Source organism: Camelus ferus, chromosome 11, assembly GCF_009834535.1.
Source record: "Camelus ferus isolate YT-003-E chromosome 11, BCGSAC_Cfer_1.0, whole genome shotgun sequence".
NCBI classification, from domain to species: domain Eukaryota; kingdom Metazoa; phylum Chordata; class Mammalia; order Artiodactyla; family Camelidae; genus Camelus; species Camelus ferus.
In genome coordinates, this window is record NC_045706.1 from 69011930 (window position 1) to 69084018 (window position 72089).

At 46.7% G+C, this 72089-nt stretch overlaps 2 protein-coding genes across 2 annotated transcripts in view; one reads left to right on the forward strand and one right to left on the reverse strand.

Annotated features, from left to right (window-relative positions):
• PCNX2 (pecanex 2) overlaps positions 1-4325 on the forward strand; it is a 233437-nt gene extending 229112 nt beyond the window's left edge. The window contains exons 30-31 of the mRNA XM_032490546.1: positions 1012-1460; positions 3411-4325. Coding sequence (XP_032346437.1) covers positions 1012-1460; positions 3411-3587 — 626 coding nt within the window. The 3' untranslated portion in view covers positions 3588-4325. The remainder of the gene's footprint in view (positions 1-1011; positions 1461-3410) is intronic.
• Positions 4326-7669: 3344 nt separating this feature from the next.
• Positions 7670-31379, reverse strand: NTPCR (nucleoside-triphosphatase, cancer-related). The gene is given in 6 exon segments (XM_032491812.1): positions 7670-8310; positions 11647-11856; positions 25574-25591; positions 25593-25671; positions 26165-26327; positions 31178-31379. Coding segments are annotated over 6 exon segments (774 nt in total). The 5' UTR covers positions 31212-31379; the 3' UTR covers positions 7670-8040.
• Between the last annotated feature and the right edge of the window lie 40710 nt (positions 31380-72089).

Below are 72089 nucleotides of genomic sequence, written 5' to 3' on the forward strand. Positions count from 1 at the left end.
TCACTAGCTGCCCCTTTAAAAATAATATTTTAAAATTAGACCCAGTGATGACTGAGGCTTAAGCTGAGCAGTTCAGTGTCCTGGCAGGTCGCACTCTTACCTGCTCAGAATCTAAAGCTGCCGAGGAAGGTAGGGCACAAGACGGGCACTCAGCCTTCCCTCCTCCAGTGTCACAGCCAGGACCAAACCCCTGGGGTGCAAGGACCTAGTCCCTTGTGTCAAAAGTGGCCTTGTCTCAGGGGATGTGGGGTGGAGCTCAGTGGTAGAGAGCATGCTTAGCATGCACAAGGTCCCGGGTTCAATCCCCAGTCCCTCCATTAAAAAAAAAATGACCTTGTCTCAACAAGCAAGAGCTGGGCCAGGAGGGACCCTGAGTGGGGAGGGACCGCGGGCCAAAGGGAGCTGGGAGCCGCTCCAGTCCCCGGAGGCCCCAAGAGAGGTGGGAACCTGGGCCTTGCAAGCCTGGGTGGGGCCGGTGAAGGCTTCCTCTTAAAGACCTTGATCTTCAGGGAAAATTTCTAGAAAACAAAGGCCACAGCACTGTGGCTCGATCCTTTTCTTCCCTTTCTGAGGGCAGCTAAGAATGACACAGACCTGCGTGTTTTCCCTTTATCGCTGCTTACCAGAGGGGCCTGGGACCCAGTCCTGCAGCAGGGACAAGACGGGGCTTGATGAGGCCATGCGATGGGTTTGCCAGGGACAGGGGCTTCCGGGGATGCAGGACTTCGGTGCTGAACCAGGACAGTCCTGGGCAAACCGGACGGGTCCATCCCCATGGCCATGCCCCCCACACCGATGCCCCCGCCCTGCCCTGGGTCAGCCCTTCAGTTCCCAGGCCTCAGGGGAGCCCCGCCCTGGGGTCCCAGCCCCCAATCCAGGCCCAGAAGGCCCGAGGGCCAACCTGAGTCCCTCGGGGCCCGCGGAGCAGGCCGCCTGCCCGCCTCACTGCGCAGACACTGATGTTGGTGACCGCCTGCTGTGGCCACCCGGTCCCTCTGCTTTCTTCTAAAGGCAGGAGGAAAGGCAGGAGTCGGTCCGTCCAGGCCTCCGGGGCCTTGAGCCAAACGCCACCCGTCCTGCGCTCGTCCGGCCCCCTGGTGGAGGGCCACCCGGCCTTCCTGCAGACGTCCACATCGGTCCACGAGCTGGCCCAGAGGCTCTCGGGCAGCCGGCTGTCCCTGCACACCTCGGCCGCCTCCCTGCACTCGCAGCCCCCGCCTGTCACCACCACCGGCCACCTGAGCGTCCGTGAGCGGGCCGAGGCCCTCATCCGGTCCAGCCTGGGCTCGTCCACCAGCTCCACCCTGAGCTTCCTCTTCGGCAAGAGGAGCTTCTCAAGCGTTCTGGTCATTTCCGGACTGTCCGCCGCAGAGGGTGGCAACACCAGTGACACCCAGTCATCCAGCAGCGTCAACATCACCATGGGCCCTTCGGCCAGGGCCGCCGGCCAGCCTGCACGGGTAAGGGGCTCGGCGGGCGGGCTCCTGGGCTCCTGACCCCGGTCCACCGGCCCGCAGGCTCCCATCGCCTTCCCCACAGGGTCCCCAGAGTAAAACACTGATCACCACATCCCCCAAATCTGGGAGACAACTGTGTTTCCTCAGGGGCCTGTCACCCAGATAGGGCGATGCTTTCCTTCATCCAAGTACACAAGGTTTTTACAAGTAATTTGCAATAGTTTTCATTTGCAATACAAGTATTTAATAGTAAGAACATATAAGTATACACACCAATAGATAAAATATTTTCTTTTGAGCAAAATCATCTTTATAGGTAATATGTAATAGCTATCAAAGTAATGCCACAGTGTCCCAGAGTGTTTTGTTATCCCAAATTTATTCCATGCAGAATAATGACATTCCAAGAAGAAAGAAAACTGTAAAGGGTTTGAAAATTGAAGATAAGAAATTTTTTTAACAACTCCAATTATACTGGAAAAACAGATGAATTAGAAGCACGTATATTGTTAGTGCGTCACACTGCGTGAAGTGTGAGTGACTGTGTGAGTTTGGGTCCCGCAGGGAAACACACCCGATCCACAGTGAGGGCAGGTGATTAGACCAGAGGCGGTCTGGCCCTGCTCTGAGGCAGACAGGAGACAGAGCACATGATGATGCCTGGGCAGGCGCTGTCAGCTGGTGCCTGATGACAGCGTTCCCCGCTTTGCCCTGACCTGGGATGGGGGGGTGTCCTCACTGGTCCCTGCAGCCGGAGACTTATTTCCTTCTCTTTCACATTCCCCTGGCCCAAGGGAAAGGACACACATTCACTCCCACCCACCAGATTTCACTGTAAAGCTGCCAGGATGGCCTTCAGCTTCAGGTGTTCAAACGGTAGGCAGAGTTTTGACGATTCACCCGAAGAGACAGTTGCTCAGCCATAGCTCCAGGTTAGCTGGCGCTGGATGAACACTGGAGCTTCACAAGTAAGGAAGTTGGTGAACACCTGGCAGTTCTCTGCTGTACTGGGGAGGGAGGGGAACAGAGGACAGTGAGGCAGAAAGCAGGGCCAGCCTGGAGATTTCCCTGCTCCTTTTCTAAGTTCACACGCTCTCCTGCCAGCGGGGAAGCAGGGAGCCAGGCCTGCTGGGCCTTTGGTTCCGTGTGGAGGTATCTGGAGGTGGATGAGGGGGACAAGCCCTCCAGGCGGGGTCCCTACCCCCCCAACTCCCAGACCCCCAGGAGAAGCAGGAGTGGTGCACTCGGCCACCCCGAGACCGAGGCCAGCATGAGCTGCCCTAAGAGCAGCCACGGGGCCGCAGCAGTGGTGAGCCGCTTTCAGGGCGGGGCTTATGAGCATCCCGGAGCCCCCGTTACTTCAGGACTTTGATGAAGTTCAGTTAGGTAACTAAACGGAAACGGACAGCCTTCCCTTTCCCCTTCCTCAGTAAGTGCCCACACTATCACACCAGTCCGACAGCCACCAGTCTGGTTTCAGTCTGTGGCTATAGTCTTGGGATTCGGCAAATTCTCTTTCCCTCTCTCCAACAAGGATGGCTGGGTCCTTGGGACTAAACGTAGCCAGAATAAAATGCCTCTGTATTACTGTGCAGGGTCAAACCGGCAGAACTTAGCACCTACGCAGGGCAAAGTGTAAAGGAAGTGACATTGCCTCAAACCCGGGAAATCTGGGCTCACTTACGACCTTTTACCCAAGATCAGCACTTTCCAGATTACCTGGGCCCAGCTCCCTGTGTGCAGAGGCAGCCCCCTCACTAAGTCAGATACGTGGTTTGGGCTGCGTGCCCCTTCCTTGAAGGCCCCTCTTTAGTCCTCTGTGGCTGGACCTGACTCCAGACTCCGACCCCAGGTTCTTGCAACACTATGGGTTGGTACCTACGGCCCTGGGGGTGGCAGGTGGGAGAGGCAGGCAAGTTTGCTGACTTACCACTCGCTGTTTCTCTTTGGAAGCACTTCTCTGAGCCTTGTGACCCCACTGAGGCCACCACCGAGCAGGAGCCACTTCGAGACCGCCCTCTGGCTGGGGCCGGGGCGGAGAACCTCGGGGTGATCTGCAGAAGAGCGAGCCAGGAGGACATGGGCCTGGACGACACCGCCTCCCAGCAGAGTGCTTCAGACGAGCAGTAGCGGAGCCGCGTGGTGGGGGAGGGGCCCCGTGGTCGGGGAGGGATGGAATTTCCAGTTTTCTCTTTCTAAAAAGAACGGATGATGCGACCCTGGAGCTGTCCTGTAGAATCTGGGAGCTGTGCAGAAAACAAACTTTATCTTCGGTTCTCGAAAAACATCTCACCTGATGCAAACAGGTCTTGACATCAAGCCTCCTTCCTGCCAAGCACGGCCCTGGGCGCTCACGGCCCCAGAGCGGTGGGATGCGGGGGCACAGAACACTTTCTAGTACTGGAAAATTCAAACAAAAGCCATGTAACATCTTAAGACATCTCAAGTAGAGCACATAAATAAGTCTTTCCCGCCCTGGGGAACTTAGACCGCTGCATGCTGAACAACTGGCATTTTAGGCGTTACGGTGACCGAGCCCACGCAGCACGTATCACGCCATCAGCTGGTCAAATGCGCTGATGTTCAGTCTACGTTTAGAGAAAAATCTCACTTCTTTATAATATTCATGCAGATGTTAAGCTTCACTGCAAGGAACGTGATGGAGCATGCAGTCACGTCCAAAGCATCCTATGGAAGAAGCCAACCGTCCCCAGCAACATGAGTGCAGAAGTCTAGTCCGCGCGGGGCGTGGAGAGCCACCTCGGAATGATGTGCTCACTGCAGCCAGAGCGCCTTCCTGCCGGAAGCCAGGCCCCGGCTCGCCGGGGCTCCTGTGTGCTTCCCAGGAACGTAGGCTTGTTTCCAAGCCAGGCAATCCTTACTGTGTCGCAGGGCACACCCTTGTTTTTGGAATTAAAATGTTTTTAGTTATTGCTGTGTCCAGTTGTTTGACTTCTGCTGAAACTTGTCGTTTCTTTAAAAAAAAAAAAATCTACCCTTTACTATAAGAATGGTATTTGGGCAAATTCCTAAATTCTAAGACTTTTCTCATCTTAAGATTCCCATTGGTTAGAGCAGAAACGTGTCCTCTCACTGACGTGAGGGAGGAGGAAGGGTTCCCAGAACAGAGTCCATAGAAAACACCATCACTGACCTGATGAACCATCCTTTTTGGAAAGATAATAGTTAGAGATGCTCAATTTGGAAACAATCATACACATTTCTTACGGGTATCTAGGATTTGGAAGTGTCGGCAGTAGGGTACTGCAGAGAATTCCTTACCCCTTGAAGTAGACAGCAATTTTTTCTTTCTGTAACATAAGAATTAGCAATTAATAACCGTATGTGGGCTCTGTAATCAGAGAAACAGTGCATCATTCTCAAATCATCAATCCCTGGAGATGCACACTTGGTGATTTCTGCTTGAGATGCAGGTGTTTGTCGAAAGAGAACCTGCTAGAACCTCACCACAGTTCTCTACGTTGGTCTGACCAAACCTGGCTGGAGGTTCCTGAAATTCTCTTGGGTGCCTTGGCAGCCAAGCCCGCAGGATGGAATGGCAGCCCTGAGCTGTGAGTGTGGCCTCCCAGACAGGGGGTCTACTCGAATTAAGTGAGAAAATGACCCAGGCCAAGCAACATTCAGCCCTTGGGCCTCCAGAAGTAAGAAACACAGTCACTGTTTCCAGCCATGCAGATGAGGTGGCCACCGCACCCTGGGTTCCCCTGCATCTCGTTCCGAGGAGGCAGTAGCAGAAGAAGAGGTGTAGTTTATCGACAGGTCAGACTCAGACAGGGATGCCACTCTCTGAGTTGCCGTGGCAGTAGAGAAAGAGCTGCCCCGAGTGTCCCCGCTGAGTGTGCACACACGTAGACCCACGGGTCCCCGCTCCCGGGTAGAGCACTGCTGGACCCCCCTCCGGGACTCCTGGCTGTCAACAGCGCAACACCTGGTATTCATAAGCGTTGTAAACAACTTCTATACTTACAACTCATGAGCTTAATAATCTGATCTGCAGCCAGTCAGCTGTTTGTCAGAGTACTCCTTGGAAAATACTGTATTATTAGTCCCCATTTAAAGGAGATGTTCCTAAGGCGACTTTCTTGCCGGAGTTCTTCAAATGTTTTGCACGAATACAGCTAAAGAATTATTTATTTTCTACATTCGGGCACCAAACAAAATTGCTTCTCCTCTAAAGATAATATAAAAACTGCAGGGCTTGACTTTCTATCATCACGTGGCTAACCTGGCATTACTGGTTCTAAATTTTGTGCTGTGTGTTCAAGCCACCTGTCTGGCAAGTTGTTTTCTAAAATTGCCAACTTCTGGCCCACAAAATGGGCAATGCAAAGCCTGTTCACTTCGCCCTCCCCCGTTGGCTCCACCTTTCTGCTTTGTCCCAAGTCATCGTGCTTTGGGGACACAAGCACCTGCCCTCAACATACACACACACACTCGAGATCTTCTCAGATACAACCTTCCATGAACACAGAGACAGACAGGAAGAGAAAGGGGGCAAGGCTCACCCCTTCTTCTGGGCTACCATTGCCCCCTTGCTTTGCACTCAGCAAACTTGCAACTTTCCAGGGTCCTCTTCCTGCAGCCACGATCTTCAGAGAGATCACATTCTGTGCATTTAAAAGACCTCACAGGGCAGAAGGGGTGACAGAGCTCCCCAGGGTCTCTTCTTCAAGGGCACTAGTCCCCTTCATGACGTCCCCACCCTCCTGACCTAATCACCTCCAAAGGCCCCATCTATGACACCACCACACTGGGGGTGAGACTTCCATGTGAATTTGCAGGGGACACATTGAGACCGTAACATTATTGTTCATTACATTTCATTTCTGAAGACACAGGGGAAGCATGTGACATCGTCACACATGCTCGCTGATCAGTCTATTTGACAAAGTAACACAATAGTCACCCAAGCACCTCGCCACTGCCGACCCTCAAATGCTCTTCTGATTTACTGCAGCTACGCCTTCTCGCAGCTAAACGTCGGCCCTGAGATCTGGGAGCACGTGAAGCCAGGGAGCCCAGGCAGCGGGGACCGGGGAGCAAGCCACGCAGACTCCGGCTCACAGCCTGTAACTGGCGGCACGGGCTCGTTTCTTTACCGGGAGAGGAACGGGTGGCAGGGGCCGTCCTGTACGTACAGCGGGTCCCTATGACGAGACCCTGCCACTCTCACCCTCCACCAGCACATCTGGCTTCAGCTCTAAGCACCCCTCTCCTCCTAATTTAAGACGGTATCAGACTACTCAACAGTCAGCACTGAAACTCTGAGCTCAAAGGACAAACAGCAGGAGGAAGATGGCCCTTTATGCTTGGACGGACATGAGCCCTTGTAAACAGTCCCCTCCAGGGGGGCCGCCGAGGCCCCCTCCTGATGGGGGCCCATGCCGGCAGGAGACAACCAGCTGGCACGCCTGGGCGTGGGCGGCACGGAGACCACGTCTCCCCGGCCTGCATCCCTCTTCCTCGGTTCCCTGAGAGCTGCTAGGGGCCCACTCAGGGTCGTGGGAGTTGGAGGAGAGTGGGTTTACCGCAGGGGTCGGGCTCCCAGGCCTTCGTGAGAAGCCTCGACCCAGCCTCAGAGGCCGCGGGCATCCCACCACATGAGGCTCGCAGACCCTCCTGCAGGCAGTGCCATCCTGTCCTGCTGAGTCACACCTGCCTGTCAGAGGTCATTAGGCCGGCCTCCCGGACAGCTCGGCCAGGCAGGGACGGCAGGATGGGGACACCCCCTCCCTCTCCCTGGACAGGCACCCTCTGCCAGGAGTGAGTCTCAGTCTGGAAGACCCTGCTCAGCTGTGATCCCCCAAAGGCCTGGCCAGCGCACCCCAGGCCTCCAGGGGCTCCCCCAACCCCCGGGGGGGGCAGCTGTTCTCCTTTGGGAGTTTCAGCAGTCTTTCCCACGGTGCCCTGCCCGACCGAACCTTCTCTCTCCGCACCCCAAGCCCCGACCCTGGGTGCTCTCCAGGGTGTCCGGGCTGATGGTGGGTTCCTTCCAGGCTGGGGCGGTGCCTTCCTTTGAAAGTGCCCACTTCCCTCTTTTTCTGGAAGGGAAACCGGGCATGGAAAGGTTTAAGAATGTGCCTACATTAATGGGGCCAAAGCGGGGTTCCGATCTGCACCCACAGGCCCACGCCCGCTGCGGACCAAACGCTATCAAGACTTCACCCCTCCGGCACAAGGACCCGCACGTCTGCCACACCACGTTTATCTTCATTTTATTAAGCAATAATCAAACAAACAAACAATGAGATGGGTGAGGGGAGGACCTGAAATTTTTTTTAAATACTAATTTTTTAAAAAATCAAATAACTGTTACCACTCTGCGCGGCACGAGGCCACAGCCGCTCCTGGAGGGGTTCAATTCTCATGACATGCGAAACTGATTAAGCCGTGAACTCTTTTCTCGCCCTTCCCTGAACACATTTATAAACTTCAATGGCGGCCAATTCCAGCCTAATACTCTGAAAACCATTTCTCATTTCGTAATTTGCCCAAATCTTACGCACAATTGCAAGAGGAAATAAACAGAAATCTCTCGGCATAAATAAGCCACGATGGATTATTAATCTTGTGGAGTTGATCCAGCATTAAGGCTCATTTGATCCTTTAAACATTTTATGGAGAACAGCTGTCGGGCTTTCTCTGGCAGAGCCTCCGAGGGCTCACGAAGCCCAGGGCGGAAACCCTGGCGGGCGGGGTAGGGGCGCCACTCCAGCTGGCACTGTGTCTCGCGAGCAGAGCAGCAGCAGCAGTGATTGACCCTCACTTCCCGCCGCTCTGCACGCACTGCCACAATCTCTGGCAAAAGGTGGTTTCTGTTTTCCTTGGTGACCTGTGGGCAGAAGCAAGAGAGCAGTCTTCAGAGTCCCCTTCCTTGTCCTCCGTTACCTACTCCGACAGGTAATATTCCAGAAGAGCCAGGAAGACGAGGTGTGAAAGCAGGCAGGGACGCTCCAAGCCCACCCCGGCTTCTGCGAAGTGACGGCTCAGAAAGCGGAAAGGGTCTGGGTGACTGAGGGATTTTAACCATGGAAAGAGCTATGAATCGAGCCCAGTGTGAGGCACTCTGGGAGGGGTGGCGGGAGTGCAGGCGGGGACCGGCCCGAGTGCCACCTGACTCGAACAGAACAGAAGGAAGGCCTGAGTGAAGCCGGGGGAACCACCCTCCGGGTGGGCCCCCTGAGAGTGGCCGCACTGGCACTGAGTCGCACCTAGAATTCTGGAATCTTCCCAAGGTCAGTAATCTGCTCATCTCTCCCTGAACTTAGACTTGATCATCTCTGCACTGGATAGATGAGGAAGATTTTCCTGAGAGCCCAGAGGTCACTGGGGCCACAGGACAGACAAGAAGTCAGGCCTCCGGACCCCGGACCCCATGTGCTATCTCTGTAAATAGTACCATTACACAAACAAACCCAAAGTAACAGTTCATTCAGGCTCCACCCGAGGATCTGTGTCTTATCTTTCCTCCTCTCACTACACAGGCCCAATGAGTGTGGCTGAGGCATTCAGAGTCCTGGGAAGGGAGCCGGACAGTGGGCTGTTCCCCAAGTGAGGGCAGGGCCATCTCTTCCCCCATCACCTGGGCCTTCCTGTTCCGTCCACACAGCACAACACACACTGGACGGTGGGTAGGGGCGGGGATGACGAGGTAACCCAGACCAGGACTGGGACCCCGCGGAGCTCGCAGACAGGATAGAGGGGCGGACATAACAGCAGTGACAGCCGTGCTGGCACAGGGTCTCTGAGAGAGGGAGCGCTCTCCCCACTTCAGGAGCCGGTCCCATCCCCACAGCCCAGAGTCGCGCACCTGTAAGGCGGGGGCCGCTGCCCTCCCCATGGCATGATCGACTTCCTCACCTGGAATGTTCTCCCACCTTTCCCCACACCCACCCGATTTTCTTGAGGAAGAGGAACCAGCCTCACGTGTGCCTGTATCACAGAATAAGCATCAGATGCATAGAATGCTCTCAAAACGAATTCAGGGGACCCTGCTGCATATTAAAAAGGGGCAGCACCAAAGAAATACCTCATCCAACCCCTAAACTTGCAGATAAGGAGAATGAGGTTCCTCATTTATAAAACACGCACAGAAGGATCACACGAGCTGCAAAGGAGCAACACAGACAATGACAACGGGGTACGTGAGTCCCGGGCTCTTGCGTAGTTAACCGAAAGCTCATCACTTTGCTTATATGTCATTAGGAACAAGGAGCACCTTGCCTAGAGAATAATTTCCTGGTGCAGAGAGGAGCAGTGATATTAAGAGACCACGCTTGTTTCTGGACGTAACAGTCAACTCCCGAGCCTCCCGTTAGGACCATTAGACCCGTCTGCAGAGATGGCCATTCCCGCAGTTTCACAGCCCAGCCGTCCAGCCTGGAAGCTATCTGACCTGAAAACTAACCATCTTTCATGAGCTCTCACTATTCACTGACTCCATTTCTGCAGAAACCCTAGAACCACAACCTAAAACTCTAATGTGGAAGCCATGCCAAGTAAAAGGCAGGGAAGGCGCCACAAAACTCTGAAGACAAGGGCCCACAGGTTCCGAACTGCGGCTGAGGGCGTGACGGTGTACGGCCCTGGGCGCACAGGTCAGCTCCGCAGGGGTCCCTCCCTCGTTCTCTGCGAATCTGGGTTCTCGCCTCACCCCCACCCCACCTCTGGCCCCAGATGCCACAGGGTCCCGGTTGATCGTCTCTGCCTTTATCCGTATCTGCAACTGCTAAGCGTTTGCTGGTGTTCTTGTTGCCCAGCCGCTCCCGCAGAATGTCAGCTCCCTGGGGACAAGGACTTGGCCGGTCTCACTCATCTCCGAGGCCGGAGCCAGGCCAAGCACACAGCAGGCGCTGCAGGCACAGCTGCTAAATAAGTGGGCGAATAAATGCAGGAGGCAACGCACAAACGTCTCCAAGTCTGGCTGCTCTAACCCTAATGTTCGTTGCTGCCCCGAAGTACCCTTGGACACTGTGGTGGCAGCCTGTGGATGTCCCACCAGGGCAGCCAGCCACGGTGACATTTAAGCAGCAGCACTGAGGCGCTCCCCGGGACTTTGCAGCTGGAGCACCATCGCTCCCACCCCCCAAGGAGTGACCTGCCAGCCCCACTTGTCCATCTGGCGTCTGCGGGGCCCGTAAGCTTCTCACCTGGGGGGTGGGAGGGGGTGAGCAGAGTGATGTGGCTGTCACTCACACAAACAAACTAAGGGGGCACAGGGAACACCACATCCAATTTCGAAGGGTCCAGAGAGACCACAGGGGAAGAAAGCGAGGGTCCAGGGAAGTGCCAGCAGTGCGTTCAGGGTCCATGACAGCAGGCTCAATGCTGCCCCCAAACTGCTCATCCTCCAGGCAAGCTCCACCCTCCACCGTGGCACTTCTCCCACCAGCCTGCCCAAGAGCTGGTCAGGACAGGTGATGGGCCCCACACAGCCAGGTTCCTGAGGCCAGCGCCCTACAGGTCTGCACGGCCGCCAGGCGGCGCCCTCACTGCGGGTCTGCCAACCTCACGTTGCCCAACAAGACTCCCCAGCTGTGCGGTCCACGTGGCCACTGCGTACTGGAAGCGTGGCTACTGTGACTGGGGAAAGGATTTCTCAAGTCTGATTTGACGTAATTGAAGTGTAAATAACCACACGAGGCCAAGGGCTACTGCACCGGGCAGTGCAGGAGAGCGCGTTTCCAGCCTCGTGGAAAGTTCTCAGGACGGCATGGATGTGGACAGCATGCTTCAGACCGCAGCCCTGAGCTGCAGGGGGTCTCCTTTCCCCATGAGCAGAAGTGGGTCAGTTTCCATGGGAAACCTTTCAAATAAAAGGGCACGAATTCGCCTCAGTGTCCCAACCTGACCATCGCCCTGGGAAGAGATGTGCTCAGACCAGGAGCACCAGCTGCCCGGCGATTCTATGTTGGTGAGGCCCTGGCGCCTGGGGGAGGCGGGAGGGGAGGCGGGGGGCGTGGCAGCAGGGGCGGAGACCACCGGGCGGCTCCCCGCAGGCTTGTGCTGTCATCAGGCAAAGGGATAATCTAAGTTCTGGAAACTAACAGAAAGTCAGACTCACCCATATTCCAGCACAGAGAGGAAAACTAACGGTAATTCAAAGCCGAAGGTCTGCCTGGAGCCAGCCTGCCCCGACTCGGCAGTTACCGGGGCGGGCAGTACTCACGCTGAACACCTTGACGTCCTTTCTGGTTCTTATTTCTTCCACAAGGGCCAGCGGCCTGCCCTTCGGTATGGGGATGGTGCCCAGGACGATGGTCCCCGGGGTGGACAGCGTCCGGCGAACGGCCTGGATGAAAGGCTGGCTGAAGAGCTCCATCTTCCCAACCTCGTCGATGACGCACACACTTGGCCCCGGGCCGGAGCTGGAACCCGCCTGCGGTGACAGAGACACCACGTGGGACACCAGAGCCCCAACAGGCAGAGTTCCCCAGTCACTCATCAACCAACCATCAGAGCCGGGGGGCCAAGCGGACTTCAGAGTCAGGAGATGGCCTCTCTGTCCACACGGACCATCAATCTGCAAACGAGTCTAGAAGAGCGTCCTCAGAGCTGGCAGGACCCAGGGGGTCAGCTCCCTCAGCACCCAGTCTTCCCGCGGTCTACATTGGTAGGGCAGGCCCGGGAGTAACCGAGCTTTATGTGGACACACACCCAGGGAATAAGCAGGCTTAGACTAAGAAAAGAGACAGCAAGGCTGGGAGCCCTCACTGCTAACACTGGCCCCCTTTCTCTGGTTTTGAGTTGTGTGAGATGCCCCATCTGCAGACAGGGCCTGTGTGTTTCATAATCTGAGCTATGAGGGCTCGGTGGAAAGAAGCGAAAAATGAAAAGCCGTAGTGGTTTAAAAAAAAAAGTGAGCAAGGTTGTGCCCTTTAAATGTCACATTCCCTTTCCAATGACTTTATATTGATGAGCTCCCACTGCGTCCCTGAAAACCCCACGAGGAACAGGGATGGCAGCCACCTCCAAGACTCCCGGTGACTCTGGGGGGACCCTCCCACGCAGACGCAGGACGGGTGTGTGTGAGCACCAGAGTCTGACAGCAGGGGTGGGATGCCTCTTCTGAGATTGGGGGAAAGACTGCGGTTTCTGACTTGGTCTCAGTCCCTGTCCGTCAGTCCATCCATCCATCCATCCAGCAATCCTGGATGACTCGCTCTAGGGGAAGGCGGCTGCCACGCCGTAAGGCCCTGCAGGCTGCTGACAGTGAGGTCGACGTGATAACGAACTGAGGCCGCTCAGAAGCCTCAGAGGATGGCTACCGCATGAGACCCTAAGCCTGAACACCCAGCTAAGCTGTCCTGGATTCCTGACAGGGAAACTGTGTGAGACAATGGAAGTTTGTGGTTTTAAACTGCTTAATGTGAGGGTAATTTGTTACACAGCAGTAAAGAACTAATACACAGGCCCTCTCTAAAAAGCCTTCCCAGAGAAAGCTGATGGGCCTCCGGCTAGTTTTCCCACAGCAGGGACACAAGAGAACATACAAGAAATACTTTAGTGACTGCCGAGTGACATGTCCATTTGATAAATCTTTGTATAAATGATTTGAAAACTGTACGTAAATTTACTAAGTCTTCACTATAGTTCTTAGACTCCTTAATAATGACATCAACACATTCTCAGACTGTATGGCTGAGTTTAGCCAGGTTTTCCCAAACTCCAAATATCAAAGCTATAATACAAAGCGGCGGGGGGCTGGGTGCAGGGGGACCAGTGACCGACGGAACTGAGGGCGGACCGGGAGCCTTGAGTGGTGCCCAGCGGGGTGGGGATGGTGCCCAGCAGCCGGGAGCGTCTAAGTTAGGCAGGATCTCAGGCTGCACTTGAGGCTGCCCGCTGGGTGCCGTCAGGAGGACGAGAGAGGCTTCTGACTGGAGCGAAGGATCAGAGTGGTGGTTTCCAAACTTCCATGTCAGCGGTACTCTTATTTTCCTACTTACTATCAAATGCATATAGTTTCCATTGATTTTACTGGCAGGAAGACCAGCACGGGCTCCACCGTAGCCACCCAGGAGTAACCCACCACTCAAACGTCTGTGTTCGTGATGTGCTTCGCCAGCTGAGTTTACCTGTGCGCTCAGACAGAGACGGTCTGGCTCCCCTTCTCAGGAGCAGACGAGGCTGTGTTCACCTTCTTTCCCCTGGGACTGAATGGTGCAAAGCTGAGTGGGGGGAACTAACGGTCCCTCCACTGGGGGAGGGGAAGGGCGGGGAGCTGGTCACTCTTCCAAAATGTTCTTCAGAAATGAATGCCAGATTTGGAAGAAATAAAACTGCTCTCGGCCATGTGTTTGTCAGCATCAAAGCAGACAATCCCACAACTGACCTGACTCTCAAGCAGCACGTGGGCACCGAATGGGATGAATGCCTGTGGGTCTGTCTTTCCCGAGGCTCCCACCTAAGCGCCACACGGCGCTCTATTCCAGCACGCCAAAATGACAGTTTTGAAAGCAGTCAATTTAGACAAACAACACGAAAGACTGTGTAAATACCATGTCCCCATATTTCATGGGCGCACGTACGCGGGGAGGCTTGTGCACGTGGGCAGGCGTACAAACACACGAGCAGGTGTGGCACAAAGCGCTCGGCCCCACGCCCCCCCTCTCCCAGCAACTCTCCAACGTTCCCCTAATGAGAGCGCACCTGCGTCACAAGCTTCTGCACAAAGCCGTCTGACACACAGGCACACACTATTTTCTACCAACCAGAAATGCTCGTTTTAAAACCTTAGATAAAATTATATAAAATCCTCATTCGATCCAGAATTAGGGACTTTTATTATCCAGGAACTAAAGAAATCTCAAAAAAAAAAAAAAAAGTCTGGGGTTTCTAATGAAAAACTGACTTACACTCAGCTGAGACACACGGCAGATGTTAAGCCGCTGAGAAGCCTGTAAACGCTCACCCTGTGTTTCTACTAACACATGAGCATCCACTCAAGAGCTTAATAGAAGAACTACTGTTCAAAATTATTTCATTTCTGTACAAATTCAAGCCACTTTAAAAGGGAACAAAAAATAAGCCAGTGAACATTCACCCTGTTTGCATCACCCCGGATTCTCTTCTGAGCTGATGAGGAGACAGGCACACGGCACTAGCACCTGGGTTCGATCAGGGACCGGGCCCGGTCCTCCGTCTCCAGCTGCGCCTGCCGAGCAAGGAGCTAGCGGAGGACTCCGGGTGGCTTTGGGCCACGTGGCTAAAACCACCGTGCACGCCCTCTGGGGGGCAGCCGTGAGCACTCTCCTGCACCCCCCGCCCCAGGACAACACAGGGTCATCTCAGCCCGGGGCGGCACTGCAGTCCTCGGTGCCCTCGCCACGCTCGGCTCCTCTGCTTACACTTTAGCAGATTATACATTTTCACTGTCACAAAGCCTGTGCAAAGCAGTATTTTTTCAGGGTGTATTTTTATTTAAAATAAATTTTAAAAAAACATATCTTGTTCCTATTTGTTCTGAGGGAGAAGATACCGCCTTGAGATAGAGTCCTAAAATTGACCAGCTGGGGGTGAGCGAAGTCATGAACGTGTTAGAGCTCTGGTTACCCTCAGCTAGTCTGCTTTCCAGGAAGGGCGCATCCGTTTAGACGCCAGAGACCTGAATACAGTGTCATTCTTTTGGTTCTTTGTTTAATCTTCATGTGTATTTTTAAGAATACAAAGAAAATGTCAACATAAAATGAGCAATTTCAACCAACCAAAATGCTGAGCCAAGGGAAAGCTAATTAAAGTTGCTTTGGCTTTATTTTGATTAATTTAAATAGTAAATATTTCTGGTGGTACTAAGGTTACCATTTTTTTTCTTTAACATCGGACACCCAGACTGGTTTCTGAGCTCGCCTGTCTGGGACAGCGAGTGTCACAAGTGATGGGAAGGAACCAGCGGGCTGTTGGCCAGCAGTCGGGCAGCAGAACTAGAGCCCCCCCACCCCCCCACCAAACAGCGCAAGTTCTGGGGAAGCTGGGAAGGCACATGGTGAAAACAGGACCACAGCTGAACAAGCCCAAGATTCCTCAACCCTCTTCAGTTATTAGCTAAAAGGCAGGGCTCCAATTAGACTTTTATGCGTGTTTACTCCAAGCTTGAAAGTTCCAGAACCCCTAGCAGTCTGGTGGCTTGACGACTGTGGATCCCCAGGGGGTACAGTCCCAGGCTGGCAGCCAGGCGAGATGTCTAGACTGTCTGCCGCGCACCTGCCAGAGCCCCTACCCCTGGCCCCGGAGGACCAGTCCCGAGGTTCTCCCTGGACGGCCCCACTGGCCTCTTCAGGCTCCCCCCACGAGCCCCCGACTGCAGAGAGCCAGAATGGTGCCCTTGGCGTTTCCCGTTACAAGAGCCATCTGGGCCTGAAACATCTACTGGTGCCAGTCAGTCCCAGTATTCCTCATGGCCCTGGCGCCTTGGGACCAGACTGGACATTTGGGCTTGTGGGTCCCCCAGTGGACTTCCTGCTGGCTCTGGCCCCTGGTTCCTGGCAAACACTCATCAGACTGTAGATGTGACGTCCTCCCAAAGGACCACCATCCATCACCTCACTCAACTTCCCAAGAGAAAGAATCCTAACTATCCATGAGTTCCACGCCTCCCAGCAGCCGGGGACTAACACTTCGCGAGCGTGATGGTGTTCAGCCCTGATAACTTCATGCTGCAAGATATCAACGTCCTTCTTTTATGATTAAAGACAGGAAGTCAGGAATTAAGTGACTTACCCAGTCCCTGAGCTCCTAAGGGAAAGAGCTGGGAGGCTCAGCCAGCATCACCTGACTCCAAGGCGCCCTTCCACACCACGTGTGCAGTGCCACCTGCACGGTTTCCACATGAAATAAGGAAAGAACTGACGCTAAGAAAGCCATCTTACCAGGAAGAAACCCTTTTATTGCCAGTGAAAAGGAATCGTGCTTTTGTTTCTAGGGCCCTACAAAGGCCACAAACTCTAATTTTTTTTTTGATTAATCATATTACTTTCAATTATTCAAAAAGAACTACATATTTGGGACCCAGAACAAGTGCATCACCAACATCATTTCATCATGTACAGAGAATTTTTAGCAGGCAGATGTGCCCCGCGGGTGAAGGGACCTCTGCCCTCTCCCTGGAGCCCACCTCCCTGCACACGGCAGAGAGGACAGGCCAGGTGGCCCAGCGGGCACAGGCTTGCCCTCGGAGGCCCGGTGAGCTCGGTTCCGGACCACCAAAATAAAGCGGCTCCCGCACTGCAGTGAGTCGCATGAATTTTTCTAGTTTCTTGGTGCATCTAAAAGTTGTATTTACACCCTGCTGTAGTCCACGAAGTGTGCAGTAGCATTATGTCTTATAAAAAAAGGATGTACATGCCTTAATTAAAAAACACTTTGTTTTACTAAAAATTGCTAACCATCACCTGAGCCTCCAACGAGTCGTAACTCTTTTGCCGGTGGAGGGCCTCGCCTCAGTGTTCATGGCTGTTGACTGATCCGGGCAGTCGTGGCTGAAGGTTAGGGTGGCTTTGGTAGCTTCTTAAAATAAAACAAGAGTGAAGTCGCCCACACCGACGGACTGCTCCCTTCGTGAACGATTTCTCTGTAGCAGGTGATGCCGTCTGATAGCATTTTGCCCCCAGAACTTCTTTCAAAGCTGGAGTCAGTCCTCTCAAGCCCGGCTGCTGCTTTATTGACCAAGTACATGGAATATTCTAAACTTTTTATTGTCATTTCAACAATCTCACAGCCTCCTCACCGGGAGCAGTTTCCACCTCCAGCAACCACGTTCTGTCCTCATCCCAAAGAAGCCCTCCTCATCCGTTATAGTTTGATCACGAGAGCAAAGTCATCTGACAAAGCCAGTACCTGACTGTAGATTAGATCGAAGTATTTCCTAAGTGTCAAATTTGCTGAGGCTGGAACTGCGCCAATTATGTAAGAGCACTTTCTTATTCTTAGGAAAAAAATACCGCACATTTAGGACTTAAATACTCTGATGATTACAACATACTCTCAAATGGTCCCCTCCCTGGAAAAAAAAATGTTATATGTTTACACAAACACACCCTCACACACAGGAGCAGGGAGTGAACAAATGGCAAATGTCAAAAATAGGTGACTCTGGCTAACAAGTCCAGGGGTGGTGGTCTTGCGCTATCCTTATTCTTATAATTTTCTAAGAGTAAAATTATAATCAAATAAAGTTTTTAAAAGTTAGAATCAGTGCAAAAAAAGAAAACACTAACACGCACGCTTTCTCAGCATCAGATTCAAGGAAACTCATCGCGTGGGAACCTCCTTCTGAAGGAGTGCAGGGCTTTGGACCGATGCACAGGGGAGGAGGACCAGGAGGCGGCGCTGGGGACAGGGCAGGCTGGGGAGGGAGCGGGGAGATGGCAGTTACACAAACTCTTCCCCAGTCCGGCTTCCGGAGCACGTGACTCTCCTGCGTTTCTTGGGCGGGGGCTGCAGGAAAAGTCACAGGAGGGGAAGGAAACCCCGAGGGGAGCCCGCTCGGCATCTAGGCCCACTGACCCTCACCCAGGCTGGCAGTGGGCAGTGGCGAAGCAGAGTCGGGGAGCTCAGCAGAAGGCTGGCTGTGATGAACCCCGCAAGGTGGGCTGCAGAACCAAACTTCCACTGAGTGTTCAGGTCGCTTTCCTATTTTGATTCACTGCAGGAGGCTTTACTGACCATTTCTAAATTTTCACGTCTGCACCAGATAGCTTTGAACTCCCCTTGCTGGTCTCGTAACACGTACGTGTGATGGGGAAAGAGAAAGAGAAAGAGAAAGCGAGAGGAACGAAGAAACACATGTCCCGTTTGCTAACAAGGAAGGATGTTCTAAAGCAATATGGGGGCTCTGGTCAACCTTTCAAGACGGGGTCCTGACTAGAATTTGATTTTTCTGAATTCTTTCTAAAGCCCAGTGGCCTGAAACAGTAAGTGGCATTTCTGTGTCAAGTGATTAAAAAAAAGAACCTTTCCTTGGACCTTCAAGTGAAGTTTCAAAAATTCGAAGCAGATTCTTAGTTCAGAATCAAAAGCAGATCCTGCTCTCAAAAGAAAGAAACATACATTGAAAGCCATATTTTGAACAAAACAGGAAAATAGAGGTTCAAACCATGTGGATTCTCAGTGGGTGTTCCATCTTTCTAAACAATAACACTGTCCGGCTTAGAAAATACGGCTTTGAGTAGCTATCTCCTGTTCTTGAAAACATTATAATCTATTGTTGTCTTTTCGTATGAGTAGGAGATACACCAGAAAGCAACCAAATGTTAAATCCTACACTGCATCAAATTCTAAGGAAGCACTCGGGGTGACTGTCAGAAAGACCATTATGCAGAAGGCCAGCGTTATCCTAAAGGCCTTGATCATCAGAAAACCGAAAAAGCAGTCCTAACAAAATACAAAAGATCTATGAATAACCTTACAAAAATTTTTTAAAAAACGAAACGGAGAGAGATACTACGTTTTTGGCTGCAGAGAATGAAGACTGTCTGGAAAATTTGACATTCTTTATATCAAAATAACTATAGTTTTGTTTAGTTTCAATCACTCCATGTAAGACTTTTTATAATGGATAATAAAGTCTTCATTCTACGGTTCGTACCAGTCCTACCACTTACAGGTCGTATGTCCTTGGGCAAGCTACTGTACTCTATGCCTCAGTTTCCTCATCTGTAAACTAGGAATATGGTGACTGTGTTGTTAACTGTCAGATACGCTGCCACCACTGCTATGACCACCACTGTTCTCACAACTTGGAGGAGTGAACAAGTAAGAATGGATGAGAGATATTTTGAAGAATTATAATATGAATGATTCACCAGAGTACTGATTACAAACATCGAATGGATCAGTGGAAGAGAACAGATAACCCCGAAACACCCTGCACGTACACACTTCTTTAAAATACAATAAATGAAGCATCATAAGCTCATGCACAATGAGAAATGGGTTACTTAATAAGCGGTCTTGATAAACCAGCTAAGTATCTGGAAGAAAATCAACTGAGAGTCTCACTGAATATTCAAGATAAATCCAGATGAATTAAAAATATAAATGTTAAAAAAAAAGCACACAGAAGAAACATATAGGGACAATTTTATATTAGCTTGGAATAGGGACAGACTTTCTCAACATTTAAAAAAAAATAAAGGAATCCAGCAAAGCAATAAACTGAGAAAAACAGAATAAAAATAAAAGTAATCTAACATATATAAGATCTCCTTAAGCTAAAAGAAAAAAAATGGGAAGAGAAATGAACAAAGAACTTAGATTCTAAAAAATGCTCCCCCAAAATGAAGAACTTTAAACCTCATCAATACCTTAAAAATGCAAAGCAAAGCAATGTGTTTGGGTATCAAAAATCAGTACTAAAAAAAAAATTTAGTACAGTGCACAGTGCTGGCAAAAGTGCCAGACAGACAGACCCGCGCACTGGCAGCGGGTGCGCAGCGACACAGCCTCCATGGGAGCACCCGGGCCCCACGCAGCCAGACCCTGGGAACTCACGCCCCACCTAGTACTCCACCTGCGATCGTTCGCAAGGAAACACCCACGGCTGGACAGAAAGACTGGTGTACAAAGAGGGAGTCTTGCAAAGTCACCTGCCATGGTGATAAACAACCTAAATGTCTGACACTGAGGGTGTAACAACTAAATTAAAGATGAAAATCCACACCACGACGTACTATGCCATCATTAAAGCATCGCAGTTTTGAAGGTCAGCGCGTTGCGAGACCACTCCCGTGTCACTCAGTCATACGAAAGGAAAAAGCCCCAAGTTTGGCATTTTCTCCCAACTGTGGATGACTGAATAAACAAGCTAGGTACAGAAAAGAGGCAGAAACAAAAGATGCCAAAAGTGATGAACTCAGTGATAAGACTGAGTTTCCCATATTTTCTTTCCTTATTTTATATTTTTTACAAATTTTCTACCTTGAGTATGTGAAACTCTACTCCTCAAGAAAACAGTAAATAAAAGGAAAGATGCTGCCATGGAAGGAAAAAAATCAACAAGAGTCAACTCCACAAAGGACTTCCTAAAAACCTCACTGGGTCTAGAATGTGTACGGATATACTCTGTATTTAGGACCCACGTGCACACACGGCCAGCCTCCACTCCTGCCCGAGGAAACACAACAAGAGCCCCACAGCAAGTCGGGCCTCCTCCCTTCGGCCTCTCCCGGGCCTCCTCCCCTCAGCCTCTCTCGGGCCTCCTCCTCCAGGCCTCTCCTGGGCCTCCAGCTGCTGCTCTCAACCTCCCAGCCACATTCTTGCTCCCAACACACAGGTACAGCCCAGCTGGCTCAGTCAAAGAATCATTTTTCTCATGCTTTTCACTAGGTTTTAAAAACACAACTCAAGATATTTTGCAACCATAGCGAAATTTCTTACACAGAGGAGGCACTTAATAACAGATGTTTCTTAATTTATTGTCAGAGTTTGTGTGTTCATGCATCCTGGGCGCTACCAACTAACCCACTGTCTGACTAAAGGCCCTCATCTCACCGGTCTACACGTGGTTTCTAAAGCTTTCAGTTGCCTTCAGTTGGTCAGTCCAATCGCCAATAATACAAATTCTCCCTCTATAACCCCCTATTTTTGTTGCCTACCTACTTTACCTGTTTTCCTCTCTCCTTCCCTCCTTCCCTCCTTTTGTCCTTCCTTCCTTTCTTTTCCCAGTATAAAGGCAAAACACTAATTCCTTTTCCTTTCTTCATCACAATAAAATATATGAGAGGAGGGGAAAAGTTCTCCTTCAGAAAAGAAGCCCATGACCTTGACTGGGCAAGAATCTGCAGCCCGGGACCTCTCCTACCTAGAATGTGGAAGTCTGGGTTTAGTCCAGTAAAGTATAATATACTGGGAGAGTCTCCTTTTTCTTCTTTTTTAATTAAAAAAAGAGAGAGAGAGAGAGAGAGAAGAGACAGGCAAAGTTCCTATTCTGGTCAGCACATGGTTCCTTATATAATCCTGCGGATAGAAACACTGCTCTCTGAGGACTCTCCGCTCTGAGCAAGGTGAGTAAAAATCAATTCTCTGTATCGATCCAGTACCCAAACCAGAGGCTTCACCTGGAATTTCATTTGAAGTATTCCGCTTGCCTTCTGAGCATTTAAGCAGAGAGGCGTGTATTTGACGGAAAAGAGCTGGAGGGAAGAACGTCACGTCCTCGGACGCTCCCTGCAACCCAAGAGCAGCGCGGAGGGGAAGTTCCAAGAGGAAGAGGTCAGGAAAGAAGAAGGTGAGGGCAGTAGGCAGGGTGGGAGGGCCAGTGGCGAGGGAGCAGGTGGGTTCCGAGGAGCAGCCGCTTCCCTCAAAAAACGGAGCGAAGATGCTGCCAGCCCACGGAAGTCAGAAACTGCCCTTGGTAGGCCAGGCATAACGTGCTCTGCAGCCCGGGCACCTTGTCAAAGCCCCCACCGCACATTTTAGCTGAGCCCCGAATGTCAGAAAAGAGCAGGAGGCTGAGATGCGAGGAGCATGCCAACCAAGGTTGGTTCAACGTCTGAATGTGAATTAACGTAAAATACTACATTGATACAGCAAAGGATAAAAACCACATAATCACCACTGCAGAGGCAGAAAAAGGATTTGACAAAAGCCAACACATCTTCATTTTAAAAGACAAACTTTACACAACAAGTAGGAACAGGAAGGAGCTTCCTCAACCCGGTAGTGGCCGTCCACAAACACCCTGCAGCTAACTCGATGGTGAGAGAGGAATGCTTTCTTCCGAAGACCCCCGATGTCCACTTCGACACTTTTGTTCAACACCAAACTGGAACTTCCAGCTGAGGCAATTAGGAAAGAAAACGAAATAAAAGGCATCCAAAGCAGAAAGGAAGAAGTAAAATTAACCCCATCTGCAGATTCTGTATATAGAAAATTCTAAGGAATTCACTAAAAAAAAACTATTAGAACTAATAAAGAAGTTTAGCAAGGCTGCAAGATACAAGATTAATATACAAAAATCAACAGTATTTCCATATTTTTAAGTCTTTCTTTTTTTGAGATATAATTGAAACATACCCTGTGAAAGTTTAAAGTATACAATGTATTAATTTGATATAATTATACATATCAATATGATTACAACTAACTAGCTAACATCTCTATCACATCACAAAATTATTTCTTTTTTGTGGTGACAGTGATTAAGATCTAGTCTCTCAGCAACTTTGAAGTCTGTAATACCGTATTACTGACTACAGTCCCTATACTGCGCATTAGTCTCTAGGACTTATTTACCTACTAGTTCCAACTTCATACCCTTCAACAACACACCTCCAATTTCCCCAACCCCACCTCCTGCTAACCACCATTCTACTTTCTGTTTTTACAAGTTTGGGCTTTTTAGATTTCACATGTAAGTGATATCATATACACTATTTGTCTTTCTCTGACATTTCCTACAGTATTATGTGCTCAAGGTCCACCGATACTGTCACAAACTTTTTCATTCTCGTGGCATATATGTATGTATGTATGTGTGTGTGTGTGTGTGTGTGTGTATGTATGTATATATATATATATATAAAACTTCCTTACCCATTAACCATTGATGGACACCAAGATGTTTCTATATCTTGGTTATTGTGATTAATGCTGTGATAAATATGGGAGTGCAGGCATCTTTGTGAAGTCCTGTTTTCATTTCCTTTGTATATATAACCTGGTGTGGGATGGCTGGATCATATACTACTTCTAGTTTCCATTTTGTGAGGAACCTCACAGTGTTTGCCATAGTGGCTGCATTAGTAATGACTATTCCAAAAATAAAACTAGGAAAATAATTCCATTTATAATAGCACCAAAAAGTATAAAATAGTAAGGTATCTTTTTTTAAAAGGAGCATAAGACTTGTATGCTAGAAACTAGAAAATGACATTATCAAAAGAAATTAAAGTAGGACTAAGTAAATGGAGAGACATGTCATGTTCATAGATCAAAAGATTTAATATTGTTAAGATGGCAATACTCCCCAAATTGATTTACAGAGTCAATGCAACCTCTATCAAAATCCTAGCTTCAGTAATCAAGATAGTACTGCTGTAAGAACAGATGGAACTGACTAAAAATGAAGGGAACAGAACTGGAAATCCAAAATTAACCCTTACATGCATGGTCAACTTGATTTCAACAACAGTGCCAAGACAATTAAGTGGAGAAAGAACAGTCTTTTCAACAAATGGTTCTGAAACAACCGGATATTTACATGCAAAAGAATGCCTCTGGATTCGTACCTTACACCACATACAAAAACCAATCCAAAGTAGATCACATAAACAGCCTTAGTAAAACTATAAAACTCCTAGAAGAATACAAGGGAGTAAATTCTTCATAAAACTGCGTTAGGCAAAGCCTTCTTTGATAAAACACCAGAAGCACAAACAACGTAAGAAAACTAGATTAACTAGACTTTTCAAAAATAAAAACACCTATGTTTCAAAGTGCATCACCAAGAAAGCAAAGATCGGGGAGGGTATAGCTCAGTGGTAGAGCATGTGCTTAGCACGCACAAGGTCCTGGGTTCAGTCCCCAGTCCCTCCTTTAAAAATAAGTAAATGAATAAACCTAATTATTGCCAACAAAAAAGAAAGCAAAGACAACTGCAAAATGGAAGAATACGGTCGTCCCTCAATATCCACAGGGGCCTGGTTCCAGGATCCTCCCCACCATATAAAATCCATGGATGCTCAAGTTCCTCACATAAAATGGCACAGTAGCTGGTCCTCCATCTCCACAGATGTGGGACCCAGCTGAACCTGCAAATTATGTATCTGATAAAAGCTGGTATCCAGAATGTATAAAGAAATTTTACAACTCAGTAATAAAAAGACAACTACACCAGTTTAAAAGTGGGCAAAAGAAATAGATATTTCTGCAAAGACGATCTACAAATGGTCAATAAGCACATGAGAAGATACTCAACATCAACAGGTCAAAAGGCAAATGCAAATCAAAATCACAATGCGACATGGCTTCAAACCTACTAGAATGAATAAAATTTAAAAGACAGGCAACAATAACTGGTAAGGACACTGAGAGATTGAAACATTCATCCGTTGCTGATGGGGATGTCAAATGGCACAGCTGGTTTGAAAAACAGTCTAGTAATTTCTCAAAAAGTTATATATAGAATCATCACATGACCCGGCATTTCTACTCATAGGTGTATGCCCAAGAGGACCAGAAACAGGTGTCTACCCAAAAACTTGTACGCAAATGTACAGAGCGGCGTTATTCATAATAGCCAAAACGTGGAAACTTACCCAAATCATCTGAAGAACAGATAAAACGTGGTATATCCACATAATGGAGTATTATGCGGCCACAGAGAGGAGCGGAGTACTGATACGTGTTGTGATATAGATAAGCCCTGTAAATATTATGCTAAGTGAAATAAGCTCGTCACAAAAGACCACATACTGTAGTGTATTGCAGACGCTTTTTAGGAAATATCCAGAATAGCCAAATCTACAGACAAAAAAAGTGAGACAGTGGTTGCCAGTGGGCTGGTGGGGACACAGGAATGGAGACTGCTTAATGGGTATGGGGTTTCCTTGGGGGCTGACAAAAATGTTCTAAAAATAGCTTGTGATCATTGGTCACACAATCCTACAAATATGAGAGAAAACTGAACTGTACATTTTAAATGGGCGAACTGTATGGTATGTGATTTTCTCTCAGTAAAGTTGTTTAAAAGAAATAACCGGTAATACCGTGATATGATGTGTTAGGTGCTCTCCATTATGTTCATATAACGGCATTTCACCTTCTTACATGTTTTAGTTGTGCTGTGAAAACAGGGCTAAGATATAAACAAGGAGAAGGCAGAGGACAGATTTCCAGGTTGGGCACCTTGGTAGCTTGGCGTCAGTGTGAAATAGTTGTGTGTGCTGAATTCCTGTGACACGGAATTTACTTGAGCTCAGAGTGACAGCAAATTATGCTGCGTATCCTTACTGAGGCACAATCACTTGAAGACGTTTAAACCGGAAAACACAGAACTGGCCTCTCTTTAAGAGCAAAGCCACTCTGTCCCTGGAGCCAGCAGTCCCCACCGTGCACTAAAAACAGATGGGCTCAAAAAGGAGAAACCACACACTCACATTCCTCAAGACCGGAAGCAGCCAACTGCTCGAAGGAAGCCAGATCCACCACGTACTGCCCAACGCGGCATTCCCGCTTGCCAGGCGGAGGCTCTGACCTGAATGAGAAGACAGTGCATCCTGTGTTGAAAGAGCCCTGCACTGATTTCTGGTTTTCAGCTGCTCCGCTGAGCCTCTGGCCCCCTGCACATGCTAAATCATCCCTAAAATTCGCCTACGCAAAAGGTGGCAGTGTGCAAAGCTGATGCGATTCCACGTCCCCTCCTGAGAGCAGGGCCCACACTGGTGTGCACCCTGCCACCAGTGGCCTGGCAGTTCCCTGCAGGGTGCTGGTGCCCCACCTGTCTCAGAAAAGTGACCTGAGAAACAGGGCTGCGAGTTACCAGGTGAGAGGCGCTTACTGCTCAGGGGAGCAAGTTTTAAGTGAAACATGGTATTTTCAACTTTGTTCTTCACATGACGGTTTCAATCTCTGTTTCATTTTTTCTGAGAAATTCATAAAGGCCTAAGATTCTCCAAGAGAGACGAGACCACCTGGCTCAAAGTCGGGCCCAGGGAGGAGGAGACAGCGCAGAAACGAAGTACCAGTACCCAGTTCTAGACAGAGGTCCCCGCTCGCCAGATAACGTGACGACGTCGAACCCTATTCTTCTTCCTCCCTGTCTGACTTCTTCTGTGTAAAACCCATCCACGGGCACACCACAGGACTTTAAAACTTCACTGGCTTTCTGGATCAATGTTGTTTTTCCAACTCCTAAAAAAACAAACAAGCAGAAACACAGCCGATTAGGAAGCACTCCTTTGCTAAAAGACAGCTCTCTGTGACTCTGAGCAATCACTGCCAGGAGAGGGACGGGCTGCAAAAGGATTTTATGAATATCAACTTCAGTTAATTTTGATTGCTCCAGGTGTTAAAGCTTTTTAATTTCAAGCAGAAACAAGCATAATAAAAATACGAATGGCATCCTGAAGTTTATTTTTAAACTCTGAAACACGGTTAGTTTTGTCACATACACGGTCCTAGAACCAGCTGAGTCGTTTTCTGACGATGACCTCGAGTGCAGTTGGTGTCCTATGAGAGGAGCTGCCTTTTCCTCCCAGTTGCGCTCTCGTTGGGCGGTCAGACTCTTGCCTAGAACATAAGGCTGGTCATGCTTCGGTCACAGGCTGGACACTTCACGTTAGGGTTCCAGCCTTCAAGACGCTCTGGCCCCACGTCTAACAGTGGGAACGCCATTTTATCACTCCATGGCCTTTCACTGCATGTCTCCCGAAAATGTGACTCTTAAATACCCACCAACACCACTAAACGTGGATTTTTGGTTTTTTTAACGTTTTTATAAGAGCAATCCTATCAGGTTGGCAACCCCTTCCATTACCTCTGAGAGTGTCCCTAAGTACCCCCCTTTGGCCTGCCTACAACCCATTCCCGAACTATAACCTATGTCCCTCCACCCCCTCACTCTCCCCACCGAGGACCCCTTCTGTCCCTCCCAGCCCGGCCCGTGGACTCCTCTGACTAACTCTGAGGGGTTTACAAGCACCAACAGGTGCTACCTAAACTAGTGTGACAGTACTGATCACTGACTCTGTGGAGTCAGGCCCTGATCTCACAGGCTTTACAAGTATTTTCTTGGTTAAATCCTCACCAGCACCCTCTGGGGCAGTTATCATCTTTGTCCCTACGTTACAGATGAAAAAACTGAGGCACAGAGAGGTTAGGTCACCATCCAAGGTCGAAAGGATCACACATTTTTAGGGGCCTTCATCTGCCACCATGGCTTTGTTTCTATGACTGTGTTCCCACAGAAAGTTGATGGCATCATGACTACTCAAAAACCGAGCCGTTGTGAGATGCCACAGGGTTGCCAACCCTATGATTTCTATTGCTGCCCACCCAGAGTCATCAGGGCTCCCCAGGAAGCCTTGTAAGCCTCCTTGAAATAAAATATGATGTCATTCTTATTGAATGCATCTCTCCTCCAAACTTCACACTAACAAACCAGGGCATCTGGCCTTCAACAGCAACCCGTGCTCACTGTGACCAGAAAACAACTACGCAGGGTTCCATTCCCAGCTCTGTCCTGCAGTAATTGGTGCTTCAGAAAAGGCACTGAAGACCTGCTCAACGCAGGCAAGTGGCCTTGGGGGATGTGTAAGTTGGGACTTCTCTGAAGAGCAATTTCAGTGTGCACGGCACACAGACATGCTATAGTAGGAATTCATCCTCAGCAAGAGTCTAAAAACAGTAGAGATACAGGAAATATGACGTTCACGTCGAAGCTCTTTATAATCGTGCAAAACATTAAAAACAACTTAATGTTGCTCAGTAAGGGAATGCTAGAGTACGGCATCACGTATATAATGACATAAATACACAGGAATATCACATGGGCATTAAAGAGAATCCTGTTTACCATGGAGACAGTTTACTGTTTGGCATGGGAAACAGACCACAGTGTAAGGAAATAACATATGGAGAAAAAGCAGGTTATAAAGCAGCAGACATACATAGCACTAGGCCATTTTTTTTTAAAGACCACAAATAACAAATGTTGGCAAGGATGTGGAGAAAAGGAAACCCTTAAACACTGTTGGTGGGAATGTAAATTGGTGTAGCCAGTGTGGAAAACAGTACAGAGGTTCCTCAAAAACCTAAAAATAGAACCACCATATGATCCAGCAATTTCACTCCTGCGCATATATACAAAGAAAACGAAAACAGTAATTTGAAAAGATTAACGTACCCCAGAAACAGACTCTCAGATGGAGAGAACAAAATTAGTGGTCACCAGTGGGGATGGGGAAGGTGGGAGGGGCGAGACACGCAGGGGATTAACAAGTACAACCTACTACGTATAAAATAAATAAGCTACAAGGGTATATGGTACAGCACAGGGAAACTACCCAATATTTTATAATAACTATAAATGGAGTATAATCTCTAAAACTTGTGAATCACACCAAAAAAAATATTGTGACTCGTTACATTGTATACCTGAAACTTACATAACACTGCAAATTAACTATACCCTCAATTAAAAAAAAAAGGTGCAGTGTGTATATGTCTACAGATGGAAATGTCGAGAAGAACTCAGAAAGGTTTACGGTACTTGTTTCTGTATTTGGAAATCCATGTGATTTTCACTTTCTTCTTTAAAACTTTCTTTTTGTAGATTTTTTTCTTTTGGTCTTATAGTGAGTGGGTATTACTTCTAATTTAAGGGAAAAACAAGCTATTTACATTATGAAAGAGACAAAATGGAACAGCTAAATAAATGGGGACACCACGGGTCCTACTTGTTAGGCAGAACATCATAAGAGGAGGCATTTGGCTCGAGTCCCGTTTTCCCTCTTCAGCTCCAGAAATCTTTCAGTTAATTTTTCATCTCCACTAATCAAGCCGCTACCCGAGTGCTGTCTAACTGGCTAAGAGGTGACCCGTGTGAAGGGGACCCCAAAATGAGAGCCCTACACCGTGCACAGACAGGAACAGGTCAGAGAGCTCCAGAATTCTTTTGGTTCTGGTTCTCCCATAGAGTCGACCCTGAAATAAAGACTCAAGTGCAGGGAGTTTAATTTGGGAAGAGACACCCCAAGATGACATGCTGGTAGGGAGGTAATTACTCTATCAACTAAGGTACCACTGTGGGTAGCTTGATCCCACTGGGGGATCCTAGGAGACAGCTTGGGACAGGTGGCTCAGAGTTCTCCTGTCTGAGGGTGAGGAGGAAAGGACTTTACCCACTTGCTTCCATCCATCACGGGTCAAGGCTACTCCTGGGGGAAGAGATTCCCTGGCCCTTCAGGCCTGCCCTGTGTGCAGGCAGGGTGGGCTCCAGTGACCAGTGGGAAGCCCTCCAGGATGGGTCCCAGGCTGTACAGCTGTAAAAGAACGCTAAGTGCCAAGGACACGTGCATGGGGCCCTGACAGTGCCTACGACAAAAACTGACCTCTTTGGGAAGATCCATTACCTGATGGTCTGAGCAGGGAGAGAAGATTCAGACAGCAGGCAGGGTTTGGGGTTGAGCTGGTGATAAAAAGAAACTAAGCCAATGAAAAAGCCACAATAGACAACAACTCCAAAGGGGGAAAAAGTTGTGCATAAATGGAAAAGAAATGATAGATTCTTACACAGCTTGTCTGTGATTAGTTTTTACAGTCTTAATACTGAGCTCATTACAATCACATTATAATTGCATTAGGAAGACTGGGGGAAAGAGGTGAGTGGGTTGAGGACAGGCGTAAGACAGCTGTATTGTAGGATTATTTGCTTTGTACATAAAACTTTCATAAAGAAGGAAATGGAAAAAAGAACCAGTGTTGACCTGGCCGGCCTCTGGCCCACCCACCTCCAGGACTCAGGCAGGTACAATCACAAGAACAAGCCACCTCCGTTATGAAACACATAGATGTCTTGGGGCCAGCCTGCTGAGAAAAATGCATTCCAAGTTTCAAATAAAGGACTGACATATCAACTTTTGGACGACAGCCCTTTGCAATATTAGGAAGTACCTTTGGATATTATAAATTTCTCAAACCACCTTCCTCCTCACCACTCCCCTACTGCCTGGTAAAAATAAAGTTCCCAAATCTGTGATATTAAGTTAGCCTTTGCTACTTAAGGTTAAATACAATCATTAAAAAGTGAAAGAGAATTTCAGGCCCAGGGTTACAACTGTTGCTATCTGAACCCGCAGCTAATTTGAAAATTGCAAAGAAGCGTCAGAAATCTCTTTCTGCACTCTATGTCCACCCCCACCCCCCGCTCCTTAACCTATCTGATGCTGCCACAACCTTTCTGACTCTTCTTTTAGTAACATCTTACCATTTGCAGAATTTTGGCTTTAAAGGTATCTATCTTCTCCTCTAGTCTTGCACTTGAACGCACATTATCCTGGCCGGAAGGTGAGAACTTCACAGCCCAGAGGGCTGAGGGATTTGCCAAACCATGGGCATCAGAAGGAAGAAACACTAGGTCTGGGGGTGGGACAGGTTCTGGGATCGGGGTTTGGGGGGAACCAGGTGTTCTGTAAGTACCAAGGCTCTCAACCTGTGGCCTCACACATGGAGGGAATTCAGAGGGCCGGTGAATGTGGATGGGGAATGAGGTTACAGCTTCAGTTTCACTATCCTAGAACTGAAATTCCGCTCTTCCCTTCATGACAAACGTAGGCCAGGAGCCACAGCACCAGCAGCACGTGTGACTATCAACACAAATCAGGCCCCTTCGTATCAATCACGGTTGTGGCAGAGATCCTGAAACGTCCTTGGTGCACAACACAACTTGAAACCCGCAGGAGTTGTCACTGCTGCCGCTGACCCCGCAGTGTAACGCCCCGATACAGCCCTGAGAACGCCCACGCAGCAGCACATCACAAGCTCCTTCTCGTTCTGGCTGCAGCTGGCTTCTGTAAGGTAATTGCATTCACCTTCTGGACTCACAGCCACGTTTTCCGGGAAGGGATACGCAGGCTTCAGACTACCAAGCCTGCAGTTTAAAACTGGGAACTTCAGAGGCCGTCAGCCTGAGCCCCTCCCCGGAGCGCGGGCAGCGCCCACCCCGCGCGCCCCCCACGCCCACGCCCCGGCCTCGGGGTTACCTGGGGGCCCCGTCAGGAACACGTGCCGGGCCATGTGGGTGGAGCGGGATGGGGTCACGGCCCGGGTCGGGGTCACGGCCCGCGTGGGAGTCGGGGTCGGCGTCGCAGAGAAGGGTAGGGGTCGGGTCGCGACCCAGGATCCGCCCCCCGGGGCCGCCGTCCCCTCCTCCGCCCGCCGGAAGCACCGCCCTCACGCCGCGCATGCGCCCCAGCTCTCGACCGCGGCCCGCGCATGCGCCTCAGCTCGCAGCCGCGGTCCGCGCCAGCTGCATCCTCCGGTCTAGGATGCTGAGGTGGGAGTCCTGGTCCATCCCGGGCCCCTGTGCTTCAGCTTCGGTATTGGACTTACGCGCGGATGTTTGCCAGGAGATGTGCGTGAGAACCTGTTACTAAACCAGTGCCGCTCCAGGTGAGCGCCGTTGCCCGGGCTCTGCCCCTGGGACTCGGACTTGGGAGTTGAAATTCCCCCAGGCTACGGGGACAGCCCGCACCTCAAGGACGTTTGGGCCCTGGAAGCCTTCCCCAAAGGAGGAGGCTTTACTGTCAGTTCCAACTGTTTGTCCAGTGTCATCAGCCATGCTGCAGAGTAGAACTACCCGGTTGAACGTGCTGGATGCCTGGGCTTCACGTCCGGAGAGTCGGAGTGATTGGTCTTTGGCGAGCCCTAAGCATCTGCATTTGTTGTTGTTATTGTTTAAACTCCCCAGCAGTTTCTAAACTCCAGTCTTCATGCGTATGAAGACCAATTTCCCTTTCTTGCCACCACACTATAAATATAAAACAACGCGAGACCCAACTGGAGGATATCCCTGTGCAGAGAATTAAGTAGCATTTTTCCCCCTCACTTAACCACTTGAGGCGTTTCAGCCCCGGAATGAATTGGCAATGAATGGCCTTGGGCCAGATTTATCTGTAAACTCCTTCAGTCTAACATGTGTACGGTTTGTCGCGTGATCAATCATTCTCCATCCTGTCTGAGAAAGCAATTTCAGTTGAGTGCCCGACTTAATTGGTTTGTGCCCACACAGGACCCTCAAGGCTCCCCTTAGCCTAGATATACACCAGTCAGGTGGCCTCTGTTTCTTGCTGTTTGAAAAGGAATCATCTAAAAGTTAGATTTGTACAGTGCAGTTGTCACCATCATTTCTGTAATATTTACATAACGGTGCATCACTGGTAATGTAGGGCCTTCTACCCAGATTTCTTTCACCTCTATGCAGACTGGAATCAAGAACAGCCGATCTATAGAGCCAAGTAAACTCATGGGAGTAATTTCCAAAAGAAACAGGTACACAGTCATATGTAGACTCTTGTTTTTATCAAAAACATTTATTTATACATGCTAATCACGTAACATTTTCCATCACTGAAGCAGTTTATATTTGCAAGGCCCACCAGAGATTGGATGTTATGCCTGGAATTCTGGTAGCTAGTAGCAGACATCAGTTTAGGTAGCTCGAGGAACATGTAGACTCCAGATGCAGAGAACTGAGGTTTCAGAACAAAAGAAAATTCTTCCAGAGTTGAGTGTTCTTTTAAATCTGTTCCTTGGGTGGTGATTACATGGGTGTCTTCACTTTATGGTAAATTGTTGATATGAGTCTTAATTTTTGTAGTTTCTTTTGTGTGTAATATATCAGTAACAACAGATGAAATATTAGAGATTACCAACAAAAGAGGACATAATTAGGAACACATTTTAAAAGAAACAGGTTATTAAAGTAGTCCTGAATCTAACGTGCTTACTATCCAACCAAGGTAGAATTACCTAAGAAACAGGTGATTCCAGTTCTTTTTTCCTGTAGCACCTGGGTGCAGGCTCCCCTTTTAGTAGGATGCAGTAGAGTTGTTTACTAAAGCATTTTGCAAGCACATGTTGCAAGTTTCTACAATTCCAGAATCCCCACCGTCCTAAAAATACCGTTTGTTTGTTTGTTTGTTTTCACATCTCCACGATGTTGGGACTGGCCCTGTTTTAAAACAAGGAGGTGGGGCTTCCAGGAGGTGATTAGGTTATGAGGTGGAGCTCTCATGAGTGGGAGTAGTGCCCTTATAAACAGAGGCCCCGGAGAGGTCCTTAGCTCCTTTCTCAGTGTGAGGATACAGCAAGGAGTATGCCATGCAGAAGAGGCTCCCACCAGGTGATACTGGCACCCTGATCTTGGACTTACTGCCTCCAGAACTGAGAGAAATCAGTTTCTGTTTTTCGTAAGCCACCCAGTCTGGTATTTTGTTACAGCAGCCTGCACAGACTAAGACAAGCAGTTTCCTTCTCACAAGAGTTCTTCATAAGCTAGTTGTTCTGAATATAGGACCTTTTTTGTAAGGAAATCACCTTGTCAGTGGCAAGAACTAGAAATCATTATTGAACACAGTCTGTTCCTGAAGCCTGATCTGTTAGTCCTCTGGGTCCTAATCACTGTGCAGAAGCAGGGATGCCTCTGCCCCTCCTCCCCCACCCCATCTTCCTGCACAGCCCGCCTGGGTGCCTCCCCGCTCACACACGCACCCACATACATGCGCACCTGGCATCCTGGCCTGGACACTGAGCCAGGTTCCGACAGGTGGCTTGGGATAGGTCCCGAGTACAAGGAAACAGAACAAAGAATGTGGCTACGGGGGATACGAAAATACGAAAGTGGGGGAAACAGACAGATGTCTGTGTTTTGCCAGCCTGGCATTCATCTGCTCCTGTGGAAATAGCACTTCAGTTCTCCTTTGGGGAACATGAAGGAAATGAATCCCTCGAGCCCAGTCCTTGTGATTGAAAGGGGTGAATCCCCGCGGGGGGCGGGGGGGGGGGTCTTTAGGGGAGCACGTGACTCAAGCCTGACCAATGAGGTCATTCCATCTTCCTGGTTCAGTGATTGGCTCCAGAAAGCACGTGATCCAAGCTCCCTCTGCCCCACAAATCCGAGACTTACTTGACCTCTATCTCCTAGCCATGTCACTGCCTGCAACTTGGGATGGAGGACAGCCACCAGCCAGTGTGAGAGGAGCAGAGGCACAAGGGGAGGAGGACGTAAGTGGCGTCCCCTTTTGCTCTCCACAGTCTTCTCTTCCTCATCCTGGGGGAAAGGCTCACTGTCTCTGCTCAGGGAAGGCTTTTCTCGTCCTCTGCTCCCCTCGCCAGTGCTCGCTCAGCCTTCTGTTACCGCACCCCTGCAATTGTGACAGCACGGGAATCTTCTCCTGCCACCCAGTCACGAATTCCTCAAAAGTCATGGATCTAAAGGCTTTTTATTCAGCTCTTTATACGCAGCAGATGGCCCAGTCCTGATGGCACATTCACCCACCCACTGTGTCCTGGGAATGGTTTTAGGTGCTTGGGTACAGCAGTAGAGAAAAGTCTCTGCCCTGATAAAGCATCTGGTCTGGTGGGAAGAGACAAGCAAATGGACAAGTAAATATATGCAGAAAGCCATGGAAGAAAACAAAAGAATGGGCGATGAAGAGGGAGGTGTGTGTGTGTATTTTACAGGCGTCATCCAGGAAGGTACTATTGAGTAAATACTGTCTGAGTAGAGCTCTGAAAGAAGCAAGCCTTGTAGAAGTCTGGAGGAAGGCAGTCTAGAAAGAGAGGTCAGCATGTGCAAAGGTCCTGAGGCAGGAGTGCTTGGCCCAAGGGAGGGGCAGCAGCAAGCCAGAATGGCTGGAGCACTTTGGGAGAGAGATGGATGAGAGATGAGATCAGGGTGGCAGCAGAGGCCAAGTCTTCAGGCTTTACAGACCATGGTGAGGATGCTGGCTTTTACTCTAGCAGAGTGGGAAAGCCAGCAGAGGGCTTTGAACAGAGCAGTAGCATCGGATCAGCTAGTTTTAGATACTCAGGGATCTCTAGAAAACACTGTAGAGGGCAAGGGTGGGAATGGAAGACCAGTTGGGGGGCAACTGTAACCATCTAGATGGAAGGTGACCGCAACTTTACTGCACATACATGTACTAGGTGCTTAGTAAATGTCATCTTGAGTAAATGAGCGAATAAATGAAAGCCAGTCCACAGGCAGCCCAAGGCTGTTGGGGAAGAAGGAAGAACAAGGCGGAAGGCGGGGGAGTCCCACAGGCTCTTGAAGCCTTAAAGGGCCAGTGCTGCATTGAGGTGACATTACAGAGTCATCCTCAGGTGATGTCCCTTTAACGCAAACCTCAGACTGCTTGACCAAACTGGTTGGGCAGGGCACTCACCTCCTAGGGTTCCTCTTCTAATATGGACACCTGGGTGTTGGTTAGCATGACTTCCTATGTATTAGGACAGCCAAGGCCCACCGGAAAGTCCCCAGCCACAGCCCCATCGGGTACACACACACTGTTCCATCAGCCATTCTTTGCCAACGTCACCTGAAGTTACAGAGCTTGGCCGGGGGAAGGTGGGAGTGCTGGCCGTCTGGCCACTGGAGGAATTGCCCTAAGGAGCTTCCAGAAGTGCTTTTGGAATAAGCAGTGGTGCCACCTATGGTGGACAGAATTCTAAAATAAGCCCCCCAATTCCCTGCCCCCACCCTGTACACACCATGCATAACCTCTGGCACGTGAACATGATAGCACTTACGCCCATGAGTAGACTGTGTTATCTGTCCTTAAAGTGACCCTCAGATACGGAGATCACCCAGCTGGGCCTTTAAAGCAGAGGCTTTTCTCCGGCTGGTCCCGAAAGGGAAAGTCAGACATTCAAAGCCCAAGTCTTCAGAGTACCTGTTTTGGCTTCGAGATGGTGTGGCAAGGATGCGGTGGGACTCTCCAGCCGGGAGCCAGCTGACAGCAGGGAAACGGGGATCGCAGTGCTACAACCTCAGAGGCCTGAATTCTGAGAAGGGGGATGAACTTGAACGTGGCTCCTTCCCCAGAGTCTTTGAATGAGACCTCAGCCCAGCCCACATCTGTGCAGAGAAACCCAGCTACACCATGGCTGGACTTCTGACCAACAGAACTGTGAATGTCTGAAGGGGTGGGGCTTTAAGCTGTTCAGTCTGTGAGTTGCCACACAGCAGCAGAAAACTAACAGACCACTCAGATATCTGCACACGTATGCTCACTTTTATCCCCCCAGCCTAGAACTTTCCAGGCCAACTCCTAGTATTCTGCAAGTGATGGTTGGGGTGGTACTGAGGACACAGACCCTACCGCTCAACTGGATGACGTCTAAGAATTTGTGAACAAGTTTTAAAACCACCACACCTTGAAACAGATGTCCCATGAACTAGGCACTTGACTTGTACTAACCCACTGAATTGTTACACACCTTGTACATAAGGCAGAGACTCTTCCACCCACCCCATCCCCGCTTTGCAGTTCAATCAAGCCCTGGGGAAACTGAGAATCCTTCCCAACCAAAGTCAGGGGGCTATTAGGTGCTAACGGTGAGACTGACACAGGTTTGGTGCCTTCGAAACCCATGTTATGCTACACACTGACTTTAGTGATGGACTTTGTTTACAGTTCAGGCACATGAAGTGGTACTGTGTTCGTTTAAGCTCAGCCTCTTACTGACTTTCTGTAGTTAGTGGCGTTTCTTTTTTAACTACAAGTTTACATGAATGTGCAAATACACTTGGGAGTAGTAATTGTGAGTGTATGTGCGTGCACACTTGCACACGTCTATAATGAAGGGTTTGGGGAATGTTTGCACACATCCTGTCTCGCTGGCCCAGTGCTGCATGTTGCTGGGCACCGTGTCCTGGTGGAGGGATGGGGAAGAAGGAGCTTTTGAAGGAGGTCTGGCTCACAGGAGGGGCAGTGGGGAACCAGGAATAGAGGGCAGCTATCTGACGGTGGTGGCTGTCCCTGGCCCCGGGGCTGCATTCTTGGCACACCCCTCGGCTTTGCTGTGAGCACTTAAAAAGTGTGGCTGTGGTCAGAGTAAATGTGGAAACCCATGCAGATGAGAGTCAGTCCCCGTGAGATTCCACGAAGGATGGTGAACCAGGGGAAACAGAGCGTTCTCTTTAGTCTCTGAACAAATGATGGGAGTAAACGAGGAAGGTTATAAGAGCGAAGAACCACCAAGGACAAGGGGAGAGGTAGAGGGAAGAAGCGGGCTGATCGGCGGAGCTTCTGTCTGGCTTTGTTGTGTCCTCGGGACTGCTAACGCTGCACAGCTATGTTTTGTTCAAGTTCATTTTCATTCATTTCCATGGGTCCCATCAGTGGAGAATCTATTGTTTGCAAAAAAAATATTGCACTTGTTCTGGCTTGGATCTGCCTCTGATGTGTAGGAACCAAAAAAGAAAAAAAAAAATTCGTGTATCTAATGAATATTCAACAGCTGATATAAATAGAGCTGGTTATTTAATATATTCACCCTTCCCCCGTCCCTCCCTCCCTCCCTCCGTTTTATCACAGAAACTGCACACTGTGGTAAATAGTAGGGACCAAAGCTACATTTGAAATAGCTTCTGTCCTAATAAAGCTAAGATAGTCAAAAACACTGGTAAGCAGACTCTTAAACCTAAGGTCCAAATTTTTAAAAATATTAACTATCCATGAGCTACAATGTTTATTCATTCCAAATGAAAATATCTTCATCTGAGCTCCTGGGGGAAGAATTTCTTGCCCACCCTTTAGAGTATCCGCCTTACTGAGTAACTTGTTATTGAGAGAGCTGCATGGTGTTTTAGCCACCAACCTTGTAATCTGTGGACGTGCTTAACAAAAGATAAGAGCTAACATTTACCTAGTGTTTACTATGTGCTGGGCTCTCCCCTCAGAGCATTAAAAATTACATTAACTTCCTTTAATCCTCACAAAACCTTCATTTTATGGATAAATCAAGGTACTATGGGGGGAGGGATAGATTAGGAGTTTGGGACTAACAGATACAAACTACTATATATATAAAAGAGGTAAACAACAAGGTCCTACTGTACAGCACAGGGAACTGTAATCAATTTCTTGTAATGAGCCAAATGGAAAAGAGTCTGAAAAAAGTATATGTATGTATATGTATAACTGAATCGTTTTGCTGTACACCTGAAACTAATGTTGTAAATCAACTACACTTCAATAGAAAATAAGAATTAAAAAAAAAGGGACATACAGAGGGGCCAAGGGACCTGCCCCAAACTGCCACACATACACACACACGCATATACATATGTGAGTGTATGTCTGTGCGTACGTGTGTATATCTGTATGTGTATGCACACGTGTGCATATATATGATTCAAACTCAGGTATCTGGGCACTGGAGTCTGGTGCAGATTTTTCACTTTTGTCCTGAAAACAGATCATGGCCAAAACTACAGAGCAGGAAGGTCACGTGAGGATTGCAAACACCCTCCCCTGGCTGCTCCTTCCTCTTCTGGGAAGACAGGAATCACATTACCTGTGATTGAGAGGGTTAACGTCGCCCTTAGAGCAGTGTGAGCCAGAGATAATGAAGGGCTGTCTCTGATTCAAACCTCGTTCTTCTCCCAGGACTTTGTGGGATGAAAATTACCATCATGTATGCCCAAGTGGACCAGCGACCTCGGAGACCTCTGGGTCCACGGTCATGGAGTGGGCCAAGCAGGGATACTGGCTCATGCCCAAGTCACTTTGGGAGTGAGATTCCAAGTCCTGAGAGGGACACTGCCACTGTCCCTCTGCCGGACCCAGTCAGACACAGCCCTGGCCTCTCTCAGCACAGCTTGGTCATGAGGTGTCTCTCATCTGACTTAGGTGTGAGCTCAACAATGTTGACTCAACATTATAGGTTCGTTGTCCTTCCCTATAAATCATCTGCAGAGGAAGCTCATTAATTTTTTAATTTGGTTGAAAAGACATCATCCCTGGAATTGTTTGCACAGTGAGCCCAGGCAGAGGAGGCTGTGATTTTAATTAGCCACAGGCATCCTCAGGGGAGCCTGTCCTCTCCTCTCTGTCCCTCATGCTCTCTTGTCTCTTCCTAGTTAAGGGCATGGTTTCAGCCACATCTGCCAACAGGTTGATAAAGGTTCTGCTGACTGAAAACAGAGGGAAACTTCAGGAATAATTTGTTTTCCCTTTTATTGTGTATCTTCAGTCTTCCCAGAGGAGCAGTGTGCTTGGATTCCCTCCCTGGGGCAGACTTCATCATCTGCTCCGATGGCCACATGTGGTCTGAAAGCGGGGGGTGGGCTGGATCTATGAAGCACCAATCTGTGGCCAGCTGATAAATAATTGGGAGCCTTCTAAAGTAGCTTCTGTTCTCTCTGACCCGCCTGGTCCCATGAAAAGCCCACACAGGCTAGCGAAACAGATCCTAGATGCTGTGAGAGCACCACCTCAGTGTGAGAGCAGATTTTCATGGGGATGTGGACGTTCAGAACCCATCCTGCCTGAAGACCTTTCCTCCTCCAGTCCTTATTTCAGAACAGTGCTTCAAGCTGAGTCACAGGAAAGGTAAAGAGTTAATGGGAAAAGAAGAGACACAATGCCTGGTCCTGTTCCCTGCTCCACAGACCCTTACATTTGGAGAGCTGAGGGTAGTTGGCCCCTGGACTGCCCTGCTCAGATATAGCCTTGCAAGATACTAAGAACGCCTCCATGCTGCCTTGGTTCTGGAGAGTAGAAATGATGGATTGTTGAATGGGAGGGCTGGGCCAACCTTGAGTTTCTTAGGGCTCCTGCTTGGTATGTAGGAGATACAAGCTGTTCTCACATGCCCTCTGTCACAGGGCCTTTGCACATACCAATTCTTCTGCTTCAGAGGCCCTCTACACCATCATCGTCCCCTAGCAAATGTTTATTCATTGTTCCTGACCTCCCAGTACATGCCAGGTGTCCCTGACATATGTTCCCTTAGCTTTTGGAACTTCTAGTTCATTTCACTTACTGGACTTATAATTGAATAATTTCATTATTTAAATTCATATAGTGACTTTCTCCTCTGCTAAGTTGAAAACTTCATGAGGGAGGGAACTGGATCAGGCTCTTTTACCACTACATCCACAGCACCTAGGTATTCAGTTATGCTTGCTAAATAAATTAATTTCTAACTCAGTAGATTACTTTCAGTGGGACACTTTTGAAAACCTTTCTTTTTGGTAAAGGTTTTGGGGAAGAAATACAAATGAGTAGCAGCAGCCAACTGCACATGTCAGCCTTCTGAAGACATATAACTTCAGTGTCATTAATCATATTTATTACTACTACTGCTTACGGAGGGCTTACCAGGCATTCCAGGGTAACAATAGATGTATATAACAGGATCTTTGCCCTAAAAATACATACAATCCTGTTTGGAAACTGCTGCCAACACGCTTAACCCAATTAGATGATACACATAAAACCTGTATAAAAATCAATATGAATAAACCATATCCATCAGTTTGGCTACTATTAAAAAAAAAAACAAACAGAAAATAACAAGTGTTGACAAGGATATGGAGAAACTGAAACTCTTGTGCACTGTTGATGGGGATGTAAAATGGCGCACTTGGCTGTAGAAAATAGTATGGCAGTTCCTCCAAAAATTAGAATTATGCTATGAATTTGTAATTCCACTTCTGGGTATAGAGCCCAAAGAATTGAAAGCAGAGACTCAAAGAGATATTTGTACACCCCTGTTCCTAGCAGTGTCATTCACAATGGCCAAAAGGTGGAAGCAACCCAGTGTCCATCAGTGGATGGATGGATGGATGGATGAACAAAATGTGGTCTACCCACACAATGGAGTATTACTCAGCCTTGAAAAACAAGGGGATTCTGACACATGCCACAGCATCGATGAACCTTGAGGATATTATGCTATGTGAAGTGAGTCAGACAAATACTCTATGATTCCACTTACAGGGGGTCCCTAGGAGAGTCGAATTCATAGAGACAAAGTAGAATGGCGGTTGCCAGGGCCTGAAGAGGGCGGAAATGGGACTTCTTGTTGATTAGGGGACAGAGTTTCAGTTTTACAAGATACGGAGATGGTGATACGGATGGTGTCCGTATGTGGTGTGGACGGTGGTGACGGTTGCACGGCAGGATGAAAGTACTTCACACCCCTGAACCAGACACTTCAAAGTGGTTAAGATGGGCCTTTTTATGTTATGTGTATTTTACCGCAATTCAAAACTTAAAAAAAAAAATCAATGTATGGAAAACTAGGCAGAAGAAAAGAGCTCAGTAAAGGCTGGAATGGCCAGAGAGAGGGTTTTGGAGAAGGCGTGGCTTGAGCCGGGCTGTGAAGGAAGCATCACTTTAGTGGTGGCGGGGTCAGGGTGGGGGCGGTGATGAGGGAGTGGAGGCGAGCAGGAGGGACACCTCCACTGGTGCAGAGTGACTCCAGTGTCCAAAGGTGGACCTCATCCAGCAAAGACTCGCACTGGAGCTGGAATCCCGGCAAAGCAGCTCCTGCGATCAAGGGCAGGGATCCTCCAAAGGGATGGTTCTGGGGCTCCCACAGGCCTGGTTAAGATAAAGAGATGCCTGTCCCCTCTTTGTCCCCAGGAAACACCCCAGCTAGAGACCTCAACACGGGTATCTAGGAGACCCAGGGTTGTCCTGAGCCTGATTCTGCTCCTTTCTCAGCTGCCTCAATTCAGAATCTGTCTACACAGCTGACAGATAACCCTAAAAATACATACACACACTCCCAGTCATGCAGGCTGGAGAGGCAGGGGAGCACGGGAAAGTGGGAAAGGCTCGGACCAAGTGGTGTGACAGGGCTTGAGCTCATTGGTGGAAGGAGGAAAGCTGGGCCGTGCCAATGTCAGGGCTGTTTCACGGGATGACACCCAGCCCCCTGCACACAGGAGCCCATCATCCCACCAGCCCCCTGCCGTCCCGCAGACCTGAGGCTTAGTCGTGGTGACACGGCCGTCTTTACCCAAGAGGGCGTGACACTCCAAACTTGCATAAGCGAAACCAAGGCTCTCCACTGAGACTTCCCATGCTGCCCCAGGAGCACAAGTGACAGCTGAGTGTGGCCGCTTTTGGTCAAAATAAACATGTGGAACCGCGAAAGGAGTCTTGAAGTGGGAATTCCAGTCGCTGAGTTGAGATCAGCTGATTTTACCCGAGGCGAGTCACCCAACTTCGTTGGGACTCCATATCCACAACCAAAAAATAAAAGTGAAACTCCTATCCTGCAGGACCCTCAGGGGTGCAGCAAGAAGAAAGTGAGATGATTTACAGAGACGCTCTTAAACAGCTTAAAGTCCTGTCCGCCAGGCATTACCGGATCCCAGTAGGAAAAAGCCTCTGGTAAATGGCCACAAAGCCTCCTGGAGGAAGGTTTACTGTAGAAACTGTTTGCCGTGTGGCAAGACCCCTCCTCTACAGGGCTTGGCCTCCCTTTCGCGCGAGGGTCCTCTGTCGGCTGGGGCTCAGGTGGGGCGAGAGAGGGCCTCCCGCACAAAATTAGAGGAGGTGGTTGCTCAGGGCCCTGTGGGGGCCGATCCTGCGTTTGTGTAACCTGAGGATGCGTGCCTCCTTCAGTTTTGCACCCCAGGGGTCTGTCTTGCCTCCACTGAGGGCCAGCCCTGGGCTGGACCTGAGCGGACTCAGGTCTGGGAAATGGGTGAGAGGCTGCAACAGTCTTCTGCGGTGACTTGAGCTCAGACTTCTGTTCAGCAGACGTAGAGCTTCTCCGCTTAGACAAACCGAGACTTGGGGAAGTGTCCCAACTCCTTCGCTTCTAAGGGAACCACGACTGACACCAAAGACTGTTGCAGGTCAGACTATTCTGATGACTGCATTGTCGTCATCATTTTGTCACTGTTAAGACAAAAACCACAGGCCCCAAATAGGGCCATTTATGCCAGGCCAAACCCCCACACTGGGGCTTAACACCCAACCTAACTGGAACATCAGCCCCCCCCCCCCCCAGAAATGCAGTCTTAGCCTACCCGTCAGGAATTTTCTGGTCAAACCCAGTGAGGTCATCTGTCACACGGGCCCTCTCTATCCCCCAGAGGGAGATGAGGTAACCCACCTAATAAGACCCTTTTGTCCCCAGAGGGAGATGACTTAATCTGAAATAATCCTTTTTTTCTGTTTGTGACTGCCTTGTCCTGCCTTTAAAAACCCTTGCTTTTCTGTGGCCCTCGGGAGCGCCCCCTTGCTTTCTAGAAGGGCTGCTGCCCAGTTCATGAATTGTTCAACAAAGCCAATTAGGTCTTTAAACTTCACTGGGTTGAATTATGTTTCTTAGCATCTGATTGCTTAACAGCTCTTGCTCTGCTGCTCATTACCTCATCTGTGACTCGAAGCTTCTGCTTAACTCCACAGCACCCCAGGACCCCTAAACCCCCAGTGAGTGCAGGGAGCCCAGCTCAGTGACAGCAGTTCCCACTATCATTTCTGGCCTAAAGAGAATTTCACCACTGTATTCCCTAACAGTCAAGTATCAAGAAATAGTGATTTTGCTAATGCTATTATCAGAGAAATGCAAATCAAAACTCTAATTGAGGTATCACCTCACACCAGTCAGAAGTGGCCATCCTCAAAAAGTCTACAAATGATAAATGCTGGAGAGGGTATGGAGAAAAAGGGAACCTTCCTACACTGCTGATGGGAAGGTGATTTGGTGCAGCCACTATGGAGAACAGTATGGAGGTTCCTCAAAAAACTAAAAATAGACTTTCCATATGACCCAGCAATCCCATTCCTGGGCATATAACCCAGAGGGAACTTTAATTTGAAAAGACACATGCACCCGTGTGTTCACAGAAGCACTATATACAATAGCCAAGACATGGAAGCAACTTAAATGTCCATCCACAGATGATTGGATAAAGAAATTGTGGTATATTTATACAATGGAATACTACTCACCCATAAAAAGGAATGAAATAATGCCATTTGCAGCAACATGGATGGACCTGGAGATCATCATTCTAAGTGAAGTAAGCCAGAAAGAGAAAGAAAAATACCATATGATATGACTCATATGTGGAATTTAAAAAAAAGAAGAAAAGAGGACACTCATGAACTCATCCACAAAACAGAAACAGACTCGTAGACGTAGTAAACAATCTTATGGTTACCACGGAAAGAGGGTGAGACGGGATAAATTTGGGAGTTTGAGATTTGCAAATGTTGGCCACTATGTATAAAAATAGATTTTAAAAACCCCAAATTTCTTCTGTACAGCACAGGGAACCATATTCAATATCTTGTAGTACTCTATAATGAAAAAAATATGAAAATGAATATACGTATTTATATGCGTGACTGGGACACTGTGCTGTACACCAGAAATTGACACATTGTAACTGACTGGTACTTCAATTTAAAAAAAAGAGGGAAAAAAAGAGAGAGAGAAAAAAAAAAACAGTGATTTTGTAAGCTTACTATAGGAGAAGTCCAAAATGGTGCAGATGCCAGGTCTACAAATAACCGCATTTTGTGTCAGTGGAAAGATGAGTCCTTGTTGTTTGTCCCCACTTGTAACAGAAGCCTGCAACTCAGCGATTTTGCCATATTGACCCTTGACACAAACAGCGCTGTCTCACTGCCTGCTGGTGTTGCTCTGCTTTGCAAGAGCCCAGCCTTTCCATGCAGGTTGTGCCAGTGTAAACATTAATAAACAGAAACCTCAATTAAAGAGAGTTGGGAGACCAGAAGCAGAAGATCTCATGTCCTCCTCTGATGGCAGAGCCCAAGAAGAAGAAGAAAGACTCCGCCCCTTTCATGGCAAGTTCTCAGCCAATGAGAGACTATCCCCACTAAGCCAATGATAAGCCACGGACTCTGTTTACTATAGCCCCTCTCCCAGCTTCCTGTTGCCCTGGTAAAAGCACTCTCTCCTCCATTTTTGCAGAGGACTTGCATGTGACTCACCAAGATTGCAGACCCCCGATTGCAAGTCTTTGCAATTCTCCAAATAAACCTAATTTTGCTAGGGAAATAACTGGCAGTCTGTTTTAGGTCAACACCTGGCTGGTTTAGGGGGTGCCCATCTCCAGCACCCTTTATCCCAGAAGCTAATTGACAAGACAGCAAAATACCAAGCCAAGTTGGCTCATACCCTGGGGTGGTCTCGGATACATCCTGGGGGCCCACTTGTATAAACCCAGCTACAGAAGCTAGAGAAAACAAAAAGAGGAGGCAGGAACACATGCTGGCATTGCACAGGGTTCAGAAATAGACAACTATGAATTTGATTCAAAGAACTTTTCTGAACCATTTTTATACCAAGGAATATGGCAGAAATCTGCCCTTTGCTCTAAATCTCTGAGTTCTTTTTGGAGGAGATAACCACTCTCAAGCTCACCTTTCCACATCATAAAGGCTCACTGAGTTTTCCTCTTGTGCCAGGTTTGATTTGTTCCAGTGGTCTCTGTTTTTCAGAGTGTCTAAGCATTTACGTAGGTTTATTTGGACATAAATTACTTTTAAGCTACTCATGAACTTTAAGCCTGGAGTCCTTTTTATAAAATGGAAGGACTTTACTAAACGATCTCATGGTCTTCTATTGTAATTTAAACAAACAAACAGGCTTATAATTAATGCTTCTCTTGCTTTATTTAAAACACGATTTGTTAAATTGCGAACTTGGAATGTGCACATTTTGCCCGTCTACTGGGTCTTACAAATAAGTGGTAGTGCAATTCTACAAACAAAGGCACTATTTTAAATTGGAAAGAGAATTAATCTTTCTTTTCTTCTTATCTCTTTAAGAGAAGCAATTTTCCTTCTCTTTCCCCTTAATTCATTTCCTTGAAGCTCTTAGACTTGCTTTCATAATTCCCCATGTCTTTAGGATTTGGGGAGAAGTTTTAAACTGATAGATAACTTTCACAATATATGTTTTTCTCTAGCTCATTCTGGTTTCCACTTTTTTTTTTAATGGGAAATTCAACCAAACATTTTTTTTTATTGAGTTATAGTCAGTTTACAATGTTGTGTCAATTTCTGGTGTACAGCACAATGCTTCAGTCATACATGAATATACATATATTCATTTTCGTATTCTTTTTCACCGTGAACTACTACAAGATATTGAATATATTTCCCTGTGCTATACGGTGTAAACTTGTTTATCTGTTCTATATATACCTGTCAGTATCTGCAAATCTCGAACTCCCAGGTTATCCCTTCCCATCTCCCTCCCCTCTGGCAACCACAAGTCTGTATTCTATGTCTGTGAGTCTGTTTCTGTTTTATATATAAGTTCATTTGTCTTTAATTTTTTTTTAGATTCCACATATGAGTGATATCATATGATATTTTTCTTTCTCTTTTTTGAAACCAGAAGCTTCTCGGAAATTAGACCAATTATGCATTGAGCTCTGTGCTTAAATGTTCTATAGCCATCATCTCATTTAATCCACATAATAACACTACTGAGATGGACATTTTTAAAAATAAGGGATACACATGCTTCTATCAGTTTTGACAAATACAAGAGAGAGCATCTTCATTGCTGAGAAAGTTTTCTTGTGCCCCATCCTAGACAGTCCCACTGCTGTACGTACACCACCCATGTTCCTCAAATTCTTCTGCTCATTTAAAAATTGGATCAAATATGAAAACAAATGTATGTATGTATGTGCATGACTGGGACACTGTGCTGTACACCAGAGATCGACACATTGTAACTGACTGTACTTCAATGAAAAAAAGAAAAAAATAAATAAAAATTGGATCAGTTCTTCTGTAAGATCAGCTTGACTGTTATTATTACAAATTATTTTATATGTATTTTCTTCCGATATTTTCTGACCTTAAATGGTAGTAGTCCTGAAACCTGAGTATTGATTAAACACCTAACATGCTAAAATCCACGATGCTCCTAATACTTCTACAAAGAAGGAAACTTTTAGAGGGGAAAAAAGCATTAGTCCATTCTCTTTCTTCTCTATTGTCTTAAAGTCTTCAAAGAGGTTCACTGTTCTTTTCCTGTAATATACTTAGATATAAAAGAGTTTCATTGCATAAATAATTTAATCATTCCTAGTTATTTCAGTTATCAACAACACTACAAAAAACATACATACACTGACTTCTAGCAAAATAGCTTAGTTTTTCCTACTTAGAATGTCATGTGGTATATATATGTGTGTATCTGGATTTACTCACTTACAATATCCATGTTGTTGGTTCTGTGAGTCACAACCTGGAGGTGGGGGCCTCTACATAAAGTCAGTGACAACGCTAGAGAAAACAGAAAGAAGAAAGGACACAGGAACAGAAATAAACAGCTCCATGTATTTATTTCAAGGAGCTTTTATGCATTCTTTTTTGTTCCTTTTTATAGCTGGATAGTATTTCTATTGTATGAACACACCGGGTTTGTTCATCTGTCAATAGTCACTTGAGTTATTGCCATTTTGAAACTATTACAAAAAGAAAAGCTGCTATAAACATTTGTGTACTGGTCTTTGTGTAGATATGTATTTTCATTGCTCTTGGGTAAACACCTAGGAGTGCAATGGCTGGGCCATATGGTAGGTTTATGTGAACTTTATAAGAAACTGCCAAATAACCAACATGGTTGTCAAATTTCACATCACTACTGGAAACGTATGACAGTTCTAAATTGCTCCACATCCTTGACAACACTTGGTATTGTCAGGTCTTTTTAAAAAAATATATTATCCATTAAATGGTGTCTTGTGTTTTTAACTTGTATTCCCTGATGACTAAAGATGCTCAGTCTCATTTATATGCTTGTTGTTTATTCATATATCTTCTTCTGACAAGTGTCTATTAAAATTTTTTCCCTGTTTTTTAATGGGATTATTTGTCTTCTTTTTCTTTTCATTTTCCAGTTTTATTAGATAGAATTGTTACAGTTTGACTGCACACATACAATGTATTACATGTAAATACATACACACAATATACTGCACGTATTTTTAAATTTACATATATGTACTTTTCAGTGTTTCTAAGAACGTTTAGAGCTTTAGCTTGCTAAACTTACATAGCTATCAAAGAATAAAGCCAACCACAAAATAAGAACTAATTCAAAAATATACATACACCCCACTATTAACAGCAACATTATTTTTAATTGCCAAGATATAGAAGCATCATAAGTGCACATCAATAGATGAAGGGAAAAGAAGATGCAGCATATATATGTAATGGATTACAACTCACCCATAAGAAAGAAGGGTATTTTGCCATTTGCAGACCTTCATTTACTTCTTTTCCACTTCCAAAACCAGAATTTTATAACTGGCATAAACATTTCCATTGCATCAAAAATACCTAGAAATAAACTTAACCAAGGAGATTACCTATACTCTGAAAACTGTAAAACATTGATGAAGGAAATTGAAGACGATACAAAGAAATAGAAAGATATCATGTGCTCTTGGATTGGAAGAATCAACACTATCAAGATGGCTGTGCTACCCAAAACAATCCACAGATCCAATGCAACCCCTGTCAAAATATTCACAACATTTTTCACAGAACTAGAAGAAACAATTCCAAAATGTATATGGAACCATTAAAGACCCTGAACTGCCAAAGCAATCTTTTGTAGGTGTTTTTTCTTTCTTTCTTTCTTCTTTTTGTTCTCATTTTTTATGGTTTGATGACCAGAGGAGTAAAGCTGGTTTGGTGGTGCTGAATTCTTTTAGTTTTTGTTTATCTGTGAAACTTTTGTTTTCTCCATCAAACCTGAAAGACACCCTTGCTGGATGGAGTGTTCTTGGTTGTAAGTTTCCCCCTTTCATCACTTTAAATATATCGTGCCACTCCCTTCTGGCATATAGAGCTTCTGCTGAAAAATCAGCTGATAACCTTATGGGAGTTCCTTTGTATGTTATTTGTTGCTTTTCTCTTGCGAATTTTAATATTTTCTCCTTCTCCTTAATTTTTGTCAGTTTGATGACTATGTGCCTCGGTGTGTTCCTCTTTGGGTTGATCCTTTGTGGAGCTCTCTGCGCTTCCTGGACTTGGGTGACTGTTTCCTTTCCCAAGCTGGGGAAGTTTTTGGTTTTTAGGATTATTTGTCTTCTTGTAACTGAGCTATAATACTACTTTATATATTCTGGATAATAAACATTTGTTAGATAAATAGTGAATATTGGCTCTGGCACTTATTAGCTAGAATTTAAACCAAGCATTAAATAGACATATTGGAAATGTTGAGATCATCATCAATTAAACGTTTACAGCCCTGAGATTATACACCGCAGGTGGGAGGACCGTAAGGCTTACCAGCTCACTGCTTATGTGCTTTCAGTAGACAAAAGGGCAGGGCCAGAGCCCACTGCTGCTGGAATGCTGTTGACTCCTGTCGTGGCCATATGCGAGCTACACTAGCAAGATTAATCGTGTTTTTAATTCTGTTTGTCCTGCATCCTCCCACAAAGGGATTGTTGTCTGTGATGGTCAGGTTGCTCTTAATTCCTTGGTAAGACTAAGAGAGTCTTACTTGGTCACAACAGAGGATGCTACATGAAAAGTAATCCCACCCAGTAAAGTCCAAGCCAGATGCCCCCACCGGACGGCCATTCCCCGTCCCACAAGCCTCTCCCTCTCAGGACCCATGGCGAACACCCCTGTTCACTTCCTGAATCACTGTACTGGGTGATATCTTCCTGAAACAGTGTTGCCACCTTCATTCTTTAATTGCTCACAGGTTCATGTTTTAGCCAGCCCCCTGGGTGACAAGGGAGTGGGCGTAAAGTGACAGTCACCCACCTGAGAGCAGACATTGCCCAGCCCTTTGCTTCCAGCCCATGGGAGGTAGCCACTAACCGTAGCGGGTGTCACCCCAAGTTCTATCCATCCCTCTGTCTCAGCATGCATAGCCCCTTTGCATCTCACTGGTTGGCTTCTTAACAACCTTTTCTTAAAATGGGCGCGTTTGCTTGTGTGAAGTGGGGAAACCTACCTGGAGAATTCAGCTTTTTCTAACTCCTTCCCAGACTCTGGCTGTGGGCCCTGCCCAAGTGGCCCCCTCAACCCTCAGAGGGTTTTGCCCAAAGCAAGTTCCAGCCTTTTGAGCAAAAGGCTCAAGACGCCGGGTGGGACGATCTTGCAGCATCACCGAACATAACCATGCCTGCAGATGAGACACATGCCCCTGCTCACCAGCGCACGGCACTTCCAGGGCCTTAGGGGGAGCATGAGGAGACCCTATTCTCGGAGCTTTGATGTGCCACTGTGACTAATACACAGTGGGGCGCTGCACCCTGGTTTGAGTTTAAGCCATCCCGTTGAATTTGCGCTAACGTCTCTTTACAGGAGAATTAAACCATAACCGCATCACAGGGAAGTCTTTGCTGCCAGCACGGTACCAGCACATGGCCCTAATGACCCACAGCCTCCACAGAGGACTGCGCAGATGTCTGGATGATGGAGGAATTGTGTCTGTAAGCTGCTTTGAGTCAGGACTGGTTCTTTGGCTCCTATTAAATGGGGAACTTAGCAATCCACTGAAAGAAACCATTTCGTCTCCACCCCGCAAGGCCAAATTGTTTCCTTGCCTCTTCTGGCTTCCTGACTGATGGAGTGAGCCTGGTTAGTGGAACATTGTCAGTCTGGCCACCAGTGCACACCCAGACCTATCATTCCTAGAGGGGGCAGTGCAGTCTCTAAATAAAGCACCGAGTGTGGGGTTCAGCCTGGGCTCCAGGCTGTGGCGGTCAGCTGTGTCATCCTGGGTGGGTCATTTCCCTGACTGTGTCTGATTTTGCATCAGGAAAAACCAGCAGTCTTTGCGGCCCCTTCCAGCTCCAACATCTGATGTTTCTCTCTGAAGCATGTTTCTGGGCTAGCGAATTACTAGTGAATTTCAATCTCACTCACACGACCCTGACATGACATTTGTCCAAGGAGGGGTAACACAGGCATGTAATGCTTAGCTGCAAAAATTAGTCATTTCATTATAAATTGCCAAAGAGGGGTTATTAGGTTCCAGAGCGAATCTTTGCTGTCTCTGAGTAGTCCGTTCTTATTGTCTGCCTTCGAGACATCCATGAGATATCTTCCATACGCATTTCCCTTGTGTGGTGTGGTCTCTGGGAGAATTCAAGTGCAACAAAAGCAGATAATCACAGAAATGTTAGGTTATTCCAACCCACTGCAGTTTGCCTCAGCAATCGTGCATGGGGCACAGCCCAGAAATACAGAAATGATGAAGCAGAAGAATTGAGACCCATCCACCATGTCCCTTACTCACATGGACACAGTCAGCGAGACGACTTCGTGACCTCCCACCCCAGACACTCTTGCTATCCACGTCCCTGGGACAAATGGTGTCGCAGAATCTGAGCCTGTCAGCAGAAGCCATCCCACCCAGAACTTTAACCGCACCATAAACACCATCTTCCCTCTCTTCACAGCCACAGCAGAGAGCAAGGTGCCAGCTTAGCACAGCCCGGGAACCTTGGATGGGGGAGAAGGGCTGGAATGTTCCTTTGGCCGCTGGAGTGCTGGCGTGTCCGTACTTGCCCTTTCTCCAGACCTGCCGCCCACACTCAGCAGGCAGACGAGCAAAGCTGAGTAAGTCCCGGGACCCTAGTCACTTAAGAAGCAATTTACCAAATGGGACCAGAGAGTGACCTGGAGAGATTAATGGGCATCTGCCATTGCTTGACTCTGCTTCCTGATTCAGCCCTCCCCACCGCGGGGATCTGACTCAAGCTCAGTCAAGTGCTTTCACCGAGTGCATTTGAAATAAAAGTTCCTCCAGAAGCCACTTAATACTGAGAAAGACTCCAACTTTTTTCAAGAAAGGAAAGCAAATACTCTCAGAGCGCTGTCCACTTTCCTCAAGGAGCAAATGGAATACGTGATCTACGTCTGGATTGGCAGAACTTGCCCATGGTGCCAAAAGATGAATTCACCTGGGCAAGGAAATCTACAACCAATCAAGTCAGGAAATTAAGAAAATCAGTTAAATTTTTCACTTGACCAAATCTTCAGGCACATTTGCTCAAAATGACCAAATCACTGCTCCTGAGAAGACACGTACAAGGTTCCTCGGAGAATCTGGGACACCTCATACCTCAATGTCTCTAGTAAAATTCCAAATTCTTGAACCCAGAGTCCATGTATGTTGCTTAGTTTTTAACCTCCACACCTTCTGGCAGAGTGTGAAGTGGACAGTCCATTGTCTTAAAATGCTTTTGACTTCCTGAAAAGTTAAGGCGCAATCCCACAATTTTCCCACAGCATGATTCCATACCCAGGAAGGGACACTACCAAGAGTCTGGATTTTATTGTAAGAAAAGTGACACTTGTGAGCAAGTTTGTTAAGTGCCAAATGATGTCAGCTTTTTACCACATCACCGCTCTTTTCCTTCCACTTTGTGAACACATAATAGTTCTCCTCTCTGCTCGTTACTTAGGCCTTTAATTTGCAGAACTGTTTCATAGTCTAATTGGCACCTTCCTTGGAAACACTATGAATCTTTTTTTCTCAAAAGATGAATAGCTTTAATAATGGGATGAAAGCATGATGACCAGAAACACTCCTCTCCCTTTTCTCATGTCAGGCAGCCCTCTCGGGTACACGAATGTGAGTCATCATAGTGTTTTAGAATGAGTCTTTTCTCTCTTTTTCCCCCCTCAATGGAGCAACATTTCTTGTAGTCTCAGTCACTCACAGTAAGATGTAAGGAGGCCCACTCCAAATAGAAATCAGAGGAACGACTGCAAATGACTGCGGTAAACAGCATCCGATCCTTCGTTTAATTTATGCTAACGTGAGGTTGGAGCAGCTCAAATGGCTGTGACCAGCTGCTCGGTGTGTAACTGATGGGAAGTTACACCACCTCCAGCCCCAGGCACTAACGGCCCAGGCGTCTGCTTTCAGCATCCAGCTCACTGGGTTCTTAGGATGACAAGCGGAGTCCTGGGGATGACAGACACAGGACAGCCCACCTGCCCGGGGAAGGCATCACAGACGGACCCGTCTCCCCGGGAACCCAAGTGCTGCTTGGAGCCCTGCCCACACAGGAGGGCTCCAGGTGGCCACCAGCACTTCATCCCAGTTGGCTGATGAGTTCAACTCTGTCATCCCTTCCCTTATGTGCATGTAAACCTCTTTCTGGTAACAGAACTAAATTGATTTTATAGCTCACTTTTAAAAAGTATCACTAAGGGAGAGGGTATAGCTCAGTGGTAGAGTGCGTGCATAGCATGCACGAGGTCCTGGGCTCAATCCCCAGTACTGCCATTAATAAATAAATAAGTAAACCTAATTACCTCCCCCAACAAAAAATAAAATAAAATAAAATAAAAAATGAAAAGTATCACTAAACCCCTATGAACAAAGATGTTGTTTCCACTACTAGATGAAACTGAGGTCTGAAAACAAAGGCAGCTGGTTTTGTTTGTGCAAAAGTCTTGTGGCTTCTGCTAGACTGCCCAGCACATAGTAGGTGCTCAAAATTATTTACAGAATAAATGAAACTAGAATTAGTATTACCAACCAGAGTGAATGATGACAATAATCAATTATAGGCCCAGCCCTATTCATGGTTAACATAGACAGCCATGGACATGATGTACATATTAATCAAGGTATAGAATATATATATATATATATATATATATGGAGAGAGAGAGATTTATTTTAAGGAATTGGCTCATGCATCTGGCAGGCTGGAGGCCCAGGGAAAAGTTGAGGTTGCAGCTTGAGTATGAAGACAGTCTAGAGGCAGAATTCCTTCTCCCTCGGGGGAATCTCAATCTTTTCTCTTTAGGCCTTCAACTGATTGGATAAGGCCCACCCACATTAATTGGCTTTACTCAAAGTCCACTGATCTAAATGTTAATCTCATCCCAAAAAAATACCTTCACAGCAACATCTGGAGTGCTAGCTGACCAAACATCTGGACACCATAGCCTAGCCAAGGTGACACCTGGAATTAACCATGTCAGTGTGATTTGAGGTGTACAGGGCAGAATACCCAGGTGAGAAGCCTCTCTCCAGCAATGAAAGTCTCCCTTTAGAGCAGTGGCTCTCCCCCTTTAATGTGCACCAGAATCACGGGAGGAGCATAATAAACCTGCCAATTCTGGCCCCCACCCTAGCAGCACCTTCCTCAGTAGCTCATAGGTCAGGTCTGGCATTTAAGCTTCCCAGGTAACTGACAGTTACTCCCTCGTGGTATGCTCTGTGCAGTACCACACTGGAAAGTCATTACTCTGTTATCTTAGTGACTTCTTAACACTCATTAATTCTTTTTTAAACTACAATCAGTAAACAGACACACATAGATCTTTGTGGCTAGGAGTAAGAGAAAAGTGAATGAACACACCGTGCATTAATCCGCTGGGGCGGCCATCACAAAGCACCACGGGCTGGGTGGCTTAAATGAGATGAACTTACTACTCACAATTCTGGACACCAGAAGTTCAAGATCAAGATGTCAGCAAACTTATTTTCTTCTGAGGGCCGTGAGGGAAGGAGTCCCCTGCCTCTCTCCTGGTGTCTAGCCGTCTCTGATGTTCCTTGGCTTAGAGAAGCCTCACTCCCACGTCTGCCTTCACCTTCATATGACAGTCCCCGTACAGTGTGGCTCTGTGTCCATTTTCTCTTTTTATAAAGACAATGGTCATATCTGATGAGGCCCCCCCTAATAACCTCCTCTTACCTAATTACATCTGCAACCATCCTATTTCCCAATAAAGTCACATCCTGAGGTACTGGGGGTCAGGACTTACACATACGAGTTTGGGGGTACACAGCCCAATTCATAACAGTTGTGTTGTACCATTTTCCCTAAGCTACATTCAACAGATATTTGGAAGCTATATGAAGACCACATTTGCAGGGGCCAGGAAAGGAGTTAAAGCTGCAGCGTCGAGACATTTTAATTTTCTCATTTTTAATTCTTTTTAATTGAAGTATAGTCAGTTTACAATGTTGTGTCAATTTCTGGTGTACAGCATAATAGTTCAGTCATACATATACATACATATATTCACTTTCATAGTCTTTTCCATTATAGGTTACTACAAGATATCGAATATAAGTTCCCTGTGTGCTACAGTAGGACCTTGTTATTTATCTATTTTATGCCTAGTAAGTGTTTATCTGCAAATCTCGAACTACCAAGACATTTTGACACACATAAGATCTCAAAGGACAAAGACAACTCAAAAACAAAAAACCCTCTCGTGCACCCTTTCTTAAGAAGCTACATAAGTACTCTTTGAAAACAAAAGGGATACATCTAGAAAGAGAAAAGCATTGGTGCCATGAACCAGGGACCAGGTAAGAGAGAAGGCAGACCACTGCCAGGAGATGCTGAAGAGAGGCCACGCAACGATCTTAATGTTCGGCAGGAGGGCAGAGGGTCCAGGAGGACAGTCTCCACGAAAAAGAAGGAAACTGGTATGGGTGACCTCTGTTACAGTACTGAGGCACGTGTCTTCCTCCAGCAGCCATTTACTAACTCCAGGGAAGACATCATTTGTTCAAGAAAGGAAATGCAACCAGAGGTTGATAAATAGCTAAGCTGCTATTTACAGGCTGGTGACGACAACGCTAAATTGAAAAACCACGCTAAATCGAAAACTTATTATGTAAGTAAATTGTGTGGAAGGGAAAAGATGTCAGTGGTGTGGGAAGTAAGAGCGTGAAATCCTGACTTTTTAAAATAACAAATGGCGATCATTTCTAAGCTATTAAAATAATCAAGATATGGCAACATAAAACAGCTAAAGAGTTAAAAATTGCATGGAGGACCTGAAAACCGGGAGAGGGGAGGAGCGCGGCAGGAGACTGCTGGTTTTGTTTTGTAGAACTATTTGACATTCTCAACCAGGAGCGGTTACATCTGATAAAAACCTAACAGCTGGGTACCAGCAGCTACAAGCCCTGTATTGCAATGACACAGGCATTTGCCTCTGGAAGATACACAAAGGTGCTCGTGGCTGAGCCAGAGTGGAGAGGCTGCTGGGGAAGGTCGTTTGCTGTAGTCTTACAAGAGATGCTGTAGCAAGAAAGATGCAGGCGGAGACACAGCCTGATGAGATGGGAGGAAACCTGGACCAGTTCTGCTCACCAGGTGGTGGAACCTTGAATCCATGTAAAGGACAGAAGTGGTCTTTTCCACCTAAAAAAGGTGAACTTACAGGGAGAAAGGGGCTTGAGACCCAGGCAGGAACCTGCAGGAGAGCATCGGGCCGGGATCTTTTCCTTGAGGGCATCCCTCATCTGGTCCAGCAGTGCGTCCTGTCAGCAGTCGGAACTGGGGGCTCAGGCTGCAGAATTCTCCCTGGGAAGGTGGTCGGTCCACGTGCTCACCCACATCTGAACTAACCAGCCCAAGGCCCTCAGGCTCACCCGTCGCTCACCCCTCGGGGCAACCGTCCAACCTCACAATATTGTTCTGTGGGGCGGACATTGGCGGAGAAGTGTCCCCTCAGCGAAATGAAATCCAGGCGCAGCCTTGACACCTGGCTCTGAACTTCCCTTTGGGCCCCTCCCAGCCTGCCAGCCTCATCTTCTGACATAAGCATTGACACGAGGCTACAAGCTATGGGGTGGTAAGAATTCATCTTTTCCCTGGCTTTCACTCCCAAACACACACAATCCTGCCTCACCTGCGCGGGCTGCACACCCCTACTGACGTCCTTTGAACAAGTTCTTTACCAGATGAATGCGGCGACATCGGTGGGCCTCCCCGGGGGGTTCTTTGTTCATCCCCTGAAGGACTCTCTTTCACAGGCGACTCCCGAGCCACTTGGTACAACAAGGCTAATTAACAGGGCAGCTGTTCTTTCTGTCACCCAAGAGTATTGCCAACAAGAGAGGGAGCCCAGCTTTGGTGGAGGTGAAGGGCGAGAGCGGGGTCTGGATTCTGACACTGTCCTGATGAACATTGCTGTTAGCTGTTCTCTGACTCAGTTTACCATTCCTTTTCCCTTATTGGTTTGGACTTCCTCCAGGGAATAAACATGATTTCATTCATCTTTATTTTTTCTCTAAGGTCCACAAGATTGCCCATCACAAAGCATGTGCTCAAAAATATTCTTTTTTAAGTTAATGGATGGAGTAGACTGAGCCCCCCTTGGCGGGGTCACAGAAACAGAACCGCCTCAGTCCACGTTCTGAGGGGCAACATTTGGTTTTTCATCAACTCAGTTCTCTGCTGATTCACCCCCCTCCTAACTCTGCTGACCCATCCTTCCCCCTCCTGCCTCTGTGTCCCATTTGTACCTTTGAGTACTGCCCTGAAGCTGTGATTCTCAGCCATGGAATAGCACCCCCCCCCCCCCCCCCCCCGCTATGGAAGAGTCTAAACGTTATCAGAACAATAACAGTGTAAATTCCCATCCATTTACATTTTAAATAAATAAAGCATGTTTGATTTGGGTGGAGAGAAATGGAGAGGAAGTTAGGGAATCAAACAACAGGATGTTACAACTTCCAGAAAGCTGGGAAAGGCCTGCCCCAGGGGCCAGAAACCTGTACTTTAATTAGTACCGGGCCTGACCATCTGTAGCAGATCCTAATAAAGCAATATTTTTTAAGCTGTGCTGCTCACCTGGTTTTGTCCTTACTGGGTGCTGGAACCACAACAGCCACAGAGTGGACTTGTGATTTAGGTGGCCAATTTAACAGTCCTCAGAAGGGCTCCTAAGTGCAACATAGGGACCACAAGAGAGGTGTCCCAGAGGCCCAGGGAAGGGAGTCTATGGAGCAGGCAGGAGTCAGCAAAGACTGAGACACTGATTGCTGGATTCAGCAATGCACACATCACCTGGACGAGAGCAGAGCCCGAGGACATGGGCGACGGACGAAGGCCTGGCCAGATGGGCTCATGGGACAATCAGAGAAGGGGGAGTGGAAGAGGCAGGCAATGGAAGTAACTCCTTGGAATGTAGCTGGAAAGGGAAGCAAAGAAAAGAGGCGGCCGGAAGAGGAGGTGGGGTCAGAGCATCTCCTTGTAATCGCGGTGCTGTGGTTACTGCTGTGAGAGGCAGCCGTTACTGCCTGTTTATGTGACAGAGGGAGGGATGGACAACAGGAGGGGAGGATGGAAACGGAGGGCTCGGATATCGTACGTAGAATGTACAGAATGGGGACAAAGGCAGGCAAAGCCAGGGCAGCACGGTGAGATGGGTGAAGTTCTCTTCCGATAGATCCATTCTCTCAGGGAAATAAGAAGCCAGGACAAGAGCTGAGCGTGACAAAGGAAGAATGTTCGGCCAGCACAGATGGTGACAGACACAGGGTGGCTGGAAGGAAGCTGCAGCAGCCTGAGCGCAGGTGGCGGGGTCTCTGGGAGGTTCTAGGACCATCCCAGCAGACTCTGCTCAGAGCAGTGGCGTGGTGACTGCCACCAAGACGAAGGAGCGGAAATCTGCTCCTTCCTGTTGTCTCTGCCGCTGTGTGTGTTCAAAGGAAAGTGTTCTGAAATGCAGGTTTTATTTCTACTCAGGTGTGGCAAGTCCAACAGATCATTGAAAAGAGAGTTGGTTACTCACAGCTCCCTAAAGGAGGGTACACACCACACCACGTGGGGCCACACGGGGAAGCACCAGGGTCAGTGAGGAGGCAGAGGGAGTGGGGAGACTAGGGCCGGAGTCTTTACTGCAGTTTCTGGGGGAAGGAACAGGGGAGGCAGAGTCAGCAGACTCGGGACCAGCTGGTTTCAGTCATTTCAGGGCTGCGGGGTGAAGGACTGTCCCTAGTTGTCTGGTACCCGGCCCTGGGTGATTAGGGCAGGGGGACAGGAAGAGCCCCCTAGAGGAGATGTGGGGTGCAGGCTCTGGATTGGATGGTTGGCCTATGAAGGCCAAGCTCCCGGTAGAGTTGCTTACTATTGCTAGGACCCGGCAAGCTCGGGGTCAGCAGGGCCCCAGAGGTCAAAGCATCAAATAGAGAAACTAGGAGATGTGATTATTTCAGAGGGGCTAAACGTCTTTCTTGAGCACCGGCACTTGTCAAAGGCCCGCTGACGCCTCAGATCCCTACTCAGCTCGCGCCTCCTCCACGGAGCCTGTCAGGATCTCTCCCACTGCACCTGTATCTCCCAGGACGCTGTACCCCGGTTTGTCCACGGTCATTTACACGTGAGGCAATCTCCCCTTTCACGCCGTGAGCCCCTGGGAAACAGGGATGCATCAGTTACGCCCGTATCGTCTCCCCGCGTCCACCCCGTCCTGGAACAAAGCCGCCGCAGGAGGTGCGCGTGGAACTGATGGAAACCCGGTGCTGGGCGATGCCCGTGTTTGTGACTGGCGTCTCCTCGCCATGTGAAAGTCCCAAGTCAGCTCTTACTTCACGCGGTGATGGAGGCGCAAGATAGACTTGCCCAGCGTGGTGTGTTTGCACCTCACCTGCCCCACACTCCCTGGGGGAAGGCAGTTTCACTAGATAGTTTGGGGGCCAGGGTTCCCTGTTCTTTGTCCATGTGGACTTGCTTGTATTTCAGGAATCTGCCTTTAAAAGGCTGAAAACCACAACAATTTGGAATGGATCTGGGTGGAAGCAGCCCCTCTTTAAGAACTGAGGGGCTTTGGGGTCAGAAAGAAGACTCATTCTGCAGAAAATGTAGCCACAAATTTGATTTTCTTTTTTTTTTTCCGGGTACTTTAATGTGCACCTTCCATGCTTTTGTTATTTGACTTAAGAAAGCAACTTTACATGGTGCTAATGGCGCCTACGGTTAAATATTTCCTTCCCCCATAATAATGTCAATCGTGACGGGCAGCGGGCAGTGCCGCTATTTCATGAGAAAATTAAATGATTTCTAAAAATTCGTGACGAGTCTGTTCCCCACCAGCTCTTTTATTGTCTCCATCTTTTTTCTTTGCAGCTCTTCTAAAAAGTTTTTGCCTCTAATCAAACAGCTCTACCGGTATTTTCTCCCTCCCCCACCCCTTTCCTTACTCAAAAGAAACATTCACAAATGCCTTTACCTTCGGGTTTTTGTAATGAATAAAAGGACTTATTATCAAGGCTAGCCTTTTCTAAAACTGTAATTTTAAAACTGCTTCGTGTTCCTGGATGGCAGCCAGCCGTGGTAAGTAGGTACAAAGCGAATAAATCAAGTCCCCATCATCTACTGGTTAAAAACGGTGCTTTTTAAGTGTCTGACAAAATTTGTCATTGAGGCTTTAATAGAGGGAGCCACTGAAGTTGGATTTCTCTTGAAGACAGAAGGTGAAGCTGTCTACCCTCCAAAGTAATCAGCCAGAAACAAAATGAGGAAAAGACACCTAAGCTTTTTTTTTTTTTTCTTTCCTCTTTTTTTCCTCAGCGGCAAATGTCCCTCCAAACACACGGGGGCGCTGCTGTGTCTGTTCCAATAGCCCAGGGGAGGGGGCTGATGTCGGTTGATCAGAAAAAGTGTTACAAAAAGAACCCGTGGTGACACTGTCCTTGGAGATCAGCCTGTAGCTCGGATGCTGGGCCAGAAGTACGTGGCACGTGGCACTCCGTAAAGAGCGGCCGACCTGAGTTGCTGGATTGAATGGATTCTTCCTCTAAGTAGGACTCAAATACCATTCCCAGCACAACTGCCCAGAATGAAATGGAGATCCGCCCCGCCACGTGCAATCCATTAACCCGTTAGACGGACAGCAGCATTTTGCCGAGTCCATTAGCGAGAAGGGAACATTCTGGAAATCATCAGCTGGTAGAGACACGGAGAGAATCCCGAAGAAATCCTGACGCAACCATCAGACCCCTCAAGGCCGACAGTCTCCCTTCTTCATGCTCAGCTCTTGTCCCAGCTTCTTATTTCCCTGAGAAAAACAGACCTATTGGAAGAGAACTCCACACATCTCGCCGGTGCCGTCCCCGGCTTTGTCTGCCTTCAACCCCACCCATTCTGTACATCCTGGGTGCAATATTCAATCAGCCCCCTCTCCTGTTGTCCATTCCTCCCTCCATTTTTTACCTTTATTGGCTAATCAGAGACATGTGCTCTGAGTTAGGGTGTTTCTAGCAGAGACCCTAGCTTGAACCCACTTAACCTTGTCAGACATTTATTTCCTCACTTACGAGGAAGTCCACAGAGTAAGGCTGAGGAGGGGGTGGTGCTTAAGGATTGCTTGATGTAGCTGCCCAGTTATATTCCTCTCTATGGCCCTATGGCTGCAGCTGTTCCAGACATCACATCCAGACCCAACAGCTACCCTCTTTTCTCGAAGGTCTCTCCTGGAGAGAGAAACCCCTGGACATCTTCCCCTCACTTCTCATTGGCCAGAATGGGTCATGTGCCTGCTCCCGACTCTGCCCTGGGCAACAGTAAGTGACATCATTGCCCTCAGCCCCAACTGGCCTTTCTTTGGAGCTTCACTGTCAGAGGCAGGCAGGTTGTAACGCCGGGAAGGGCTGAGCTGGCTTGGAGGGCCTCAGAAAGGGCAGATTCTGGTGACTTCTCTTCCTAAATTAGCAGTGGCAAGTAGAGGCAAGCTCGACATTTAAGGAGATTTGCTTTTCTTCCAGGCATTCGCTCGAAGGTGGTGGCTTGGGCTGCTCACCACCACGAAATGGTTTCCTGCCTTCTCTCTGTCTCTGTCTCTGTGCCCTCTCCGAGGTGTTAACAGTGGGGATGGTCACACGGGCAGCTCTGGTTTTTTGGCAGAAAGAGGGCAGCTTCTAGGTTGCAGAGCACCTGAAAAGGGCTCCATCACTTTGCTGAAGCTTCAGCCCCTCTGATGCTTGGCTGGTTCAAACAATCAGACATCCTCAATTTCTCATGAGTTGGCTCTCTAACGAGTGCGTGCACTTTACACATATGCCACAGGGGCCCCACTGGCCTTGGGGAGTTAGCAGGGCAGCCCTGGACTTCCAAGCAGAACTGGAAAGAAGACTTCCGCACCAATACGGAAATAGATCATGCTTCTGGGTTCACCCGCGGCTCGGCCTCCTGAGAGGGCCCGGGAGCGCCGCGCCCCAGCACCTCACTCGGCTGCCCAGACTTGTTCTTCTCATTGGATGCTCAGGTGCAGCGGAGAGCAGAGCTGTAGGTGGGCAGGAGAAACCACCCCTCTCGCCGTTTCCCTTCTTGCTTCTCAGCCTCCAGGGCAGACAGCTCCAGGGCCCCCACTAGACATGCCACCCCACCTCTAGGGAGCTGCAGGAAGATCTGACCACAGAGATCATTGTGGTCACCACCCAGTCCCCTCAGGGCTTGCATTCTCAGCAGCTCCTCAGTGCGCATGCCCGGAGGGCTTATCTCCAATCTCCTTGGGTGAGGAAGGGGGCTGAAGGTCAGAGCTCTGACCCCTAGCTCTGGTAAATTGGCGTTCAGTTCCAGAAGGAAATCCTTTTCCGCTCTGTAATTTTCACCAGGTGAAGAGAAACACTCTACTTTTTCCTTAAAGCCTAGATTTTCCTAAGAGATTTAAAGTCTCTGATTTTTCAGAGCACAGGGATTGAGTTGCTACATTTCTATATAGAAACACCTCCCAAGGAGGGGAGGGTATAGCTCAGTGATAGAGTGCATGCCTAGCACGCAGGAGGTCATGGGTTCAATCCCTAGGATATCAGTTAAATAAAAACTAATATTAATAAATAAATAAATGTAATTACCTACCCCCCCAAATTAAAAAGATAAAAAATAAATAAATTTTTAAAAACCACCTCATGGATATATTTCTTCCACTCCCTGGGCTTATGGGCTGATTCCCTGAAAACCGTATCAATTAATTTTTATTTCAACTCCTGTCACCAGCACAGCTTCATAGTATGCTGATCATATTTTCCGAATCCCAAATCAGGGTGCATTATTTACTGCATGTTTAGATAACAAACAGTTTAAACTGTGACTGATCTGGAAAATCTGGGCCATCTGGTTGACAAATCCCTTGGGTCCAGCCAGCCAAGATGGTATTTTGGGTGGGGTGCTCTGTTCTGTGACATGAAGAACAGTGTAACCAAGCAAGACCCTATGGAACCTTCTCAGAACAGACCCCCCTCCCTCATGTCCTCCATCTGTCTCTTGTCTGTACAAGTACTTTAGTCTCCTAGGCTTCCCCGAGTTCCAAAGAGTACATTTAATCAGAGAAGTGAGAAAATGCAGAAGAAAGAAAAACAGCCAAGCAAGACAAAATACTAGTTTAGACATCAAACAAAGTCAAGGATGTTTAGTTCCTCCTCAAGGGCTATAGGCCCTTCTGAGTCATCTCCTTTGAGCCATGTTTTTGCAGACACTGAAACTCCCACCAGGTGGAAGAAGTTAACCGTGTGCTGCCCACAAGCACAGAGACCCCAGACTGGTTGGAACCAGAAGGTTGATGATGTTGACTCTGATGATCTCACCACCAACCAGTCAGAAGAACGTCCCCCAGCTGATCACACATTCTACAACCCTCCTCCATCACTCTGTCTTTAAAAACCTTTCCCTGAAAGCCTTTGAGGAGTTCAGGTCTTTTAAGAACCAGCTGCCTGGACTCCTCGCCTGGCACCTGCAATAAACGCTGCACTTTCCTTCACCACCACCCGGGGGCAGTAGATTGGCTTTACTGCACGCAGGCAAGCGGATCTGAGTCTGGTTTGGCAACAATGGTGACATTTATTGTGTGTTTTCCGTGTGCCAGGCAGTGGGCTAAAAGCTTTAGAGACAGAAATAGGTAACTGACTTGGGACAAGTGATGAGAAATGGTCACCAATGTGTTGAGTGGGACCCTTCCCTCAACTCTAATTTAAAAAAAAAAACAACTTTTTTTAAAAATTGAAATACAGTCAGTTTACAGTGTTGTGTCAATTGCTGGTGTACAGCATAATGTTTCAGTCATACATGAACATACACGTATTCCTTTTCATATTCTTTTTCATTATAAGTTACTGTAAGATACTGAATATAGTTCCCTGTTCTACACAGCGTGAACTTCTTGTTTATGTATTTTATATACAGAAGTTAGTATCTGCATATCTTAAGCTCCCAGTTTATCCCTTCAACCTCTTTTCCACCCAGTAACCTTAAGTTTGTTCTCTATGTCTGTGAGCCTGTTTCTGTTTTGTAAATAAGTTCATCTGTGTCTCTTTTTTTGTAGATTCCACATATAAGTGATATCATATGATGTTTGTCTTTCTCTGTCTGATTTACTTCTCTTAGTATGGCAATCTCCAGGGCCATCCATTTTGCTGCAAATGGCGTTATTTCATTTTTTATGGCCAAGTGGTATTCCATTGTATAAATATACGACAACTTCTTTATCCAGTCATCTGCTGATGGATGTTTAGGTTGCTTCCATGTCTTGGCTATTGTATATAGTGCTGCTGTGAACATTGGAGTGTGTGTATCTTTTCAAATTAGATCGACCCTGTCTAATTTAAGGGCAGCAAATAGCAATCTTCCCAGCCTTCCTTGCTGTGAGGGATGCCCACAGGACATATTTCTGACTAATGCGAGATAAGCTGAAATTTCTTCGCCTCTGAAAAGAACAACAAAGCTTCACAGCGGAAGGCTTTATCTTGTCTGTCTTCTCCCCAGCTGGACGGCAGGCACAAGGCCTGGAGGGGCAGCATGGGATGAAAGTTTCAAATCAAAGATGGTGGAAAAGAAAGTCAGAAAGAGCCTGAATCCTTGGTGAGATGATTGAGCCATCCTGCTGGCTCTGGGCTGCCCACCTTGGGATGTCTGGCTATGTGGGATGAATGGCACCTGTTTTGGTTAAGCCCGGGTTAATTGAATTTTCTGTGACTGCAGCTAAATAGTAGCAAATACGTATGTTGTTTTCACGGAAGGAGTCCAAGGGTCCAGGAGGTTGGCCCTTGCTCTGGGCCACACAGTGCATCTGTGGTGACGCTGGGTCCAGTGTCTGTGTGGCCCTCCCAGGCCACTGGGCTGAGGAGGCCCATTTTTGTCACACCAGACCTCAGGGCTTCCTGACTTCCATCCCTAGACACTGCTCACCCCAGAATGAGTCAGGGGGTCGGAGGGGAAGCTGCTCACAATATGACAGGATATCCTCTCTTGAAGGACCTTCGCAGAAAGTGTGTTTCAAAGCCTCAGACTAGGAAGAAATGCTCTTCTCCTGAGGACCTAACTGAATTGGATCTCATGAACACTGGGACGTGTATAATTGGTTATATTTTACTGATGGACTTGCCTAAAAGGAAACTCTGCGCCCAATGAGCGTTTCACTAATTCTTTTTGCCCTTGTCTTCCCCTCACTCTGATTTATTCTTAAAATCCTGACACCCATATGTTTTTGGAGGCTGCCTGCGACCCCTTCTGTGAGAGTGGTGTGTAAATAAATAAAATGTCACTCACCGCAGGACCTCGCCGCTGGCACCTGATTCGGCTGCTCCTTTTTCCCATTGCCAGCTTCCCTCAAAACTAGGGGAGTCCCCAGGCACCCTCCAAAATCTAATGGGCAGTGACAGCTTGTCCATAGCTCGCTCAGACTGGAGCCAGCATCAGCTGAGAGTCCTGAATCTCGGAAGACAGATCTGAGGACACCTGTCAAAAAGAAAGATGGACAAAAGGTTGCTCAAATCCAATTAAGGGTTCTGACAGGCAATTATCTTTCTCATTCAACCTCCCCTAACATTCTGAGCTTGGCAGTCGGTGTGCAGGTAAGCACTCTTTCTCTTATCAGTGGAGTGCCTCTCTGACACCTGGCAGCTCCAGCCACTGGGGCTCGGAGATTAGGCGTGGGGTGGGGAGTCTCGCCAAGCAGGCTGTGCCCAGGAGAGGCCAGTGGAGTCCCACCCTTTGCCAAGCGGCCCGACAATTGAAGTGTGTTTCAAAATGTATGGTTGAGACTCCGGGCTTTTAAGATCTAAATGTTAAAAGAAGGGAGACATAATAAGAGCAGAGATCTTGATCCAGTTACCATTATCCATTGTTTTATTTCAAGAGCATCTTTGCTTTCCACTGTAGATGGGACCACGTTCCTTTTAGTGAAAGGATACTGCAGGAGTTCCATCTCTTTTTCATGCGGTGGGGTATTTAGGCATGAATGCTTTGACTAGAATTTTATGATGCTCTTTGCATTTTAGATTGATCAAACTCACCTCAGGGCCAACTCCTGCCGAGGAGCACGCCCCTTCCTGGGGCCATGACTGTTTCCACTTTTAATACTGGCCTAGTTTGCACAAACGATCACAAAGTCTTCTCCCCACTGTTATCCACACCCTTGCAGGTGGCTTCATAGCTTCTTTCCGCAAGAAGTGGGGTCTTCCTTTGCCCCACGTTTGGCCTGACCATGTGGCCTTCTTTGAACAGCAGCAAATGGCAAGCAATCAGAGATGTGGAACTCACTTACCCTATTGCCATACTTGGAACCGTTCTGTCCCACGTGGGTGAATCCAGGCTAGCCTGCTGGATGATGAGGGATGTCACAGACACAGCACTTTCCTTCCTGTTGCCCAGCTCACAGCAGTCTATCGCCGGCACTGGGCTGCAGGAGTGGGTGGGCCACAGACCTGTGAGGGAGCCCAGCCAAGTCCAGCAGAGAAGAACCAGCTGGCTGAACCCTGCCAAACTTGGCAACCCTCAGCGTCATGAGGTAACACATGCTTACTGTTTCAACTGCATTTGGGAGTGGTTTGTCACATAGAAAAAGCTGACTGATTAAAATGTCCAGGCTCTCACGTGGAAAAGAAAATTGCACCATGGATTTTGTTCACCTCATGCTAAAGGATGTCCTGACTCTCTTCACTGAAGCATATAAAGTGTCTAGTGTGGTATCTGGTACAAAGGAGTAATTTCCAAACATTATTTAAATTATCGTATCTCTTCTCTCTCTCATTCAGAGGCTCATCTGATATTGCAATGGTTCAGAAGAGGTTTTTTTCCCAATTTTTTTTTATTGTGATAAAATACACATAACATAAAATTTACCATCTTAGCCGTTTTAAAGGTTACAGTTACTGTACAAGTTTTCACCTTCTTGGTTAAGTTAATTCCTAAGTGTTTTATTCTTTTTGTTGCTACTGTAAATGGAATTGTTTTGTAATTTCCTTTCCAGATTGTTCATTCTTAGTGTATTGAAATGCAACTGATTTTTGTGTGTTAACTTTGTATCCTGCTATGTTACTGAATTCATTTATTAGTTCTAACTTGCTTTTTGTGGAATCTTAGGGCTTTCTTCATATAAGATCATATCATCTGTAAGCTCAGATACTTTTATTTCTTCTTTTGCAATTTGGATACGTTTTATTTCTTTTTCTTGCCTCATTGCTCTGGCTAGAACTTTCAGTATTGTGTTGAATGGAAGTGGCAAAAACAGGCAACCTTGCCTTTTTCCTGATCTTGGAGGAAAGGTCTCAGTCTTTCACCATTACTGTGATGCTCATTGTGAGTTTTCCTAATATGCTTTTTATTATTTTGAGGTCATTTCCTTCTATTCCTAGTTTGTTGAGAGTTTTTATAATGAATGGGTAGTGAATTTTGTCACTTTTTTTTTGCATCAGTTGAGATTATCATGTGCTTTCCCCTCTTCATTCTAGTGATGTGATATATTATATTGAGTGATGCTCATATGCTGAGCCATCCTTGCATTCCAGGAATAAAACTCACTCAGTCATGGTGTGAGCTGCTGAACTTAGCTGCCCCTATCTGCTGAGGACTTTTTTCATGTTATAACAGGTATCAATCAGTAGTTTTCTTATAGTGTCTTTGTCCGCCTTTAGTATCAGAGTAATGCCAGCCTATGGAATGAGTTAGGAAGTGTCCTCTCCTCTTCATTTTGTTGGAAAGGTTTGAGAAGGATTGGTGTTATTTGTTTAAATGTTTGGTAGAATTCACCAATGGAGTTCAGGTTCATGGCTTTTCTTTGTCAGGGGGTTTTTGTTTACTGATTCAATCTCCTTGAGCTTATTTAGATTTCATATTTATTCATAATTTAATCTAGATAGGTTTTGTGTTTCTAAAAATTTGTCATTTCATCTAGGTTATCCAATTTGATAGTGTACAGTTGTTCATAGTACTCTCTTATAATCCTTTTTATTTGTGTAGAATTGATAGCAATGGCCCCACTTTTATTCTAATTTTAGTAATTTGTCTTCTATTTTTTTATCAGTCATTCTACCTAAAGATTGGTAAATTTTATTGATCTTTTCCAAGGAGCAACTTTTGGTTTTGTTGATTATCTCTATTGTTTCTCTGTTCTCTATTTTTTCTATCTCTGCTCTAATCTTCATTGTTTCCTTCCCTCTGGTAGCTTTGGGTTTACTTTGTTCTTCTTTTTCAATTCCTTGAGTTATAAAGTTAGGTTATTGATTTGAGATCTTCCTTCTTCTTTAAGCATTTATAGCTAGGAATAAAAGTTGTGTCTCATAAATTTTACTATGATGTATTTTTGTTTTCATTTGTCTCCAAGAACTTTCTAATTTCCCTTATGATTTCTTTTTTGATCCTTTGGTTGTTTAAGAATGTGTTGTTTAATTTTTACAAATTTGTGGATTTTCCAGTTTTCCTTCTGTTATTAATTCCTAACTTTATCCCTCTGTGTTTGGAGAAGATGCTTTGAAGGACATCTGTCTTTTTTAATTTACTGAGACTCAGTTTGTGAACTAACATATAGTCCCTCCTGGAAACTGTCCCATGTGCACTTGAGAACAATGTGTATGCTTTTGTTGTTAGGTAGAGTGTTCTATGAAATCTAGTTGGTTTGTTATTGTCTAAGTTCTTTATTTCCTTACTTTTTCTGTCTACTTCTTCTAGCCATTGCTGGGGGTGGGGTGGGGTGGGGTACTGAAACCTCCAACTATTTGTAGAACTATTTCTCCCTTCAATTCAGTGAGCTTTTGCTTCATAAATTTTGATGGTCTGTTATTAGATGCATAAATGTTTATAGTAGTTATATCTTCTTACTCTATTGAACCTTTTATTAATATATAATGTTCTTCTTCATCTCTTATAAACTTCTTTACTTAAAGTTTATTTTGTCTGACATTAGCATAGCTACTCCTGCTCCCTTTTGGTTACTATTTGCATGAAATATCTTTTTCCATCCTTTTGCTTTCAGACTGTTTGTGTCTTGGATCTCATGCGAGTCTCTTGTAGATAGCATATAGTTGAATTATGTGCTTTTACCCATTCTGCCAAACTTTGTCTTTTGATTGGAGACATCAGTCTATTTACATTTAAAGTAATTACCAAGAAGGAAGGACTTAATTCTGTGTTATGCTATTTGGTTTTTATACACATTATAGCATTTTGTCCCTCATTTCCTGTGTTACTGTCTTCTTTTTGTGTGTTAGTTGATTTTTTTGTAGTGAACATGTAAATTCCTTTCTCATTTCCTTCTGTGTATATTCCTTTTTTTTAACACCATTTTTTGTGGTATAATTCCTGTACAGCAAAATACACATATTTCAGATGTACAATCTGATGAATTTTGATAGATCTACATATCAGAGAAACCACCACCACAATCAAGATAGCTAACATTTCCATCACTCCCTAAAAGGCGCAGATTTCAAATTCCCAATTTATCCCTTCCCACCCACTATACCTCCTGGTAACCATAAATTTGTTCTCTATGTCTGTGGCTCTATTTCTGTTTTGTAGATAGGTTCATTTGTGTCCTTTTTTTTAGATTCCACAATAAGTGATATCATATGGTATTTTCCTTTCTCTTTCTTACTTACCTCACTTAGAATGACAATCTCTAGAGCCATCCATGTTGCTGCAAATGGCATTATTTTATTCCTTTTTGTGGCTGAGTACTATTCCATTTTACATATATATATATATATATATAAATATATATAAAATATATATATGAACATCTTCTTTATCCAGTCATCTGTCAATAGATATTTGAGTTGTTTCCATGTCTTGGCTATTGTAAATAGTGCTGCTATGAACATTGGGGTACATGTGTCATTTTGAATTATATTTTCCACTGGATATATGCCCAGGAGTGGGATTGCTGGATCATATGGTAAGTGTATTTTTAGTTTTTTGAGGAATTTCTATATTGTCCTCCATAGTGGCTGCACCAATTTACATTCCCACCAATAGTGTAGGAGGGTGCCTTTTTCTCCACACCATCTCCAGCATTTATCATTGTGGACTTTTTAACGATGGCCATTCTGACTGATGTGAGGTGATAACTCATTGCAGTATTGATTTGCATCTCTCTAACAATTAGTGATATTGAGCATCTTTTCATGTGCTTGTTGGCCATCTGGATTTCTTTGGAAAGATGTCTATTTAGGTCTTCTGTCCATTTTTCATTGGGTTGCTCGTTTGTTGATATTAAGGTGTATGAGCTGTTTGTATATTCTGGAAATTAGTCCTTTGTCAGTCACATCATTTGCAAATATTTTCTCTCATTCTGTAAGTTGTCTTTTCATTTTGTTGATGGTATCGTTAGCTATGTAAAAGCTTTTAAGTTTAATTAGACCCCATTTGTTTATTCTTACATTTATTTCCATTACTCTAGAAGCTGGTTCAAAAAAACTTTTCATGTATATTCTATAGCTATTTTCTTTGTGGTTACCATGGGGATTACATTTAACATCCTAAAGTTATAGCACTCTCATTTGAATTAATACCAGCTTAACTTCAATGACACACACAAACTCTGCTCCTTTACAGCTCTGCCCCTTTCCTTTTGATTGTTGATGTAACAAAATTACGTCTTTATACACTGTGTGCCCCACAACATAAACTAATAATTCCTTTAAATGCATTAGTTTCTTAAATCTATAGAAAGAAAGATTTAGAGTTATAAAGCAAAGTTATAATAATCCTAGCTTTTAGAGTAATAATTATTTTTTCTTTTAATGTATTAAATCAAACAATCAATCTTTTAAATCAAACAAAATGCAGTTACAAATCAATGTTATGATAATACTAGCATTTTACAATTGCCCACGAATTTGCCTCTAGTGAGTTCCTTATTTCTTGATATGAAAAGTCTTTGAGTTACTCTCTGATGTCCTTTCATTTTGCCACTTAGGACTTCCTCAAATATTTCTTACAAAGTGGTATAGTGGTAAGGAAATCCCCAGCTTTTGTGTATCTGGAGATTTCATAATTTCTCCCTCACTTTTGAGGAATAATTTCACCAGATGCAGGATTCTTAATTGAAAAATTTTTATTTTATTTACAGCACTTTGAATACATCATCCCACTTCCCTGAAAGCCTTCTGGTCTTCAGAGTTTATGATGAGAAACATGCTGATAATCTTATTGAGAATCCCTTTTATGTGATGAGTCCCTATGCTCTTGTTGCTTTTTCTTTTGTAAAATTTCATTATAATGTGTCTAGGTGTGGGTCTCAGTCTCCTTGAGTTCATCTTACTTGGAGTTTTTTGAGCTCCCTGGATTTTTTTTTTCTTTATTTTTTTTGAACATTCTTTTAATTGAGTTATAATCATTTTACAATGTTGTGTCAAATTCGTGTAGAGCACAAATTTTCAGTTATACATGATCATACTTACATTCATTGTCACATTCTCTTTCGCTGTGAGCCACCACAAGATCCTGTGTATATTTCCCTGTGCTACACAGTACAATCTTGTTTATCTATTCTATATTTTGAAATCCCAGTCTGTCCCTTCCCACCCCCCATCCCTGTGGCAACCACAAGTTTGTATTCTAAGTCTATGAGTCTGTTTCTGTTTTGTATTTATGTTTTTTTTTTTTTTTAGATTCGGCATATGAGCAATCTCATATGGTATTTTTCTTTCTCTTTCTGGCTTACTTCACTTAGAATGACATTCTCCAGGAACATCCATGTTGCTGCAAATGGCGTTATGTTTTCAGTTTTTATGGCTGAATAGTATTCCATTGTATAATATACCACACCTTCTTTATCCAGTCATCTGTCGATGGACATTTAGGCTGCTTCCATGTCTTGGCTACTGTAAATAGTGCTATGAACATTGGGGTGCAGGTGTCATCCTGAAGTAGGGTTCCTTCTGAATATATGCCCAGGAGTGGGATTCCTGGGTCATATGGTAAGTCTATTCCTAGTCTTTTGAGGAATCTCCATACTGTTTCCCACAGTGGCTGCACCAAACTGCATTCCCACCAGCAGTGTAGGAGAGTTCCCTTTTCTCCACAGCCTCTCCAGCATTCATCATTTGTGGACTTTTGAATGATGGCCATTCTGACTTGTGTGCAGTGATACCTCATCGTAGTTTTGATTTGCATTTTTCTATAAT